Here is a 69,655-nt window from a genome sequence, read left to right as displayed (position 1 = left end):
CTATTGATGCGCGCCTTATGTATTTCGTGGGAACCCTCGGGCGCGGGCGCAGCTCCATTGCCGGCAGTAAAATAATCCTCTCCTTGACCTCGAGCGTGTACAGCGCACACACACACACACACACATGCATATATATCCGAAGTCTTATGCACTCGATGCGCTGCTCTGGCGCTGCGATGCTGCTGCAGAGCCCGTACGTGCAGTCGAGCTTCTCTCTCTCTCTCGATTTTTTTCTTTCTTTTTTTCTGCTCTTGCTGCTGCTACGTTTGGGATGATGAGTGCTATAGAAAAGTTGAGATTCAAGAGCGTCTGCAATGACGCGCCGCTACGAGCGATGAGTTATATCGCTGAAAAATCATAAGCCGCATATAATTGTCCTTTCTTATCGAGCTATTTATTATTGAGCGTTTCGTTTTGTTGTTTTTTTGTTTGCAGCCACGACAATAAACATCCAGGCAATGGAATCCACTACGCCGCATACTCCATGCGTGCGTGTGCTTTTATGCCCCTTCCGAAAGGTAAGATTTAAAAAAATGTATCATATATAATATATGAAATATGTATAATGCGGTCGCAACATGCCACGGAGAGGATCAGCGCGGCAAAATATTACAAGTTAAGTAATCGCGCGCCTGACGACGATGATACAAATCGAAAGCGACAGTGCACGAGAGCTTAAGGCATATACATATAATATAATATATTAAAAGAGACCCCTGGTCCCATCAGCCTTATCACTAACCACGACGTACCGAAAAACTCCATTAAATTAAAACTAATATCTCCCACCTTAATTTTTTGTTTGCGCCGCGCTGATCGTCGTCGTCGTCGTTGTTGTTCTTTTTTGTCCACGGCTTCCCCCCACCCGCCATTCCGCAGCCGCAGAGTCAGAGAGCTCTCGGTGCTGCTGCTGCTGCTGCTGCACATGTATAAGCCAATGTGTACGAGCTTTGAAAAGAAATCGCACACACGTATGTGCCAAGAGAGAGAGAGCGCAGAACGCGGGGCTCTGTCTCTCTCGGATCGCGAATAAAATCCACCTGCACTCCCTCGCGGCTCCGTCGTCTTTGATCCTTTCGCTGTGGACTTTTTGCCATAGGCGGCGTGTGTGCGCGCGCGGCCAACAGGTCTTTCTCTCTCTCTCTCTCTCTCTCTTTCTTTCGCATTTCTTCGCGTCGTCCTTATCTCTCTCGCTCCGGTCATCTCTTGTCGGCAGCTAAAAAGAAGGGAGGACTTTACGCGCGCATCGTGTAGGTGGCACGCATATACCCACACACACACACACACACTTACACAGGTATATACAGAGTTGTGCGCGGGCGTGGGAATATCGACGCTCGCGGGCCCAAACTCGGACTCGATCGCCTGCCTTCGAGCGCCATGTGTGCATTTGTCTGTGTGTGTGTGTGTGTGTGTGTGTACGTGTGTATTGGAGAGACTGCGGAGATATATACTGCAGACAATGCGTGCGCATATACATACGAATGCTGTGTCGGAGCCAACGAGGTGAAGATGAGCCTTGAAAAGCGGCGAAGCAGTACTACTGCCAGAGGAGGCCACCCGTGGCTCGTTTCCGCTGATCACGGTTAATTGCGATGACGATGCGACTTGCATAAGCCAACGCGTACATATATAAATTCGAACTCCTTCTTCTTTTTTTTTTGTAAATAATTAGAGTCGCTCGTCGTGAAATCGACGCTGTTATCTCGTTTGGGCTAAAAAGCTTCTTTCTCTTTTGACTTTTTCTCCTTTCTCCCTTCTACATATTATTCCCCTACATATTATTCCCGCACAAAAGTCGCGTGAAAAACAAAAGAAGCGGAGAGAAAGAAAATAGCAACGAGATAAAAACAATCGTTAGCCGAGTCCATCCGTTATAACACTTACATTCATACGAAACGTAATAATCCGCGACTTACGCGCAAAAGATCCCTCGAATCGGGAATACATCTCGCGTATACAGATACGGTCCCGCGCGAAACTTCATTTATGCCTCGATCGGCGCTGAATATCTGTTGGCTTTTGCGAGTGTTTTACAATCGAATATACCCACAAACGGGGCCGTTTATCTATTTATTTACGGCTGATAACATTGATCAAAATTGATGAGAGGCCCCGATAAAATCGGCGCAGTGTTATATGCAAGTACAATGGATGGACGGTTCTCTTTTTCTTTCTCATTCTCTCCCGCGTTCGATCCCACACATAGCACAAAGTGTGTGAGTGTGTATGTAGATAAAGCAAAAAAAGGGAGACTTTAAAAAAAAATGGCGAGTCTGCGCGCGCTTTTGCTCGAGCTCGAGCTCTGTGCTGCATGTGGCGTTTCATGGGCACATCATAACGGTAACAATAGCGGGAAAAGCGACTCTGGCTCGCGCGACTGTAATATGCCATTGGACACATAGTACACACACACACACACACACACACACACACCGAATGCCGGGCCAGACACTAATGCCTATTGATTATAGGTTTTCCTGTGCGCGCGCGCGCGCCTCTGTGCCTCATATAGGTGCAGTGTGAGAATATTTCTGATATCTCACCTGGTCTCTCTCTCTCTTACTGCTGCTGCTAGAGCTGATTGATGATCCGTGTCTCGTATAAACGTATCGCTCCGCGCCGCCTGCATATATCTGCGAAATTTTCGTGTATACATTATATAGTACGCGTCCAAGTGCGCGCGGATATGGCACTTGCTTTTATAAAAGCCAAGGCATTATTGTGGCTTTGCATAATGCACGTTAAAGTCGCGCGCGGTTCACACATTGTGTTTCGTTGCGCACAATACGATCGCCATTGAAAATAGTCGTTCGTTTGTTTCGAAGATTTTTGAGCCACGGCCTCGTTCTCGAAGCACGCCGCATACCTATATAACGCTAAATGTGTATACTATATTGATCGATTGCTTATCCCGTGAATTAGCCAAACGTGTCTATACGTATAAATAAATGTGTTACAAGCTCGCGAGAGCTGCACATTGGCGACCCGCATAACTCGCGAGAGTCGCCTGAGTAAATAACTATCCACACACACACACGAGTTTGTTTTCAATTTGACAATCGGCCTAATAATGTATTATTATTTTCCACGCGATGTCGAGTGCAGAGGAGATATTGAAATTTTGCGAGAATTCCTCGAGTGCGGCAGAACATTGGAAATCTCACACGTACATGTACAGCGTCACTGTATAAGCAGGTCAGCGGATCTATACATTATATCGCACGTATGAATTCGTTGCTTCGGGCGCGAGCTTTCGTGTGTACGTATCACACATCACTCCCTCCGACACGTTTTATCAATGCGTCGTTACTTACGAAACAAGACGTATTGCGCGCGGCCAATTGTGTGCTAATTTATACACGCGTATCGCGAGGTTAATTTTCATCCTTTTACACAATGGGGAATCGACGAGATTGCGCGAGAGCCGAGAAAATTTTGTTGGTTTTTGGCATAATATAATGGCTATATGTCGAGCGCGAGAGCCAAGAATTTTAACATCTGATTTGGATCGCGCGAAACATATCATTCGAGCGGCTGTCAAGTGTGCGCAATAATAGCAGGACATTAAAAGCCCGCAACAATGGGTTCGAAATATCCTATAAACTTCTCGCGAAATGACTTGTATAATATAAGTTCATCGCGTTTTGAATAGGACTCGATCGGTTATCGATATATGTATATATCAAGTCAACCCATTAACGACTTGGTAGTAGGTGGAAACTGTCAATTATCGAGCGAAGTGTATGAAATTATTATGATGTCGAAACTGAAATTATACGGTCAATGCTCGAGATCGAGCGAATACATACGATATATGCCAAGTCATTAATCCATTTGCGCGAACATTTTTTTTTTCTCTCTCATACGCGATTCTTATATTTACATTATCGTGCGCGTGTATTGTAAACTCGAACGTGGTACCGAAATTATTTTATACCACTGAAATTCAAGGGCGTTTCAAATAAAAACGATGCAAATTAATTTATGAAAAATACGTCAAAAATCGTGTCACAATGCCAACACACATTCGAATGTACCGCGATACGACGAGACCGCAAAATTACAAAAGTTTAGACAGACGGTACATTATGCTCTACACACAAAACCCCTTTGCAAAACGTTTTGGCACTCGCACGCATTGCCTTTGAGAAATCCGTGTACTACACCCACCCTCTCCTCCTCCTCCTCCTTCTTCTTCTTCTTGCAGCAGCAGCCAACAATGGGCCGGAGAACAAAAAAAGTCTTTTGGATCTCGGTGGCTCGCACGCGCGAAACGTCGAAAAGCTGCGAGCTGCCGAGCGAGTCAAAGTTGCTCTTCATATACACGATCGAATGCGGAGCACACGCTATATCATGGAAGCAGTTGGAGCGCGCGCGAGAGATGAAAAAATAGTCACGCGAACTTCTGCGCAGGCGGAGGCGTGGCCGGAGTTATAGTTATATGTATGCCGGAAATGGGTGTTGCGCACCCGCAACCTCGGCTATTTCGCTTCATTTTTTTTTTCTCCTTCTTCTACTCTTCATTTTCTTCATCTTCGTCTCTGCCTCTCGCTCTCTTATTTTTTCGTTTCCTTTTCTGCTTTTTTTTTTCCTTTAAACTTATATTCTATCGCGCGCTCGAGTCTGGCACACGCGAGACGTGAGCTCGAGTCTCGAGCTACCGGCTATAATGCGGTAGCCTGCACACACACACACACACTCCATGCTTTTCTAATTTCGAAGCTGCGTTTCTTTTATTTTGTTGACTCTTCCTTTTTTTTTTATTATTTCGAATCATCGAAGACGCGCAAAATGAGAGAAAAAAAAACAGACTCGAACGGGGGAATGCGTAATTCACGTCCGAGATGAATAGAAAAATGATTAATTATTAGTTTGTCAAGATGAGACGAGGATCTCTGCTGCTGCTGCCGAGGCGCATCGCTGCAAACATTCCGAGAACGAACGAACGAACGAACGAAAAGTATACGCATACTCGGCTATAGCACAAGCTGATTGGAGTTGATGGCACTGGCGGATGAGTTACGGTTACGAGCTTTTTACGAGGGCTACTTTTTGAACTTTAATAATGAAATACAGCTTTTACGCGAGGGTAATTAAATTACATAGTTTCGCGTTCGTCGAGTGCAGTGCTGGAGCTATTTTGATGTTTTGAATCGCCGCGCGCGTAACGACAGAATTAAGTGTCATTATCGTGTGTTCGTGCGTGCGTGCGCAATGTACCGAACAATTGAAGTTTACTTCAAAGCTGCGAGCCATTACTATATGTGTATAACCACCGCCCGCGAATAAAATGTTTCGCCAAGATAAACAGAAGGCGTCGAACGATCTGGCGTTGTAGTTTTTTTTTTTTTTTTTTTTNTTTTTTTTTTTTTTTTTTTTTTTTTTTTGAGCGATTCGACGGCTGCGAGACGGCGACTACTTCGATGTACGGCGTTCACGCACGCCAAGGGTATCGTTCAAAAATGTCGTGGAAAAAGTCTCGCTCCACGCACACGCGCGACTACAAGAAAAGCTTAATGGACGCGCGAGTCGTCGTATTACATACACAAACAGATGTTATATAGTACGCAAAGGTGCACTGCGCGGAGGAGCATGCGACGATCATCTTCGCGCCGCAAAAGAGAAAAGAGCATCAGCAGCAGCAACAGCAGCGAAAAGTCACGGGAGCTCCCTTGTGCGCCCGAGCGAAGCGGTGATAGACATTTTTGCAGGAGCGTAGAATGCGTTTTATTACGCTGTATATATCTCTCTCCGTACACGCGCGCATTATTATATGTATGTGGCTCGCGCCGAGCATCGTGTGCCGAGTGCTCTGCTGCTCGTTGTAATGCAATACTTTGCGCGCATGTGTGTGTACGTGTGCAATTCATAAAATAGTCGGAGGACGCGAAGGTATATGTGTAGCGCGCGTCCATGGAGGATAGCTGCTACCGAATGGATCGCTGGGCATGGCTCGATTATTATTGGATGAGAATGGCAATTTCGCGAGCTTGCCACGCACGCGCGCGCGGCATAATGATTATGAGAGCTATATAGCTACTGCCGCCGTATCGCGTCCTATACGCGTTTGAATGTTATTTTTCTCGGCTGCGCTTGTTTTGCTGGTACTGCTGCTTCACCTCGAAAATGCGTAATGGTAATTGATTGCACGTTTCGTTAAATACTTTTTCACTCGTGCTCGCGAGCCAGCTGCGGATATTTCACGAATACGAGATGAGGCGCGATCTTAAAAAAACGATCGACGTATAGAATTGCCGCGAAAATAAGGAAAAAGTGAATCGGTCTGAATTATCGATCCTACACCGGTCGTTCGTTTGATTCTTTTTCCCTTTTTTTTTTTCTCGACTGCAACTCGATCCCCATTCGAGACGAGAGAAGACAATTTGATCCAGAGCATGAAAACTGGTAATTCAAAAATTATCCCTCGACAATATGTGCGCAGTGCAACGTATACTGCGCCCGACTCTCGCGATTGTATACACACGATCTGACGCGCGCGTTATACCGATTTTCCGATGACTTTGCGGAACGGAAGCGACGCTCGAGATTCGATTATTATCGGTCTTTCGCTCGGCTGCTGCTGCGTGAGTGTATACGCGATATCGGTAATTCCTTGGAAATTGCACTCCACCGCTGATGCTGCTGCTGTCGAGAGATCGCGAGAAAAGGCGGTGGCGGCTCGGCACGGTGCGTTTTCTTGGTCCGTTCCAAGGCCGACGGAAGTCGCCCGTATACGTATACGTATACGTACGTATGCAGCTCGCGATCGTCGTTGAATGAAAGAGGACACGCGCGCCTATATGATACCTGTATTATATGCGCACACACGGACAGGCTACCGATCTTTTTCTCTCTCTCGACTCGACTCGTTGGCGAGTAGCAGCGAGCTCTCGGCGCGCGATGATTCGCTCGTGGGTTACGCCTAAGACCACCTGCCGGCTAATGAGCGGTATAAGGGGAAAATCGACGACGATCGAGCTCGCGTATACATATATACGAGTGCGTATATAATACGGTACGCGCGTATACCGATAATGTGGGCGTGGAGCCGATCACCGAGACGACGACGACGACGACGACGACGACGACGAGGACGCGACCGCAAAACTCGATCGTCCCAAGTGAATTTTCATCATTCCAGAATGTGTATATCTCGCGAACGTATCCGCGTACGCGCTGATTTTACCTTCGATATATTCTACGTAATGTATGATGTTTTCGCCGCGTCTTTGTATAAACTCGAGTTTCGCTCGCATCGACTATAGTGCGAGTATAAAATAACAAAAAAATATCTATCATTTAAAACAGTTCCCGAAAAATCTACGTAGTATAGTTGTGTTACTTCAATTACACGCTATTTTTTGGGAAACCATTCCAAACATATAACTGTAATGAGTTCGACAGAGTCGTATATTAGCCAATCAATTATTATTCATAAAATCATCCGAAATGATATTTGATACAATTGCAAATATTTGCGAATGTGAGAAAAAAGAGCATGAAAAATTTTTGAAAAGTTGATACCAAAGCCAAACATTAATAAAATTGTATTATCATGATAAAGTTAAACGTCCATGTACATGACATGAATTAGATAGAATAAAATTCTTCTGAACTTCATCCAAAATATTTCAAGGGTCAATTTTTACGGCTTTCGTGTAATGTTTTTTGATGGAAGAGTAAAGTAGATTTATATCCGAATTTTTTTTTGCACTTATCGCATGTGTAATCTTTGCGACCTTCGTGTGCTGTCTTTTGATGAGTAATCAAATGCCATTTTTGTCCAAATTTTTTGTCGCAATTGTCACATTCGTAATCTTTGCGTCCTTCGTGGACTACCTTTTGGTGCTGAATTAGTTGCACTTTTAATCCGAATTTTTTTTTGCACTTGTTGCAAGCATAATCTTTCCGGCCTTCGTGGACTGTCCTTATGTGGACTAGCAAATTTGATTTTCGGCCAAATTTCTTCTCGCACTTGTCACATGCGAAGTCTCTGCGACCTTCGTGTACCGTTATTTGGTGCTTGAACAAATCTACTCTATTTCTAAATTTACTCTCACAATTATCGCATGCATAATCTTTCTGACTTTCATGTACCGTTTTTTGATGAAAATTTAAATGCGATTTTTTTCCAAATTTAATCTTGCAATTGTCACATGCAAAATCTTTACGGCCTTCGTGTAATGTTTTTTGATGGAAGAGTAAACTAGATTTATATCCGAATTTTTTTTTGCACTTATCGCATGTGTAATCTTTGCGACCTTCGTGTGCTGTCTTTTGATGAGTAATCAAATGCCATTTATGTCCAAATTTTTTGTCGCAATTGTCACATTCGTAATCTTTGCGTCCTTCGTGGACTACCTTTTGGTGCTGAATCAGTTGCACTTTTAATCCGAATTTTTTTTTGCATTTTTCGCATTCGTAATCTCTGCGACCTTCGTGGACAATGATTTGGTGCCTGATCATTTTCGATTTTTCTCCAAATTTCTGCTCGCACTTGTCGCACTCATAATCTTTTCGGCCTTCGTGGACTATCTTTATGTGGGATAGCAAATTTGATTTTAGTCCAAATATCTGCTCGCACTTGCCACATGCAAAATCTTTGCGACCCTCGTGTACTGTCCTTTGGTGTTTAAGCAAACTCGATTTTTGTCCGAATTTCTGCCCACACTTGTTGCATGATAAATCTTTCCGACCTTCGTGAACTGTTCTTATGTGCCTGATCAGACTCATTTTACGTCCAAATTTTTTCTGGCATTTGTCACATAGGTAATCTTTAAAGGAGTCGTGTTCTGTCTTTCGATGTAGGCGCAAAAGCCATTTATATCCAAATTTATTTTCGCACTTGTCGCAAGCGTAATCTTTGCGATCATCATGGACTGATTTTTTGTGTGAAAGCCAAGTCGATTTTCGTCCAAATTTCTTCTCACATTTGTCGCATGCGAAATCTTGGCGATCGTTGACTGTCTTTTGGCGTCTAATTGATTTCAATTTTCGTCCAATTTTCTGCTCACGCTTACCGTGAACTATCTTTATGTGTAAGAGCAAACTGTGTTTATTTCCAAGTTTCTTCGCGCATACTTCACATAAGAAATCCTTGAAAACTTCGTGAAATATTTTTTTGTGCTTGAGTAAAGTTAATTTACTTTCAAATTTTCTCTCGCACTTGTTGCATGTAAAATCCTTGCGATCCTTATGTACTAATTTTTGGTGCGTAAACAAACTCGATTGTTTCACAAATTTCTTCTCGCACTGGTCGCATGTAATATCATTGCGGCTTTTGTGTTCCGATATTTGGTGTCTACTCAAATGACTTCGGAACTCAAATTTCTTTTCGCAATCGTCACATGCGTAATTGTTTTGTTCATTGTGAATTGAGTTTCCTCGTGTTGCTATGGTTGATTCCAGTATAAATGCTTCCTGACGAATATCACTAACCTGTTCTCTGTTGTCCGAATCAACAATGTCTGTTTTGATGACATCTTCGGATTTCTTTTCTCTTTTATCCATTTTGGTGCCTAAATTAAATGATTGATCTTTATATTTATTTTCACGAAAATCAAATTTAATAAAATTTACCTTTTGGTATTAGGGCTGGTTTCGTGGTAAAGACACGATTCAAACTAATTAGTTTTGACTATAAGCATGATAAGTGTTTCAAGAGACTATTTCAAATGATTATATTATTTACAATTAAGTTACCGATTAATCTGTTTATATATTGTCATCTAAATTTAAACCAGTTTGAAATTTTAACTTGGCGACGATTGCTTCGAGGCTTTCTAAAACCAAATACTCTAAAATGACTCCCTGTACTTCGATTCAATGGGTCCAATGTCTTATACAATATCATTATAAATGTTACACATGTTTTATACTATGTACTATGTGCCTGTATATATGTAGCTGCCGCGCCAAAGACGCGCGCTACACGCAGGTCGCCCCGCCGAGCCGCCTCAGCCGAGGTAAGAGCGGGGAGTAAATAAGTTGTAAATATTATAAATAGTCATAATTAGATATAAGCACTCTTTCAATAAATAGTTTCTAAGCTGAACACGCGCTCCTCACGCCTCATTCACCTAGCACCTTACCTTGGCTTCAGAATATCAATATATACTCATTGAAATTTTTTTTACCACTTGTGAGTTTCCAATACTCCATCTGTTGATGGAATGGAAAAGCTCATGATCAAATAATTACGAACGCATGGCACGAGGGAGACTGGCAGAGGCTCGAAGACTCTGACGCTTCGTATACCAAGATTGTCGCGATCTCTCGCTTGTTTTTCACGGACGAAACGTCCCATGTACGAAGTTTCGCATCAACAACAATATGAAAATATGGCGCTCCGACGCCGACTCGTCGCTCGAGACATTAGGACGTACGTCAGCTGCGGAAGCTTTTCTGCATTCGTCACGTTTTTTTTTCTTCCTCCTTGCCTCGTTCAAATAGTTGCGCTCGCTGTATGCACGCGCGTTCGCAGTCGTAATAGTATCAGCTGTAGAGCGCGCGCATACATTCCGGTGTCGGCTGCGTGCACGACTGCTGCTGCTGCTGCTGCTACTGCTGGGAGCTGTAAAAGCTTTAGACATCGGAATATGCATAGCCGACATTTTGCCCTTTTAAGCGCGCCTATAATACATCTTTCTCTCCCGCGCATAATGTTTCCGACTCACACACATACGTATGCACAAACAGCTACGCGCAGTAGCAGTTGGGAGCAGTTGAAGGGCAATCTTGGCTTTTTAATATCTCGCTTCTTCTTCTACTCGTTCTCTCGCTTACACATATATAGAGTATATCGTCGAGCGCGCCTGCAACATCTTGACCATTGTTTCTCGACTCCGGCGCGCTCCGTATATAATTAGGCTGCCTCGAGGCCTTATACTACTCGACTCGCGCTATATATTAGCCGTCGCGTTTGCCGCCACCGCCGCCGCTGCTGCTGTTGCTGCTGATGCTGCTGTTGAGGCCCCCATTACGTAACGAAAATTCCGCCAAGTTTATCGCGCGTGCCACTTTTCCTACTGCTGCCGAGGCTGCTGAGGCTAACGTAGGTGATGCTGCAGTAGTGCGCGCAAGAGGAGAAGAAAAAAAGGCTGGAAAATTAACGAAGCGATGGTGGAGTTCCAACTGTCAGGATATAGCGAGCAAGAGAGAGAGAGAAAGCTTTTTATTTCCCGAGCGCAGCAGCAGCAGCAAGGGAGCCCTCCGCAACCTCGTATATACTTACCTATTTTTTCACTTAAGCTCGCAGCTTTTATTGCTGAAAAAATATAAAAGGCCGAGAAGGAGTTGTGCTGCAGGAGAGCGAAGGGTTTTATCTTTTTTTCAGAGTATTTTTGTTTTTTTTTTTTGCTCGAAATTGAGATCGATGCGAAGGAACTTGGACGTGGTTTTGAAATATATGCAACTTTTGACCGGAAATCTCGTGACGAGTTAGATGCGAATGAACGAGTTGACGTTTAGTTGCTCAATACCATGTGTCCATGTTGCCTCGAACGCTCTCGATGAATGGCAAGCTGCGTTGACGTCCGGAGCCGCAAGTATACTTTTATTTTCTTTGAGAAAATTAACCAGCCAAGTATCGCTGCGCGGTAATTAAGATTTCCTCTTGTGAAATGTGAGAATTGAATCAGATTCTGGCCAAATTTTATGAACTTGGAAAAAATTTGCCTAATCTTTGTCTAATCCCATCAGTGACCAAGAGTACGATGTGCGATCGAAAGTTCACTGCGCCACACTCTTCATTTTATTACCATCCTAATGCTCGCGCGCGCGGAATCGTAATATATATCCCTCTGCGCGCGAAAAATAATCAACGGTCGCGCGCGAATCTCAATTATAAATAACACTGCGCGCGCTGCAGCTCGGCCGAGCGGTGAAAACACGATTCAATAATTGCCTTCCCCGAGATCATGCATATCATATGTATATATACGCAGTGGTGCACAGCTATCGCAAGACAGTCTCATAATATCGCGTAATAAATATGAAATAAATGATACAACCCGTACGCACACGCACACATACACACAGGCACAAATGTAATAGCAAATTTGTTCTTTGTACATCGGGGCGCTCATACATATAGTTCGTATACGATACGCGAGAGGAATTTCATTTCGCCTCAATAAAGAGTTTGTATACACGCGTGTAACTAACGCGTTAATCATCGCCACGAATCTAGTTAGTCCTTGCGACTCGCCGGTATGTCCACCGTGTGTGTAGTGTGCATACGCGAACTTTCGTCATATACATACACGCACACACTTAGGTAAATGAATCGCAGGTATATACGTGGATGGCAGATCGAATTCCGCTAGGGGACACATACGCGTTTGTGCCGCTGCTGCTGCTGCTGCTGCTGCTGCACCGATGCCACCGAAGCGATCAATCAGTCAAAGTTCTGTACTCGCGAGCCGTGCATCCGCATGTACAAGTTGAGCGTCGACAAAGCGAGAGAGAAATATTTTGCGTAAGGTATTAAAGCTCGATCGGAGATGTCAAGGGATTTGTAATTATACTAAAGGATCGTTTTGACGCTGCGAAATCGTCGTTTGTTTCGATTCACAGATTTCTCAACTCTAAGGTGCAGTGCGAGATATTATAAAGGTGCTATGTATTTTGTAACACATGCACGCGTATACGGCTCTAGAGCATTAATTAGAAATACACAGCAATTATTAGCCGCACGATGATCAGTTTTTGCTTTCCTTCATCAGCTCCGCCATATTCATTTGTGTACGCGCGAAGATGCAGTAAAAAAAAGAAAAAGAAATGAAAGAAAAAAGAAAAGAAACTAACGCAAACACGCGCGCACTTTACGCGCTCGCTGCTATATAGCCTACGAAGCACATTTTCAATAAAGCTCATAAATCATCGAATGTGGCCACTCCATAAAATGCACTCGTATAGATGCGTATGCCGGCCGCCTCCTTCTCGCAGAGCCAAGCATTATATGGTACATCCAACAAACCCCAAGTGTAAGTGTACACGTATGAAAGAGTGAGAAAAGCTTTTGCCTCCGTGTGTGCACGCATACACGTACGTACTCGTAGTGGCGCTACGTGTACCTGCTCTCCACACCGTGTATACTGCAAGCGAAGCACGCACGTACATGAAAATGCATTAGGAAAAGTGTTTCGAGCACAACTCATAATTGACGAGTTTTTCTTTTGTAATGCAATGCGACGAACGTGTGCGAGCACATACTACTTGTAGCTTGGAATGAGGAATTGACGATCGTTTGCATTTTCGCATTCGATCAGAGATAGGGGTGTGCGGGTACCCGAAAAATCGGCATATTCGATATATTGTAACTTTACTCGTCATCGGACTAGTTTTGGGTCGGGACGGGTTTTCGGAATTTTTTGAACGGACCAGAATTGTTCGGGTTTATCCGCGTTTTGGGTGCCCACATGCAATAAACATCTAATCGTAAAGATAACTGCTATTTTTATGATAAGAGCGCTGGGCCGATGACGAAGTTTGACGCAAAGATAAACAAATACCAGACGCTTAGCTTATCATAATAAGTCATAACAATGCATCATCAAAGTCATGAATTTGATGAGATGAATTTTTGCAATCGTTCAAAGTCGACGCAATGCTTCTTGCCCAAATGGATAATCGATAAATTTTCATTAATATAGAAAATAAATTGGCTTTTATTCCTTGATTAACTCGGCCAATGTTTGGAAAATTGAATTATAAACTAAAATGTATCCCAATTTTGTCAAATAACAAATAATTTTTATGCAGGATGCGTTCGTTATTATTTAGCTAAAAAAATGGTTTGTGCACTGTAAATGAGCCAAAGAAAGTGAATTGTCTAACGCCTGGATAACACCATTTTTTCAAAAATCCAAAAATCGCTCCAAAAATTCTGGAAAAATTCAGGCATGTTTTTTGATCAATTCTAAATACTTTTTATTCTACAACTTTTTCTCGTAAAGTTGATGGTTATCGAGTTAAAAGTCGTCAAAATCATTTTATGACATAAAGGTTTTCGGGAATCATATTTATGATCGCATTATTGAATTTCATAATTATAACTATTTTACAACAAAGTATACTTGCCATTGACCAAATCTATAAGCGTGAGACACACGAGTGAACCTTCTTTCCGTGTGTAAATTTGAGTTAAACCAGATTTTTTTCTCGAAATTTCATGTGTTTTTTTACAAAATTGTTCATAACTTTTTATTTAATAAATTTTTGGAAATTCTGACCCCAGATTCGAAAAGTACATTAAATTTTACGTAAAAAATGACATCTGAAAAGTTATTTGAACAATTTTTAATCGTTGTAATTCATCGCTATATATGTTGTCCAAAAATTGTCATTTCAGGCGTTAAAGGGTTAAAAGAATTCAAAATTGTACAAAGGGATTGGATGGGATAGTGTTAAAGTTACTGTGTAACTCTGTAACAGCGTGGCGGCCAATCGATCGCGCGCTCTTAACCGCAACCTCGGGTTTACGTGAATGATTGAATTAAAAAAAAAGTGACTTGATTTTTCATCGAAAAAGCGCACGAAAAAAGTATAGCAACGTCCGATTAATATCGGGGTGGAAAAATTGCGTGCGCGGCAAAACGATACGATATCCTTCCTATATACAGTATAATACGAGCGCAACAAAGTTTCGCCCATCAATCTCAATCAAGGCTCTTTTTCTCGAATCATAACCAGGCTTTCCTGCAATTTTCTCATCAATCTTGCCGTACACACGTACCTGCGCACAACACACGCCTAGCACGGAATATAGGTGTACACGCGTTCGTTCCTTTTCTCTCTCTCTCTCTCTAACTTATTATTGAGCGCGACCTAACTTTTCTCCGTTATGTATATACGGGGATACCTACGGGCCTCGGCATGCATTGCCTGGAATCGGTATCACGTTGTATAAACGAGCCAGCGGAAGCTCCTTTAATATTCCGCTCGTGCGTGCGTGTGTTTGTGCTGTACTCCCTCGTATTACGTATATATATCTCTCTTTGCTGCTGCTACTGCTAGCAGCAACTCGCCAAGACTCATATCCGTCGATTCGTCTTTTCATGCATCGGCTAGAGCTGCGGCGCAGCTTTTTTTTTATATATTTGCTACAATTTTTTTTATCTTTCCTCGCGCTCGAGCTTATACGATCCCATATTGCGCACGCTATGATGTACACGCTATATTTATCCGACGCCCGTACGAGCGGATACGGCGTTTGCCTCATTTTTTCCTCTTCATTTTTTAATAGTTATTAATGTGGGTGCGTTGCACGTGCGCTACGATACGTGTATTATATATGCTGATCGTTGTTCTACGCTTGTATACCTGAGTTTTCACTCGGCCAATCTGATCGTCGAAATCGTTATGTATATCTCGACGATCGGCGCATATGTAGTTTTCAATATGCAGTCTACTTACGGGTCTTCCGGCCGCGATCGATCCGCAGATTGTTAGCGATACCAAGTCGACGAGCTGTTATCTCGACCTGTCGATCGTTAACTCGTACTCGTGTACGAGCGCGCGAATTGAGGAGCTTATATAGCGCGAAACGACATCCATCAAAATTTACGCGTCACAAGCCCTCTCGATTTCAATTCGGATCACATACGCAGCTTCTTCTCATTGCTATATTCGAGATAAATCATCATCAAGCGGTCGGGAATAAGAAATTCTCGTCGGTAATTATCCACCCGTATCTGTGCATTTGCCTCCCTTCAATTACACATGCGGACATTGATATAAAGTCGAAAGAATACATTCATATGCCGCACAACTCAAGATCAGCGTGTAAAAGTTCGCGATCGTGACTCGCACTTTTTCGCGGTTGGTTTTTTCGTCTCGCGGAGAAACCGATAATCCTCGATAATAATCTCGATATTTGCTCTTTCCTTGGGCCATAACTCGCGACGTATAATCTCTCCCGCTTCTTTTTCTCTTTGCTCGCGTGCGTGCGCCCAAATTGAAAGGGCTCAGTTATTTGGCCGCGATGCATGAACCGACGCGTGCGCGTATCAACAGGTCAGAACGCCCGCGGACTTTTGGCGCGCGAACGACCTCTCTCTCTCTCGCGGTTCGTTGCTGTACACTTGTCCGCACCGTCGACTTTTTTTTTCTCTCTCTCTCGTTTTCTCCGCCTTCTTACTTCTCGCGCTCGATTTATTCGTGTGGTTCAGTGACACATACTCGTATAAGCGCACGCCACCGCACCACAGGTATGTGTGTTTGTGTGTCTGGCTCACAGATACACGTGCGTGTAAACGTGTCTATATGCGTATGTATTTTGCGGGCTCGAGGTAAGATCGGAGGATATCCCATTGCCCCGCGAGATCGAGAGATCGTGAACGATATTGACTTTGGTTATCGGAGTACACGATCTCTCGCCTGGCAAGTGTGTCTTTACGCTGCACACATACATACGTATATATATATATAGCATAGGCGTAGAGCCGTATAATCGATTTTATTCAAACAGCCGTTACATTTGGAGTTTGTGGGTCCGAAACGTATGTAGTAGGTGTGCGCGCGCGTTAGAATCGATCGAGAGGGTGGAGTATACAGCAGTAAAGGCGCGCTCGTATACAAGCTCGAATATAGGTTCATTTGCAGGATTTTCTTTTTTTTTCGGTATCCAGCTCGCGACCGCGTAATGACCTATATCGTAGGCGCTGGCGTAGGCATAACTTTTAACTATCGTTGTATCCTGGAAAGTAACTGCGCCCCGACTAATCGATACCCGAGATCGAACGCGACGCTTGTATATATACCCGCGAAACGTCGTCGTTCATGCGCGTACGTCGAGTTATTTTATTAAAGACGGAAGCTCGTATTGAAATGCCAGTAAAAGCTGCCGCAATACCGCCTGGCATATCTTCACGAGGATGATACTACTACTATGTGTACACTGTAGTAGCGTAGCGCAGCGAGAGAGAGAAAAGAGTGCAATAAACGCGCGTAAATACCGTCCACGCCGCCGCCGATGCAACCGAGCGCTGCTGCTGCTGCTGCTGCTGCTGCTGCCGCTGCGTTCGCATCTTTAACGCGGAATTCAATTGCTTTTTTCTTCTTACGATTTTCTATAATGCGCGCGAGCCGAGGCCGCCGCCACGCGAGAGCACCTATAAATATTTCTCCGGGGCAATAATTTAGTGGGAGTCCGATGAACGCAAAGAATAAGACAATTTATAACGCAGTCATACGCTCGAGCAAGAGAGAGAGAAAGAGAGAGAAAAGAGGAGGAAGGGAGTCAAAGTAAAGCAATCGAAATCAAATCTCTCCCTCGCGCAGAAGCTCTCGATGAATATATATCGTGACCTAACGATAATAAAACATATCTTTTCGCAATTATAACTGCACCGCCGGACTTCTAATATATGCATTTTATGCGTTATACGGCGTGCACTCGGCGCAGCGCATGCCATACATAGGCGGCGTCGGCGGCAGCGGGCTCGACCGACAAGAGAGAGAGAGAAATTTTTCAGTCCAGAGATCGGCATGAGTTTCGCACCGGGGGAGGATTTACCGGCCTCACCTTCCGCGCGAGCTGAAATTACATCTGCTAATTTAACGTGCGCTGTATATGCTCTCTCCAGCTCGAGCCCGTGCTATGCATACAAGCGCGTGTGTGAGTGTGTGTGTGTACGGCGGATATTTCGTATAACCTTCTTTATATCGTATACGTACGTGATCGCGATCGATGCTGTATAAACACCTACGTGCGCGCTTGACCGGCCGACCGACCGACCGGGGCATTATGTGCGAAAATCGACTTGAAACGCCCGAAAATCGATGCGCGCGTGGAGCCGAATAAAAAAATGCATCGTACCTACCAGTTATGTAGGTAAGAAGCGAGCGTGAGAATTTCGAGCGGATCTTAGATGAAATTTTTAACGTAGGGTTTCCGCGTGTGATTGCTCCGTCGCGTCGATCCTCTCTCGTGCGCGCGGATCGCTACATATATAAGCTCCGATTTCTAAAATTTAATTGCGATTTTGAGATACAGCCGGAAAACACGCGCGCGGCGCGAGCTACCAGATAAATTAACGCTCGCGCGTGAATGCAGATTTTTTAACTTTGGATATACTTTCTCTCTCTCTATTTTCCTCGCGAGCTCGGGTGCGTATTTTTATAAATAAGAACGAACGTCGATGGCACTGCGCCCGAGCAACAAATACATAAATTTTTATTATATGCACAGATTCGAGAAGTAATTCACGTTTTTTCCCCTCCTCTCTCCCTCTTGCGACTATGCACATACGCACCCGTGTTTTTAAGTCAAAAGAGTCAATGCGTATACTTATGCGTTTTTACCGCTCGGTATACACACCGAGAGTCGTAAATTCTTCAGCCGTGAGATTCTATACTCAATGAATCTTCCTCGTCCGCTGCGTCGTCCAAACGTCATAACGCATACGCGTGTGCGCGTGTATTTGTACGAATCGTCGGTAGGTATGCGTTCCCTACCCATGTAAATGGAGTAATTACAAATTCGCGTGCATACGCAGAGACGAATATTATACGTGACATAATTTTAAAATCTACATCTGCCGCTCGTATACGATTTAAAGACAGTTATCATTGCACGATTTGTGTGCCTTTCGAATTTATGGATACTCCTCATTACGAACAACATTAATCAAATCGAGCTTGAGCGCGGCGCGGCCTCGTCGATATATAATATGTACGAATTTAAGCATCGAGGGCGAAAAAATTGAGACGCGACATTGCCCGGGCACTTCGGTTGCAGGTTGCGTTCCGCGCTGCAGAAAATATGTTTTCCTCGGAGATCTGGAAACGATCGACATCCTGTCGTGTATTAAGCCATTATACGGAGAAGAGGAGCTGCCAATGGTATTTTTTGTCATTGATCGCTTGCACGGATGCACACGATTGAGGTACACGAGTGAACTTTCGAAAGTTATGTATCGAAAACGCGATTTTCATATTTTAGCATTTTATTAAAAAGGTATATACATTTCAACGAACTGCCATTTTCGAGCGTTTCAAACAAAAAGAAGCCCACGCACGACCGACGCGAATATTTTCTCGAAATGAATTAAATATGATCGCGACGCTCTTCGAGATCGAGAGCGTGACTCTCCGACGGGGGTGCCGAAAAAACTGCGAAACTTGACGCTTCTCGCGATGCCTCGCGCGCGCGCACCTCGCAGCAAAAACAAATACACGTATGATATATACAATTATCCTCGCTCTCTGCTTTATTGAATTCATAAGGGATATAAAGATTTTTCTCGCTTATGGCTTGCACTCCCTCGTCATCGTCGTCGTCGTCATCGTCTTCGTCAACTCCGCGCGAATTCTTCCACGAATCATTAAATTTCGATATCAAAAATTTTTTCTTCTCCGAAGCGTCAAGTTATTCGCTTCTCTCACCTTTTATTTTTTGGCACTTTATGTATTTCATATTCTGATGCTGCTGCTGGTGTCGAGCGTCGATGATCGTGTTCACGCGCCGTATACGATAAATACGGCTTTGTCCCTCGAGGCTCTGCTGCGGTGCTGCAGTTTTTGCACTATAACCACGTTGTGGGATGTGTTATATTATTTCTGATCATCGTGCGTATCGCGAGAGGTGTCGACGAGCCAAACTCTCGGTATTCGCCTGCCCCCCCTGTATAGTACGTATCAATGGAAATAATTAAGAGCCAAGTCAGAATTTTTAAACGCGTCGATTTACGTTTTTTTTGTCAAGCTCGAGACACATGAGCAAGAGAGCAAGATGAACAGTTTTGATGAGACGACCGTGTAATTTTATTCAGTTTGTGCAGGTATATATAGAGGCACTGCGCGTTCTATTAAAATGAAACATGTTTCGCCATTCACGGAGTTTTCGTGCATTGTTCGAGTCTAATCTCGTTTTACTCTTTTATCTTACACATCTTTCGTCCTATCTGTAGGAAACAAAACCGAACGAAACTAATTTTGAAGCAACTACCATCATTGATGAGATAGTGCATGTTTACTTTTTTTTTCACTGATAATCTCGAGACACGCTACACTCATCTCTCAGTTCAATTGTAAGAGTTCTCGAGTAGAAGTCTGTAGAGTCATCATGGATTTTATAAAAGTGTTGTTTTTTATATTTATAACCCGTGAAGTTCGTGCACAATTTGTGGATGTCAGTGAAGTAATTTTCCCGCTCGAAAATCCAGATGATTATTCGCCCGAATATTCGATCATCAAAGCTCAAATGAAAATTAGTTTTTCTATTGAAGATAGCATTCGACGCGTAAGAAATGCAACGGCTTATCAAGAAAGACAGAAAAGTAATCAAATTCAAGTTTTCGATTTTGTGAGTATACCTAATACAAGAAATGAATTTTTTAGAAAGATTGAGATATTTTATTGAACGTATAATTTTCAACTTATTTTCAGGTTGGTTTAGTTCAGCAGTACGAAGGTTACGTTGCTGAAGAGCACACGGTGACTACTTTGGATGGATATAACTTAATTCTGCATAGAATTCCAAGAAGCAATACACCTCAAATCAGCAATCAAACCCAAGTAGTTTTCATACAACATGGATTGTTTTTGTCATCCGATGCTTTCGTTTTGCAAGGCCCAAACAAAGATCTCGGTGCATATAATTTTCTAATAATGCATGTAATTGAAAATTTATGTTTAATGAAAATGTATTGTTTTTCCAGCGTTTCGACTAGCAGATAAAGGTTATGACGTTTGGTTTGGAAATGCCAGAGGTAATGCATACTCACGTTCGCATAAATTCTACAATCCAAACCACAATGATTTTTGGAGATTTAGGTGTGTGAGCTCATTAAAATGAAAAAATTGTAGTCTTTCGCTTCATCTAATTTATATTAAAACTTTTTTTCACCGAAGTTTCGACGAAGTTGGCCGGATCGACTTCAAATATTCCATCGATTACATATTGTCTGTAACAAAGACGTCACGATTGACCATAATCGGTTACTCCATCGGAGCGACGGAGTCATACGTATTTCTATCGGAGCATCCGGAATACAACGACAAGGTAAATCTGTTGATCAGCGTTTCACCTCTAGGATTTTGGTCCAGACCAACACCCGAGGAAAAGGAGAAAATATACGGCATCGCCAAGCAGATCGATCTGGTTCGAAAAAAAACTCACAAGGAAGAGATGTACCCATTGACCTCGTTTACGCAGCAATTCTGGAAAAATCTCTGCTCGCCCGACAACGATCAAGAATCTCAGGATGTATGCGATTTTGTGGTAAACAGTTTCTTTGGATCCATGAATACCACTTACGAAAAGGTACAGATTCTGAAAATAGAAATATTTAATTACGCAGATGAAGTTCAATTTGTTTATTTGTTCTTTTAGGATCTAATTAAGCGTATCATGCAATATATACCAGCTGGAACATCAGCCAAGACTCTGCTGCATTTATTGCAAACCATGGATCATGGTAATTGAATTCATTTATCAACTAACTTTATCATCATTAATGATATTGAATTCTAATGCACAGGAACATTTAAAAAGTATGAGCATAAAATTGGCACTGCTAAAAATTACAACTTGACAGCCATTACCGTTCCAACGGCAATTTTCAGCGCGTGCAATGATCAATTCGTCATTCAAAAGGTAACTAAAAAAAAACTAAATCGTTTTATTGTAATTTTATTCAATTTATTTTTACGTTTAGGACTGTGCAACTTTGAAGGCATCCATACCTAATTCTGTGATTTTTAAACTCTTTAAAAACGAAACTGTGAAAATAGACTATTTAGATTTATTGTGGCATGAGGATATTGACATGATCAACGATTCGATTTTGAAGTTATTGTAATTATTATAAAGAACAACCCAACGCAAATAAGTAAATATAAGTTTATATAACATATTTGTGAATTATTTATTTGAAGAAATCAAATAGATTTACAGCATAACAAGATAAAAATTCCTTCAAACAGAAAGCGCTAATACCTCTTGCTTCTTCAAGTTTCTCTTTTGATTTTTTGGGCATCATTATAAATCCGCCTATCGCGAATTCATACCCGGCGTCGGCGTACACGAACACTCCCCGCGCGTCACATAAGCCCTTTTACGAACGATTCTTCTCCTCCTCCACCGCATATCAAGTTTATATTTTTTACACGTGCCCGCGAAAATACGTTGACGCTCGTCGAGCGCGTCGTGCGCCACTTCTGCAAAGAGATTTTTAATTCTAGATTTAAGTCGTTCCTTTATTTTTCTGACGATGCATCCTCCGGCACACGTTTTTCATGGAAGACAATAATGCTTAATGAAAGCGCATTGTCGGATTTTTGATAATTATTGGGTTGCATTATTCACGAGGCCATCACGACTCGGTGCCGTCGTTGTCGCCCCTTAATGTCTTCGGAGTTGATTTTTTTGACCAACCACTTGTGTACCTTGAAGTAAAACAATGAGCGCGAGATCGAGGACAGTTCACAAATTATTATTACTTTACACACTCGAAAATTAATATCAAAGATTATAATAATGTCGAAAAAATTATTATTACATCGTTGACCATTATTTTTTGTGTGCATAAATTTTTAAATCAACGAGTGTGAAAAGCATCAGTGAGAAGTATTATTATGACATTAAAAGATATCATCGATTCGCGGCAAAAAATTTTTACCCTCGGGACAATGCGAAATTTTAACTCTCTCGGCACCGCGCGCGGCACGACCTGGCGTATACGAGGCGCGCAACGCGGCATCGATCAACAATTAATGTAACGCACGACGAGGAACGAATTTTCATTCATCTTCGCTCGTGAGAAGTCCTATAACGGTTCAATCGACTGCAATATATCATGTATATAAGGGGACTGGAAAAGATTAACAACGAACATTAGAGGTATCCGCGCGCGACGCATCGTACAGCGACGACGATCGTAATCTTTCGCGCGGGGCATTCGTTGGTGGCGTTGGCGAGCGCGTGAAAATTACCGCGAAAACTAATCGATAATTTAGCGCGCGCGTATTTCGAGCGCAGCGGACAACAAAGCAGCGAGCGAATTAACGAGCGGGGTGGTCGTATTAATACGCATGCCCACGCGAGAGACTCGCACCAGCGCAAAAGAGAAAGAGATATACGCAAGCGTGTGTGTGCGCGCGAGTGCATAGCACCTGCATAAACGTAACGGTACGTGGTAATTGGGTCCTCCGATCTCTTCTCTCTCTCTCTCTGTCTTTCTCTTTCTACCGAGAAAAAGTGACACTTTTGATAAGACCAACATAAATATGCCGCGCGACCGACCGTTTCGGTATGAGTTTGCGTATCAAAAAACTACACACTTTGTTTCGTTCGAAACTGCTCTGCTTATGCCATACGCATATAATATCTTTGCGGTTTCACACTTTTTACCAGATGATCGTCTTCTTGGTCGTCGTCGTCAGAGAAGAGGCGGCTCGCAGCGGGCGTGTTACATGCGGCGCGCGGAAACCTTATTAAAATTAATGCTCCCGCCGCGAAGGTGGAAAAAAGGAATTTCGCAAAAGTGCGCGGAATTTTTTCCGCTCGCTCTCTCGTCGAGCTCCCATATCGACGACAAGTGAAAGCCTAAGAAATATCGGTATTGTCTCAGCTGATGGTTTTTTTCTTCTTTCGTCGTCGTCCTCTCCGTATTATGCGCTCTTTCGACGATCGTTATTATTCGCGCATACATGTGCTTCTTCAGCAGCAGCTGGGCAGGGTTTTTACGCCTGCGATGACGAGTGCGCGAGCCCAAGAAAGAGAGAGAGAAGAAAAAATCGTCGTAAAATTTGGAGTTTTACATTATTATTACACATATAGAAATAAAAAGAAGCTTTACCGTTTTTTCGTTGTACGGAGAGCCGTGTGCGCGTACCCGCGATATTTCGGCAGAGAAAGGATAAACGCGCGTGCATACTTTATTACGAGATTCCGGTGATATTTTGCGCGACAAACTACGCTAGATCGTAAAAAAGTTTATGCTCTTGTAAAATGATAAAATTAACCAATAATTCAAATAAGTATTCAATGTCGCGCGCGCCACGAGAAACGGCCAAATTGTGTAAGTGCACACCAGCGTGCCACCATCACGCATGTACGTATATATGGCAGAAAACATGATTGATATCAATAACGCGGGCGTAAATTATTTCGTATCCAACGAGGCGCGCGGGAATTATAAAATTTTTACGAGATACGATGTTCGCACGCAGAAAAGAGGCACGATGATTCCGTTGCTGCGCACAGCTGACTTTTTGATTTTTCAAAACTGCAGCAGGACGTGAGCGAGCGAGCGAGCAAGCACGAGAATAAAGTAGAGATATTAGAATGGAGCTGTCACACGGCATGTGGCGGACGCGCGCGCGGCAAACTTGTCACCCGAACCCGGAACTAAGTCTTCTCGCGCGCGAAGAAGGCGAATAGTTATATACAGAGAGAGAGAGAGAGAAAAAATCTCCTTACACAAATGTCCGATAAAAAACGTCTCGACGCTCCCTTCTCGCTCTGTACATTAACGCGCCGCACACACCTCCTCCACCGAGCGAGCGAGCTGAGAGTGACGCGCGAGTCTATGCCTCTTCGATGACTCTTGTCTCTCGCTGCGCACGTATATAGTTCCCGCGCTCATAAACGCATGCGTCCACGTCGATGCAATTTGCGCCCGTTGTCGTTCCTCGTCCCGATTCGTAGAAGCGCGTGTACGCGACGCCAACAATGCAGCCAACGCCGCCGCCGCCTGCCTTCTTAGCTTCAGGTGTGTATATAGGTACTAACATGCACGGGGACTTTTCCAGGCTTCGGTCTAAATACGGAACGCGCGGCGGCCTTCTGCGAATGGACGTCTTTACAGGCCGGCGCGCGCATTGTCAGCGAGCCCCGAGGCATTTTTCTCTCCCTCGCCGCGAGTGTAGCGAGTACAGCAGCGTAGAGCTATGGCTTAGTATTATATATGTACGCGTGCGTGAGTGACTGCGCGAGACAGAAAGAAAAATTTAAATGCAGAAACGAGTGTCGATTGATAATTGCTATTTAGAGCGAGCGTGCGAGAGAGAGAGAGAGAGGGGAGTAATGGCTCGTTGCGTCCGTCCGACGAGGGCATATAAGTATATGAAAAACAAAGTGGTATGTAACGCGCGCGCTTCGGAGGATCTCGTTTAACATACTCGATGGCTTATACCGTGTGCCAGCCGACTGGAAGCCGATACCATATACCGATCGTTTTTCCGTTTTTTTCTCTCTTCCTTATTTTACTGTCGTCGTCGTCGTCGTTGCGTTGTTGCCGATTCGAGAGAGTTTACGAGTGTCTTGAAAGGATATTTTCTGCCTCGCGCGCGCAAAACCACCAACGCGAATATTTCGTACCGATTATATACACCTATAAAGTAGACGACACGAGCCGTCCGAAAATTGCACGGTCTGCGATCTCGGCCTGGCTCGCGATAAGCGATAAATCTCGATTACCTGCGGCTGCAGCGGCGACGGTTCTCCCCGCACGTATACACGTTTTGCGCCTGCCTGTTTCCGAATCCGAACCAAGTGCGCCAGCACACGCAGGGCCAATGCACACGTGCACACTGTATGTATGCACTACAAGCGTCGTACAGTCCGCAATTAGTGTCAAGCCCGAGCTGATCGATCGTTCGTTTCTCGCGACGACGTATTTTCTTTGTCGCGCGAGCACAAACCCATAAAACCCTTCGATCCTGAAGTAAACTCAACGCATCACCTGCACCGACTCTCGATCTTCGGCACTCGTGCCTCCTTACCTGTTGCGTGTATGTATATAAGGCCATATACCTGTAGGATATGTGCTTGTGTGTGCTCGTGTCGTGCGACGCAGTGATGCGTTGAGTAATTACCGGATCGACCGAGCGAACCGATGCTCGAGAGTCGGCGTCGCGAGGCGTGATATTAATACGAAATAGATGAAAATTTGCTCTTCTCTTTCTCTAACCCGCACCTATACCCATGTACAGAGAGCAAATATATCTACATCTACTTGCCTCGTTGCTTTACATGCCAGCTGCAATTGATGCACTTGCGTCGCGTCCTTTTTTCTTAATTGTCGCGTATATGCGCAAGGATCGTTGCACTCACATATGCGGCCCGATATTGTTTTTGCTCTATTCCGCGTTGCGTCGATCTCGATCTCTTTCTATATACAGCGCCAGGTCTATATACATTATAACGTACGTGATCGCTGATCCTTGCGTCTCGCGACACGATCGCGACGGGGACAAATCGCTCGCGACTCGATAATCGGAAATTAATGGGGATTCCCTTACTTTTATGTATCGCTGCATGGATAATTCCCGCGGCAGATTGAAAAATGTTCAATGTCGTTATTAGTTTTTGCAGAAACAAACGAGATCTAAAAGAACGTATACGTGACGATCGGCAGCTATTTATAACGACTTCAGGGTATAATATGATTCGGGTACACGCGATTCGAGGTACAAGCCACCTATTGGTCAATGGACAATACCAAATCGACTATTTCTCGACTACCAAATCCGCGATAAAATCTAAGCTGCGTAGAAATTGTACGTCGCGCGATGCGTATTACCGCAGCTAAAACGCACGCGGGTCAGACAAGATATGCCCCCTTACACGTGCTTGCGCAGGTATTATCGCGCGACACGGCCGAACGTAGGGACTGCTGCTGCGGCTGCTGCTGCTGTTTGCGGAGCTGAAAAGACAAATCGCTTGTAGAAAACGTCAAGCCTCCGTTTGTCTTTTCTGCGGTCGGTCGCCTGCATTTGTATGTATTATGTGTACGTGCGTGACATCGATTTGTATACGTGATAAGGGGCTACCGCTGCCGCCGACGCCGACGCCGCCGCAGTCGATCGGTATACCCTTTAGGCAGCTCGTCGTCGTCGTCGTCGTCGTCTTGGGGCAGCTGCTGCGCGCGACGTCGTGCGTTTGTTTCGCTGATCGCTCGAGAGTAAAGGGACTGTCTCATCCAATTCGAATAAATGATCGGTAAATGCATACGTATAAGCCCGGAGTCTTCCTTCTTCGTTGCTGCTACTGCTACTGCTACTGCTTCTTCTTCTTCTCCTTCTCCTTCTCCTTCTTCTTCGTCTTCGTCTTCGAGTTCTTTGCGCTAGTAAAGGTAGTATAACGTATATAAAAGAGTGAGAGAGAGAGAGAGAGAGAGAGAAGGTGATGGATCACCGCCTAGTAGCCAAATAAGATCGATTCGCTAGTTTATTTATACACGTACAAAATAGAGATCGGTAAAGATTATTCAGCGACCGGTAATGCCATACGTGATATTGTGTGCTGTTGTGTCTGCTGCCCGGAGAATCTGTTGAATTAGTCAGTACGAGCACGCATTATAATCGCGATAAATCGTCTTTTTTGTACATTACACGCATCGCGCTTTATGTATGGTGAGAGAAATCACTATGTTTTATTTCAACATATATATGAAGCAGCAGCCATACCAATGATAAAATGTATGAGAAAATTTGCTGCTGTTGCTGCCGGTGGCTTCACTAATTGTAGCGAACGAGCAGCCCACAAAATTACAGTGCTTATACGCATATTAATATATGCGCTTGAAAAATAAAAATCGCTCTTCGCGGGAGGAGGAGGAATAATATCGTATATTGTAATCCATTGCGGTAGTCATGAATCCGAACGTATTCTTGTAATTTGAAAAATTCATAAATGTTGTTGTTTTTTTTTACTAAGAATAATCATGTTTTTGGCATCATCAGAATCGAAACCGACAATTACTCTTAGATTTTAATGTTTTTTCATTTTTTCAATTTTTTTCAATTTTTTCCCCTAAAACTTCACGTCTAATTGATTTAGTTTTTGATGCGACAATGGAACTGGGCTCCACTTCTGGATACTTGCTTTACCGAAAATCGCGAACAAGATACTCGTAAAAATAGGGAGAATGAATATTGTATAGTTTAAAAATATACTCCAGTTTCTATCGAATTTCTGAAAAAAAAGAAGAAAATCTCGATAAAGTTACCAATTTGGCACATGAAACGTGTTACCAAAACATATGTTTACTCACGCTTAAGATCAATACCAGCACCAAAAAACTTCTGAATAGTTGATTCGCAGCTGCGGTAAGAGCGATGAGAATACCCGCGTAATACGGGCTCAAATCCATGTGGTTAGTCAAAAAACCACTGCACTGAAAGCTGATTAATCCTCTCAAAATGAGCCACACGCATGCCCAAAAGATAGAAACATTTTCATCTCGCTCGAATGACATCAGTATTATAAATCCTGCCATTGGCACACACGTAGCGAGGAAGTTGAAAATTTTTCGCGCTTCGAATCTTGTCAAACGATTTCGCGCCACAAGTACATCCGACAGCCAGCCCGAGCCCACCCCACCCAGCAGCAAGATCGACATCGTCAGGGATGTGCTCTTAGCGACAAACAGCGCGTCCCGTAATTCGTACGGATACTCGAAAAGGGCCAATTCATGCAAATCGAAGAAAGTCCCATGAGACCCTATCAAAGTCCAGACGGGCCACGACGACAGTATCGATCTCCATGGTATTCGTGGCTTGAACCACGGAGCTTCATTCACGAATTGCGGGTCGTAGTTCGATACCACACACAAGTACAAGAAAGCCCAGATCACAACGAAATATCTGAGAATAATGTATGTTCGGTCGTGTACCGAGTCGTCAGTTTTGATTATATTTGTAAGGAGCGCAATACCAAGAATAAAGAGTGCGACCAAGTGCTTCGCGGATAAAACCACCGAGGCTGAAAGCAAACGAGGATTATTTATAATAGTCCTGATAGATATCGTTCACAAATATGTGTATGAATTTGTTGAAGCTTACCAGCAGTCGTCCGATACCTAGACGATATCATGCGCGACAAGAGCACGTAAACGCACGGTAGAACCGGCGCTTCGCTTAGCCCATAAAGTAAATGAATCAATATGCTTAACCGGGAGCCTGGATCCGTCTTGATGAGAGCAATTTTTGGGACTGTTTGAATCGCGTTCAATACACCGATGCTGGCAAGGCTCAGCCATAAAAGTGTCCTGGCGCTCCAATTGGTGGCTATTATACCAGCTGGTACTATCGTCAGAACGTAACTCAACGTGTATGCGAAGTACGAGTAAGCGAAATCTGTAAAATAAGTAACTTTAACCCATTGTCGCGGTCAACTGATCAAAAGAAAAGATCATAATTACCGTTGGAGAGATGCAGAGAACTTGCTGGGACGAAGAAGCCAATGTGTAAATAATGGGAGTGATAGAATATCAATACTGCAAAAAATAGCATCAAGATCTGAAGTGCTGGGTGGCACTTAGCATCTGAAAAATAATAAAGTTTGTCATGCAATCATTTTTTGTGAATCAGTTAACAATTTTCAATTCTAGAGCGTAATTAAACACTTTTCAATATCCTCAGACTTAAATGAACATATTATGTCCGTACTTACTTTTTGATCTACGGGGAATCTTTCACACTGAATTTAAGCAAAACTAATTAATGTACTTTATTGTGTAGAGCAAGATCTTGAAAAATCACTTAATATGGATTTATTTAAAATGATTTAAACTTTGTTTGATTCCCAAAAAAATTTGAAAGAAAACCCACAATCATTTTGAATTAGCTCAATTTTTTACTAAATAATGACATTTATTGTTTTTGCGGTAAAAGATTACCGAATCAATATGTCATATGACATATAATTATCTAATTACTGGTTTTCAGATTAGTAAATACGAGCTGACAATAGACCGTATCTGTAAAAGCGCTCTTATCAATACTAATTAATTGTTTTGGGAAAAAACATAGCAGATTATTTTCAAACATTTTTCTAAACAATGAATACACGAAATGAAATCACAAAAACCAAAAAAAATATGATTCACGAATAATAATAGATCATTGATAACAGTGGATCAATTGCAAGTACGACTAATTGTTAAAAAATGATTTTAGTGTAGTAAAAAATAAATTAAGAATTTCAAGTTTCAGATAAGTTCATATTAAAATGCAATAAAAAATTTTAAAAAAAGGTGTCACGCGATTTAAGATTAAAAAGTATTACAAAGTTTTTTTCGACTTATAGTCAAGATTTTATGAAAGTAATAGATAATCAATTAGGTTTGTGATTTATTTTTCTATGCATTAATATACAAAAGCCACGCAGGAATGGCTGTACCTCAGAGAAAAGTAAAAAATTTGGAATTTATAAAAATGCGACGAAAATGGGAAGGAAAATCCTTTCCAAAAATTTAATAGTATAATTTTTTCGATTTTAGGCTACCTTTCGCCCTTAAATAATAAATCTTAGTGTTACATTTTAAATCAATCGAACTTTTAGTATTTGAAATACAATTTTTAGAAAAAGAATTCATTCTTCCTCTTACAAAGCTATGTAACCCCCCCTCAGAATCATTTTACAAAAATGACAATATTTATGAGGGATATAATTTTTACTAATGAATTTAATCGAAAAGAATATATTTGATTTACCTTTATGCTTGTAAACTAGTGGATTTGAAGTCATGATTTCGCTCGACCTCCGCGACAACGTTTCCTTGGCGACGTACACGCCACTGAAAGATGTACACGGAATAATGCTCTTATCACTTATTCGTGTAGTTTTATACAAAAAAGACACTTATCTTAAGCTGGCTCGTCAGTAATCATAACAATAGTACAGCGAGGCGTATGTCTGTCTCTTTCTCGCACTAGGCAGGCAACCGCGAGCACTATTCGAAATCAATGATTTTAACGCACATTTTGTTCAATTGCGCATTAGTTAGTTCGATAAGGGGTAATTTTTAATATACGAATCGAAAGTTAGTGACTTGAAGCAAAACATACTCGTTTTTGGTTAAGATCTGTTGTTTAATAAAAAAAGTTATTGTTTAATACAATGTATGAAATTATGAAGAGCCCAAGTTAAATTTGCTATTTTCAACGTCTCCGTTCTCAAAAATTAGTTCGATAAGCCATGCTGAAATTTCTACAGCATATCAAGGGCACTTTAAATGACATTTCTGCAAAGTTTCATAAACATCTGTTGTCGACCCGTTTTACTGATGAACCACCTTAAAATATAAAATATATATATTGCTGTAGGTGAGGCACCGGGTCGACTCTCGATCTCCTTGCTCGTTGCTCGCTGGATCGCTGCTGAGTCGTCCGCCCGTCTTGCGCTGCTACAGAAACTCCTGGGTCTCGGCTAGGAGGGAATGGTGAATGGGAGGGAGGTGAAATAATTAGATGAGATTCCCTTTTCAAAGAACTCTGTTTATTAAGCCACCTCTCTTTCGCCTCTCTCGAGGCTTCCGACGAGACAAGTCTTTCTCGGGTCTATATGACGCCCAGACTTAACAATCTTACTTGCGTGAACCGTACTTTTACTCCGTGCCACCTAGCGGCGACACGGCTCATTACAATACATACAACAATATATGAATCCCGTTAGGATATAAATGACATTTTGTCTGTAGGAGCTGCTTAGATAACGAATTACTTGACACCTTGATATTTTCAACACATCTCTTTACTCTTCGAAAGTACACATTTTAAGAAAAAAATTTTTTTTTGACCATTACGCTAACTATGGCTTGGCCCATATACATATGCAAGTACTACTTGTGGGAGCTTCCATCTAAAGAGAAGAGCAGGGAGAGAGGGAGAGAGAGGAAAAAACTGTATCGCTCTCACTACCGCAGTTGAACAATAATAATGCCTTCCGATATAAAATAAAACTCGTCTATAATAATTGATCGGTACGCGTCTCTTTCTCTCTTTCTCTCTTATAAGCTGTTATTACGGCGTTGAATATGTTTTTGCCGCCGTGTACGTATACACTGCATCGCAATATATCCAGATGGTAATTCAAGAATATCAAAAAGTCGCCTCCGGAGAAAAAGTGAGAGAGAAAGAGGGAGACAGACGCTGAACACCATGTACCTTACGGCTCGCGCTTCGGCCAGAATTCGATCTCTATTGCGGAGGAGGCGAAGGAGACGGAGGAGGAAAACGAACGACGATCCTCATGGCATTACGTCAGGATAAATACACCCGCGGCTCGTCGACATCATTCCGGGCTCCGCTCGCTCTTTCTCTCGGCTTAATTTTCACATGATCGTGGCGCGCTGGCAGTGGCGGCGCGAGAGAGAAGGAGAGAAAGAACGAAAGAGAGCGCACCCGATGTATCGTATTACCCAATCACGCTTTATGCGCGTACGAATATTATATCCTGCTGCAGCTCGTGCATGCGTGTGTGTGTGTGTGTGTGCAAGTGCAGTGTACGCGATGATGATCGGGGCCCAGTTTTCGGCCGTACGAATTCATACGCGTTTCGTAAGAGTCGCGTGTGTCGTTGACGTTTCTCGCGCTCGGACACTGTATACATACGACTGGAGACTCGATCGCGAATACGTATAACGTTTCTCGATCTCTTTTTGCGGTAGATACGCTAATTTTGTTTCCACCTGTTTTTTTCTCTTTCTTTTTTATCTCTGCGGCGACTCGATCTTACAAGCGCGAATCGTATCACATTGTATATGAATTTTGACGGATCGTTCCTTTGGACGTTTCGCGCGATATCGTTTCGTGAGTACAGTATATGGATCGGTGTATGGATCGAGCTCGAGAGAGATGCACCGCTTCAGAGTGCGTTTTATGAAGAGACTGGCCACGAGTATCAGGGATTCTTTTCTTGTCCAACGGCAGCTCTCGTCGGATACGTGTATCGCAAAAAATGACTATACACGGAACGAGGCTGTAAATATATCGCTTTGGCTCTTAACCACACTCGCGGTACAGCGCACACGGATACACGTCGAATTTTGGCGCGCGCAGCGTCCCACGCATCTCCTCCTTCTTTTGCTCATTCGCCGTCGTCGTCGTCGTCGTCGTCGTCGTTGTCGAGCGCGACAAAAACATTCCCACGTATATATAAGCGCGATTATTGTAGTGAATGTGTATGTTGCATCGAGATCGGCACGCGGTGCGCTCCAAAGCGCGCGACAAGCGCATAAAGCTGCTTTAATACACGCGCACTCGTGTACGAAGCCACAGAAGAATAAAGAAGCCAACCCGTCAACCCCCCGAGATTGTGTGTAGTGAGAGATGAGAGAGAGGACGAGAGGAGAAGGAGTTAGAGGAGGCATTACGCTTAATTGCTTTAACGAGCTGCCGAAAGTTAATGGCAGGAGCGGCCACGTGAAACGCGCGGGGGCCCAGCAGCAGTAACAGCTTGGGTTAATTTTTCGGTAGCCGGAAATCTCGGGATGCTACCTATAAACTGGATGCGTTCTTTCCTTGACTGGGACCCAAGAGAGAGAGAGAGAGAGAGAGAGAGAGAGAGAGAGAGAGAGAGAGAGAATGTGCGCTTGGGTCCACACTCCACACTAGCCGAGACAAACCGCTTGTTAAATCACGAGAGAGACACAGAGAAGTGCTTTTTATTAAAGGCGCAAAAGGTGCCGAAAATTCCGGGCAGAGCCGCGTCCTGCGCTTATAATACACTGCTGGCTCTCACCATCTATATAACTTCGAGTTCGTGTGCAAAGAGAAAGACCCGCAGCGGGTCGAGAGGTGATCGATTAATTAATCGATATCGTATTGGCCCATTATTTTATCGGTCTCGGAGATTCGCGTGGGCCTTTCGATAATGTTCATTATCACTCAGTTGTTCACACTCGAACACACGTGGTATTATTCATTTCTTGCTTGTACTTCTGTTTTCTAGTTATTTACCTACTATGACCACTAGATGGCGTATGCCTTCGCGTAAACGACACAGTCAAACTTATATGTTAAGTTATTGTAACTAGTCATATGGAACGATAACGGTTTAGCCAATAGAAGGCTAGAAGTTGAAACATTTATAACTTATTTTCAAACCTGTAACGAAAGTCCTTATGAGAGCACGCTATAGTTAGGCACGTTATATACAAAAAATCGTAACTCTACAGCGTTTAATTACCCAGCCGTCTATAGATTAAACGCGAAAAATTTACTCGTGCCTGAAAATAAAACTGCGTTCGCGAGCTTTATTCGCCGCGTTCTTTTCGACCGCAAATTTTCGACCTTTTGTCGTCGACTGCACGTCAATTGACGTATCTCCGAGTCGAATAGCTTACATACTTTTGATCAATTAAAAAATGACGTATCGTTAACGAGACCCGAGCGAAACGATTCATGAATAAAATATCGATTAAAAATATATAAATCGTTTTTATAATATACATATCCTAAGCTTGCAAGCGCATGTGTCTGAACGCGCACTCGATGATCCGGTTCTGAGTCATGTACGTACGTATACGCGCGTCTATCGATATATATAATTAAAATACAGAGTCCTGACAATTGATACTCATTTATTTATGTATAGAGTTAATGAACAGTATCTTCATTTATTCCTCGACCTCATCAGTGTCAATCAAACTGCTGTTGCTGCTGCTGCTGCTGCTGTTGGAAGAGCTGTACGCGATCATCGTCAGCTACAGAGTGCACGATGCATACAATATATAAATGATATAAGTACGCGTGCTTGGAATTCAAAGTTTGTTATATAAATTTTTTCGCCCTTTTCCAAGCGCAGCCCTTCGTGCGTACCGCGCGTATACGCGATGATAATTACTTAATTAGAAATATAAACGCTCGCGATTTTTTGTTTGTTATTAGCTGCGCGTCTGCAGCGAAAGAGTATATAATTTTTCGATACCTCGAGAGACGCGAGACTGCATCATATGCATGCTGTACGATGAACCGAAAAGTCTCGTCTCCGTCGACGTCGAGCAAATGTAATAATAATAGTTCGCGCCAGCAGAAGCACGTGCGGTACACGCGTGTATCCTTTTATATACACACACACACATTATAATATGCACTAGTCAGAGCGACGGAGACTAGTTGTTCTTTTACATTCGCAAAAGAGTACGAGTCAGCGGCAGTCCAAAGAAGTTGCATACATAGATAAGCAAAAAGACAGAGAGAGAGAGAGAGAGAGAGAGAGGCGCACACGAGAGGAAAAGCACAGGAAGCGAGAGGTAAACAGTGGCAAGCAGCCTGGGCACATGCAAAAGTGCACGAGGATGTGCGTGACGTTGCAAAACGCGCAGTGCACGATCATGGACTCGTACTGTCAGACACACATACGTATTTCTCTCTCTCTCTCTTTCTCTCGATGGTACATAATGTGTCCAGTAAAAGTGCAAAAATGACGATTTTAAAGCTGCTGCGTACAAGATCGTTGCTACCTGCGCAGCTCGTATACGTTGTTTTTTTCCCCTACGCCAAACGAGCTTAGTAGCTCGCGCACGAGCTCGTTTTTAGTCGCTTCAAAAGCTAATCGAATAATCAAAATTCATAGCCGGGTGGCACGTACACAGCTTACGCGCAGGATGTGTGTTGCCGGCAATATTGAAAGTTAATTTGTAGTTTTAAGAGCGCCGGGTAATAATTAATTGCTCGGGAGCTCGTGTGCGAGCGGCTAATTCGCTTATACTTGTAACTTTTTGCACGGCGGCGGCGGCTCATGTTGGATTAGTCTGTCTCGCGCTCGTGTGTATACAGAAGAAAATCAGCTGTAAAGGTAAAACTACAATTTGTTTGCGTAAAAAAGCACCAGTCTATACAGTAGTAGTACGGTGGTATGTTCTTCGTGTACACTCGGACGGGCGTTGCGTGCTATATAGCTGCGCGTTCGAAACGTATATTAAAGCCATCATCGAGAAGCTCCATTATAACTACCTGCAGCTTGTAATATATATTTGAGAAGTTTTGTAACAAAAAAAAAACCAAGTATTTACTACACGCTTGACGGCTGCTTTAATCGGATTTTTATTTTCCCGGAACTGGTATTTTCCTAATTTTACGTTGCTAAGTTTAGCTGTGTATGGATCTAACAGTATATAGTCGAGTTTGATTTGCGAAAAGTGGATGATTCGATGGCATGGCGGTTGTACCATGGTCAATATCACGCGTGGCATGTGCTTTATTTATTCTTTGAGAAATAATACCTAAATACACTCGAGTGTATTCACTCGAGCTCTGCGACGGAATCGTGATTTTTTGCAACTTACTCGTATGCACTGATAATCTGGGCTCTGTATTTTTTAAATAATGAATTAAATCCCATCTATTTATTTATATACTCAAGTAGAAAATTAATTTTATCAATATTATTTTATATGTTATACAAATTTACATTGTTACACAATGTTAATCTGACACACTATCAAAATACTTCAAGATTCAAAATAAAGATATTGATTTATAATTTCTCAACATTGTTTTCTGGAATAAAAAATAATAAAAAGTTTAGGAACATTTATAAAAACTATAATTTTGAAGGTACAAAAAATGAAAAATACCTTTAGTAATTCATATCAATTGCACATTTTGGCTCTGTTTTCTTCCGCCAGGATTTCACCCGCCTTACATATTTCAAACAAATCCTCGTTCTTCAACTCGTCGATGATTTTCTCGCAGCAGAGAATCGGTAGTTTGTGGCGCGTCAACTCCTGGAAAGGATCCTGTGCCAACCTTCGCACGTATCCTCTCGACATTTTTTCGCACAGGTGCGTCAAGCAGATATCGAGATATTTTTTAGGGATTTCATCCAAGTTGTTCGATCGCTCGATCTCGAAGTAGTTCGTGTACGTGAGCAGTTTTTCCTCCTCTTTGGGTCGCAACTGAATCAGATCGTGGAGCGACAGACTAGATGTGACGATTATCTCTTTCGCTCTGCTCGCGAACTCGTCGTCATCGCGCCAACATTTTTCCAGATCCGACGACTTTTCGAACAATCCGTACTCTTTGAATGAGTCAAGGATCGTCAGGGCGTTGTCTCGGTTCAAATCGTATCCTCTTTTCTCGAGGCGTTCGACGACGCTCAGAGCGCCAGATGCCGATCTCAATTTATCCCAACCACGAGCATTTTTTTCAAAATTCTCGCAAATATTTTCAATGGGAAAAACGAAGCGAGATAAATCGGCACCACGATCCAAGAGTACGTCGACCACATTTGGCTTGAGGCTCTCCACGGCATTTTGTAACGGTGTAAAACCAGACTCGTTTTGGGCGTCCACTTGTATCGTCGCCTGAAAGTCATCGCATATATCCAAGAACTTCTCCATCATGTCATCGTCTATTTTACGTAATGCAATATAGTACAGAGGTGTCAATCCTTTTGCGTCGACTAAATTCGGATCCCGCCTTTTCTCAGTAGAGCTTCGACCACACGCTGGGGTCCGTTTTTCAGAGCCCAGTGCAACGGTGTTTGACCAACCTCGTCTTGGGAATTGACTTGGACAGTCTACTGCATATCATCACAGACCTCAAAGAACTTTTCCAACATACCATCATTTATTTCACGCAAGTCAATGAAATGCAGAGTCGATCCTCCTTTTGGGGTGGCTAAATTCGGATCCCTCCTCTTCTCAGCAGTAATTCCATCACTTTTATGCTGGTTCCGAACGCGACCACAGTGTGAAGTGGTGTTGCATCCATATTGTTGAAGTTGTTGACGTGCACCTTTTGCTGGACGCTATATCGCTCAACTCAAAGAATTTCTCCGCCACGTCATCAAGATCACGTTCTAATATAAATTAATCCAATCGATAGGTGTCAATCTGTCATTGCTGGCTAAATTTGGATCCGCACCTCTTCTCAATAGCAATTCAGCAACATTTATTTTCTTGGTGAGCAGTGCCGACAGCAGTGGTGTCGAACCATACTGTGTCTGAGCATTGACATGTATCGGCTGATATTTGTCGTTGCTGAGCTCGAATAACATTTTCATTAAATCATAATAGACATCGTCGCCGTCGACTCCCGAGCGAATAACGTGCAGAGGAGTGTATCCATCCTTGTTAGCCAAATTCGGATCGCCCCTATTCTCAGCAGCAACTCGGCCACTTCCTTCTCGCCCAATTTCATAGCCAAGTGTAGCGGCGAGTCACCCGTTTGTCGCACGACGAAATTGGGATCCGGCCCGAATTCGAGGAATTTCTCGACGATGTTCACGTAGCCAGACATGTAGGCCACGTGTAAATGTGTCAAACCAAAATCGTCGATGTAATTTACGTCGAATCTGTCGTAAACTTTGAAAAGCTCGCGAATCTTGGATGGCGCGAACCTCGACTTTCTACTAGCCACGAGATGTAGTGGTGTGTTGCGACGCAAAATTGGTTTGCCGTCTTTATCGAGGGAGGGCTTGTGTTTGTATCCTGACCTTATTATAAAATTGACGAACTCGATGAAATTATTGTCCACGGCCCTCGTGAGCGACCACTCAATTTCTTCCTGTCCAAAAATTTCTCGGAGATCTGGAATTCGGCCCTTCCAGTTGCTAATGGAGCTGCGAATTCGACAGAAAAATTCATTTCGCTCAGCATCGATCTCTCAATCGACCTGTTTTCGTATGCTCTTCAATCTTTCTATATTTTCTTGACCCGTCTCGGAGTCAAAACTTTCGTGAGACATCTTTTTACTCACTCGCGCAGAAATACAGTATAAAGCTTAAAATGAATGAAATAAATTCTCTTTATAATCAATAAAATTCAATCAATTGATTCCGTCGTTACGATCTTTCTCGGCTGACTCTTGATACAAATTGAAGAAAATGTCAAATGGCCAATCGAGTTCGGTGTTTATGTGATGAAGAGAAAAGTATAAACACGGCTGTTACAAAACGGCTAAATGAAAATACGTGTTTTGAAATTTGTGGGAAACTTATTGTGGTTCTTAAAAATTGAACATTTTCATGAAAAATTATTAAAATTCATTGCAGATGGTAGAATACTAGATGATCTATTTTACCCAGTTTTAGCCCAGTATACTTTGACCAGGATTAAAAAAAAAAAAAAAAGATATGACATAAACATGAAGGGTGAACGCGTGAAAATTCTAAATTAAGATCATTTTATCCCCATTCGAGTAAAAATGGAAAATTGGTGCACGAAGTAGATCCGAAAAGTTAGAGCGCACAGTGATTAATAGCGATTCCGATGTTTTGGGTACGCTTTCCTAAACTCAAGTGCCCTTAGAACAGCGTGACTAAAAGTATTATGGCAGTACAAAAGTTATATTGTTCATACATTATAGACACAATCTTGGTAGCATCTCTCTCTTCTTTCTCTTTTATAAATTTTTGCCCACGTCTTCCCACCCACTTGTATACGTGCGTTGCATACGTACATACGCTTGCTACGTACTGCACTTGCGGTTACGTTCTTGTAATGCTGCCTGCTCTGCAGCAGCAGCAGGTGAGGACAGAGAGACGAAGAAAAACTACATTTTGTACCGAACGTTTGAGACGTGTGTGTGTATATAATACGCACCGACTGCAAGACGCTCGAGTTCGCGTGCTGCGACACTAGCTTGCGTGCACGAGGGCGGCTCATGCGACACACAATATCGAAGAAAGCTGCACACACGAGCGCGCGTGGTGCAAACTTCTTCTTCTTCTCTCTCACTTTCGTGCGCTGATCGCAGTTTTTTGTGGTACTTTTTTGCGTTTTTTTTTACGTACTTCCCCCGCTCCCCCCTTTTTTTGTGACTCATTTTGCGTCGATCTTGGAGGCATAAACAATCGTGAAAGAACGATTGAAAAGTAGCATGTAGGATATTCTGATTATCTTCAGTCGTGTTCAGAGAACAAGAAAGAGCTATACGCTGAAGAAAAACTGAAAATGAGCGGCACCATTAAGAAACCTTCGAAAAAAAGGCCCGTAAATACGTGTGTCAGTACCTCGTAAAAGCTCGGCGTAACATCGCATGCGCACACGTATTACACATATAAAATAAACCACAAATCCATCAAGTCGAATATAATACATACGTAAATATGAGCCCGAGCGCAGGTGCAGCTCTCTCGAACGTCGCACACGTACTATGCGCAGCTACTGCATATAGTAGCTGTGGACTTACATTATATAGTCTCTCTCTCTCTCTCACGAGTCGTGCAATAATAATTTCAGCTCGGGCTCGATGTCGCAAATTTATAGCGTGCGGGTGTGTGAGTGCATGCATATGTACGTATAGGTACGTACGATATGCATAAAGGTCCGAAAAACCGGTTCGTGGGGCCGGTGCGCGCGCTCGCGATCGTCATCGTCCTGCAGTACATCGCGCCGCACGTATAATATGCACATGCGCGTACGCAGAGCCGGGTCATCAAGGACTCGGAGCCTCAGTACGTGTCGAGTACGCAATTTTTCTTTTCCGCCTTCTTCCTCTTCTTCTTCTTCTTTTTTTCGTACTCCGAAGTAAAAATTTTACGCGCTCGAGCGAGAAGGGGTATATATGTATCGACGAATTTTTTTCACCCGCAACAAGACTTTTCTAATGCGGCCGGCTGCGCGAGTACGGCATGCGTCGACGATGGTTGTTTGCTTCCTCGCCTTAATGGGGGAAAATCCCCGCGTCGTAGCTCGATCTTGCATATTAATAATCCGTCTTGATCGATGAATCGGAGCCGAACATAAAACTTACTGCACTAAAAAGTAACGGATCGCCGTTTCGTACACATGCATACGCAGCACAGGCGCATGCCGGAAAATGAAATGTCAAAATTCAGCGAGGCTGAAGTTAATGAGTAAATTATACTGCGCCTCCTCGCTTGTACGCATAAGCGATATAATAATAATTGTTGTTTCGCCGCGAAGCCGCTTTTTTACTTTCTCAACTTTTTTTTGTTCCGATATGTATGCATTAACATTATATTAATATATAACGATAGCGGCGGGTTTCGTATACAGAGAGCCCCCGACGAGCGATGACGTACGTCTCTCACGTTTAACGAGATAATGATTAAAAGTCGAGGAATATATATATTTTGGTGTTGTACCATAACGTATTGCTGTTACGTATGTGCACGTACATACGAGCGCAAAATATTACATGGTTCGCTTCTTTTTTTCTTCTCTGTTTACAGCTAAATATTCAATTTGTTAGAGAAGCGCGAAATGCGACGGAGAGATAATATTGCTGAACGTTTGAGCGAGAATCACCCGCAAGCATTACTGTGGTGAATACACAATATACGTTTGCGATCATCGGATCTCTGCAATGTACAATAATTTTTTAAATATATCAGATCTTTTTCAACGTGAATAGTTGAGTTATTTATGCATATTTTAGAATGGTTAATTTCATTGTAATGAAATATATCATTTATAGAAATCATAAGCAGATCAATACGTAATTTATTCAATAATAAACAGTGACTAGGTGTTGCTCAATCAACATTAGTTTCAATCATCACATGAAGATTTGTAAATATTATTAAATTTAACTTAGTTAGTTTGATGTGTAACTCTGCTGCGGAAAGATTAACCGCTGACAATATTGTAAGTGAGGAACATGAAAATTCCAGCGGTATATTTGACTGTGCTTCCAGGTAATTTTTTATTTATGAGAATGCAACCATAAAAATTATCGATAGATACTACTTCATAAGATTGATGAATTTAGCGGGCTTCAATACAATTTGAATTTACCTCATGTGCGCTAACGTTAATGAAAAAAACCATTCAAGGGCTGAAAAGTTGACTCGATCCAATTAAAGCATAATCCAAAAGTTGAATTGACAAAATCTGGACACGCATCTCATTAAGAGCCTTTTATATGGCAAAACTCACAACATACGCAATGAGCTTAGGCGTTACAATGAATATATATCACGCAGTATGGCATACGCCACGTATAATAATATATACGTACACCGGAGACGGCGGCGGCGCAAGTATACTATAAACAACATGAATGAGATATCGTAACCGCCCGCGGTCACCCGTAAGAAAGTGTTGCTCGCTTATATTATACGCGAGCTCTTATATACACATACGCAAAGCACGTGTACGATCGCGACCTCCTCTCGTAGCCGTTAGAATCGCGCATTGCGCTACTGAATTGCAACGGTAGCTGCTGCTCGTCGTATACATAATATATAAATACACCAGCGATAGACGTTTCCCCGTTGTATCATACTAGCTTTTACCCGGGCACCCCATTTTTTGTTATTATTTACCGCTGTAGTTTTTCGAAAATATTGTTCTTAAAAGAGGCTGAAAAAGGTTCGAGCTTGTGAGTCGTTTATTCGCGACGCTTCTCACTCTCGCTCGCGCACACGCGTATAATATAATATTCATAATAAAAATACGTCTTATACATTAGCGAAGGCTTTGCGAGTAAAAATCTTGGGACTTTTAGCACCATCGGCCCGCGGATGCATTAATACCGCGACGTTTCATATACATACATATATATAATGTCTCCCGCGGTGGCGCGTGTAACCGAGCGAGAAATTAATTTGTGCCGAGGTACTCCTCACCCGCGTACATATTATATTTATAATACGTACCTGCTAGTATGCTGTATTGCGCGTATATAGTAGCGTCGAGGAGTGCGTGCCTCGAACGAGTAATTATTAATTAGTCGACGGGGGCACATTTGCTGCGCAGCGCCGTATCCTCGCGGCTGCGGCAGCAACAGCTCTCGCGAGGCTCCAATTAGGAGGACGAGGAGACGCATCAGCTCCTCTAAGATCCTCGAGTCTCCGATGACTCGATGATATTTTGCCGCGCTATATACGCAGAGCTGAATCAACTCGATGTCGATCGAGTATTAAAAACGTGATTCGAATGTCGATACGCGTAATATACACACACGCACGGGCAGCAGCAGCAGCGCGCGTAAAAAGATGAAATGAGCTGGGCTCGCGAGGGAGCTGCTTCTCCTGGTATATAGTTTATAGCGCATGACTCGTGTACGCATTATCATATTTGAGAAAGGATCCGCATGTGGCGCACGTGTCGACTGTGGCGTAGGCGCAAAGAATGCGGTGCGCTCGCATTTTTGTATCGGCTGCGCTTCGTTCGACTCTCTTCTCTTTTCTCTTCATCCTCTCGCAGAAAACATTAGTCGACAGAGGGATAGAGGAGGACCTCAGACGCAATTTTTTCCGCGTGTACATACGTGCGATATGTGTCGCGCCGCCGCACGATGATATTCAGATCACATGGGCTTAGGGGCAGAAAACCTGACCCGTTCGTTTGTCATAATTCAATGGTCGTACGAGTACGCGTAGAAAAAAGACGATCGACGACGCACGTCAATCAACGATCGGCGTTTTACGTGCTTATACGCATATCATGTGCGCGTGAACTTGGAATATACGTCTCTCTTTGCGATTCGAGCGATATTTGGAATGCGCAGGACGGCCATGTGAAACGATCGATTATGTTCAAATTTAGATAGATCCAAACGAAAATTCAATCATATTCTAAATTTATTAAATTCGTGCTTTACTTATATACAATTATTTGTACTCTGCCACTTGCAGATTTACAGATGAAGGTACTCGCCATCTTGCGGTAAAATTTGGCATTAATATTTCGATTCAGTTTTTATTTCATACACATATAATGTGAAGTTTATGAAAAAAATCAATACTTGTACATTCATTTTATTTTTCTTTACTTTAATTTAAATGTCTGACTTTTCACATTATATCTATATTAAATTTGAGGCTTTTTCAAGACTGTAGACAAAACTAATAAGCGATGTTCAACTTGTTCTCTATGCCAATTCAAATCGATTTACTGTACAGTCACTCTCGAGGGCGAGGTATTGTCCACTTGCACACAGGTCTGTGAACTTCCGACTTTGAAGTCGACAAACAGACAAAAAACAAGACTGCCTCGAGTCGCCGGACATATTACATAAGTTGCGCGCGGGAAAGCTCGAAAAAATTATACGCACCCGCAAAGCCTCGTGTACGAGCCGCAGAATATCTCACGATTTTCGAGTCGTACGCGCGACTCTCGACTTAACGAAGTTTTTTGAACTACGAGTCTATGTTGATTTATTTATCGGCTATGCCACCTTCGAACTTTGGTATAGGAACCTATTGTATTTTAAGGTATAAGTAAGGTGTGTAAGGCCGTTGAACCGTTCGAGTTGGTTATCTCCTTTTCGAAAATATTATAAAACAACAGCTCGCGCGATGATAAGTCAATTAAAACACACCGCTCTAAATTAATAACGAATCAATCAATTTCATTATATTTACCTTTTCTTTTTTTCTCTCGAACGCGAAAATGATATGCCATCGGCTAATCGACGTTGACGTTTTATTAACACGCGTGGGCTAGTAGCAGTAGCAGCAGCCGTAAAAGAGCTAATGTGTCCCGATCGCGGATGTGTTGGTGGGCAAAATACAAAGAGAACATAATCTAGCGAGCTACTTGTGGAACTAGAATATTTGCATACTCGCGCGTACAACCGACAATTATGCCGTCGACGCATGTCCACGCGAATCTGTGTTGGATTTTTTTTTCCTTCATTACGCACTTTTCGCATAAGATCGACTGTTATATTATTGGCGTATATAATACGAGCCTGCGTTATCCTATTTGTGTCAATTTGCGATATCTTTATAAACACGTACACATACCCAACTGGCGTGGGATCGTTGGCAATTTATTCATATAAATTTACGGCTATTTAAAAAGATTGATGCTAATATAAACTTTTTATTTTATAGTGATCAAACGAAATTCCCATGTGCATACACGATGGAAAAAAAATATTTTCTATACTTGTATGGTTTCTTATGTATCTTCTATAATACTGAAACTTTGCTTTTTCTCTTTTGGTTTTGAAAAAGTCGACTATACGCCGTCTAGTGAGAACGTATAAACTACTGCTTTAGTATAGGTTACCTTACTTTTCGCACAACCAAAGTTTTTCCAAAGTACTCGAAATTAATAGGATATTGGATATGCTTTTACATAAAGTAGGCTTCGAGAGGGTTCAATTCGACGTACAAATGGAAATGGCTCTTTTACTTTTAGAAGATTTTACTCTGAGCATTTCCGGGTGTTTGGTCCGAGTTTGCATTCTTTTTATATGATCTTACCGATTTTTGACGGTCAAGCTCGTGGGCCAACTTTCGTTTTACAATATTTACAGAAGCGATAAATATTTATATCACTCGTTTACCGCTGGCCTCGAATAAAAAGGGAACACTGCAAGGTTTGGCCTATTATAAAGGTAAATAGCAATAAAATTCGCATACGCGCGCGCTCTCGAGATTCGACATATAATAACGATCGTAAAAGGAAAAGAAGAGTAAAAAAAAAAGAAAGAAAGAAGAGCGAGTGCGAGCGGCGTATGCTGAACGCGTGCGCCCGTCGCGACTCCCTCGCGCTCGAGGGGAGCTCTTACTGCTACACTCGCTCCGAGTGCATACAGGTATTATACGCGGCGGTGGCGTCGGCGGTTGCGGGCATTAAGTTTTACGGTGGCTGGGCCTCTGCGCTCATTCAAAAAAGGGGGTTTATATCGTCGAGTGGCCCCGAAAAATTCGCGGTCTTTATTGCCATCGTCGTGTGGCCTGGACGAGAGAGAAAGAGAGATAGATAGAGAGAGAGAGGATAATTTTAAGGAAATTCATCGGTTGAAGATTGCGATATATACTCTCTCTTTCGATGCTGTTCGATGATGATGATGATGAGGACGACGAGAAGGACGATGATGATGGTAATGGCGATGGTAATCTGATATTCCATCGAGGAGCTTCTTCAGAAGTATTATCAGAGCAGTAAAATTTCGCTTATACCCTTCGATCATCATCACTGTGTTTTCACTTCCTTTACAAATTGCAGTTGTTATATTATATATATCCGCGGCTGCTCTCTCGCGTATACACATAATACGCACATACGTGAGCGCGCTATGCTCTGCTGCCGTTGCAGCTTCGTCTGCGGCTATATACACGAGAAAGATTAATTTTAGGCGTTATATAAATCGAGCCGTGTGTACGCCGTACTCAATTCACTCTCGTTGCTCAAGGAGAGGATAATTTTGGGTTCAGCCACGCGGTGCAGAGCTTCGAGGGCACAGCTCGATCAATCGACGAATCGCACGCACTACTTGTTCGTATTATATGCAAATCGTTGTTCAAAAAATGAATGATAGCAAAATTTATAAGAAAAAAATTGAGACAAATGACGAAGGTTCGTTCACCTCGCCTAAAAATCGTGACGCAACATTAGCTGAAAAAGGTCCATTTCCATTTCAAAAATCCAATGGGAGCAGCAACGAGATCAATAGCCGAATCTTTTCGCCCCATAACATAAACGCTCGATTATCGTGCGCGCACGCGGGCATCGAGAGGAGATCTCGCTCTACTTCATAATCTCTCTCTCTCACTCGCATACGTTATACATTGTGCCTAATTTAATAACAGTTCACTCAAGCAGTCTATGTTTACCATATTGTATGCACCTTATCATCAAAGTCGCGAATGCAGCGGTAGCAGCAGCTCGCACGATCCAGTGTACGAATCTCCCACTCTCCGAGCTGTTGCTGTTTTTCGTGCGCCGCACACACGATCTTACACATCGTGCGTTGCACCGACCTTGCAATTTCCCCGAAACTCAGCGAAACTCCCTCAAAAAGTAGCAGCTTATATTTAACCCCGCGCGATCATGCGCGTCGCTCATTTATAAAAAAAAAGAAAGAAAAAAAGAGAAAAGAGAGAATATAAAAACCGCGGCAGCAACCACCCAAAACGTCAATCGCACGCGCTCGCGAGCTCGGTAGCCCCCAAGGCTACTAGAAGATTGCCCTCGAGAGAGAGAGAAAGAGAGAGAGCGACCAAAACAGGTAAAAGCAGCGAGAAGACGAAGGAGACGAGGAAGAAGAAGAGCGAGACAGGTGAGGTATATATAGAGACTCCTCGCGAGAGATGTGTATAAGGCCCTGCACTTAGCCGCACGCGATAGCAGCAGCAGCTTTTATGCATCGAATGAAGGCGCAGCGCAGCAGAGCTTCGGGCACACGCTTCGTCGTCGACGGCGGCGGCGGCGGTGGTTGCAGGAGCACCAGCAGAAAGGAGCGGGTGTCTGCGCGTGCGTACCAAGGATTTGTAATACACCGAAAATTGTTGCCCCGAATGCAGCATGTATATACAGATAGCTGCTGCGGCCGGAGTGTATTCGCATCCCGAGAGTCTGAATGAAAGAGAAAAAGCAGAGAGAGAGAGAGCCCGAGTTGCGCTGCCGCTGCAGAGGGTGGCAATTTGCGGCCAACGAGAGAAACGAACAAAATGTAATGCATATAACGACTTACGGGGGTCTTCTTGGAAATTCGTACTCTCCGCTCGGTATTATGTATTATGCTGCTGCTGCTGCTGTTGTTGTTGTGCGCACTGCAGCAGCCGATGCTGCGTTGCTGCCGTTTTTTTTAAAAGCGTGCGCGTGGGCCTTCGGGCTGCGGATGGTACCACGCGCGTTTTTTTCTTCTGTTCCTCGACTTTTTTTTTGCTTTTGTTTTGCTCCTCCGGGCGATGAGAAAAGAAAGCCGAGGAGATGGTGTAACGCGGTCGAAGTAAAATGTCGCGTGATTGCGCGCGAAGGAGTGTAATCGCGCTGCACGTAAGCCTTTGCGAATGAATGCAAGACCATTGATGACGACATTAGTCCGACACCCTTACACGTCGTATCGAAACCTTGCTTTGACTTATACAATTATTTCAACTTTACCACTTGCAGATTTACTGATAAAGGTACCCGCCATCTAGCGGTGACAGGTGGATTTAATTACGGTTGTACTTCTATATACTTTTTGTATCATGTGCGCGAAAAAGGATCGGCATCAACTTTCAAAAATTCAGTAACAAGCTTTGATTATTTTTATTTTGCCGCTTGCAGATTTATAGAAGAAGGTATTCTATTTAGTAGGGTAGGCTGGCTTTAATTATGATTTAGTTCAAAAAAATTTTTTTTGTGCAATTGTCACAAAAACTAAGTCAGTACATCGATGCATTGATATTCAATTCATTATTATCATTATTTGTTCATTTTGGCTTTACAAATTGCACTATCCATACATGTACTATGCAGTCTATGAGGAATCAAACGGTACTGATACATCAATTAATGTCATAGATTTTACATTAAAGATCTGCTCCAAGTGCAAGGTTTTTTTCAACACCGTACATAGGCGTTTTCCAATTCAAAAATAAAATTCGAATGTAAAATTTTAAATTATTTTTCGATCGAGCATTTTCGACAGCTCAGGGTAACTTTTATAGATCCAACTCGATGCGTCGACACGGATGCGATCACTGCTTCAAATTCAACTTTTTTCCCCCTCTGTCTACCCCGCGATAGGTTATCGCGTTAATTGAATTACAGCTCTCGAGCGGCTGTACCGCGTCAAATCGGCGTAGAATCAGCAACACCACGACCGCAACAGCCTCTGTAAACAAATTTTCAACGGTATTAAAATAACTCGTATGTAAAAAGGCGCGCGTGCCTTTACGCAGCGATAGACGAGCTGCCGCTGTTCTAACGTGTAATTCTGCGCAGCTCTCGTGTTGATGAAGCTGCGATCTCGGACGCATTGCCTCCGTTCGCACTTTTATCACGCGCGCAGGGATTAAATGCGTATCCGTTGCTGCGCCATATACGCATTTCGTCGAAAAAGTTCGTGATAAATCGTAGATATGCGCACGGTGCGCAATTTCGCGCGCACCCATACGTAGCGGCGATATATTAATCTCTATCGTATACTTCGGAGCCAACAGCATCGGCAGCAGCACACAAGCGCTTATAAAGCTCGAAAAATCGCTGCAACTCGAGCGCGCGTACATCGATTAATACACCTTTAAACGCCGATCGTTCGCCGTTGTTGTTGTTGTTGTTGTTATTGCTCTTGCTGTTGTTGCTGCTGCTCTTTATTTATTTTGTTTTTTTTTTTTTTACCTCGAGCTCGCCCCTTGCGCGCAGTATCTTTTGCGCCTTGGCCGCAGCGATCGGGTGAGACAGAGAGAAAGAGAGTTTGCGTTAATAATATTTATTACGCCATGCACGTGTGTATGTGTGTGTGCATACGGATACGAAATTCCAGCAGCAACAGCGTCGGGTACGCGCGGCCGCAGCGGCGACTCACCCCGTAATTTATTATAATTTCCGCGCGGTGGCAGTGAACGATACATATAGATAAATCTGCGTGCGCACGCACACACACACACACGTGTACGCAGGTACAGACTCTTTCGTATTATCGGCGCCCTATGATCCTTCCGTCGTACGCAAAGTCGACGCTCGCTCGCCTGGATATATTAACGTTATAATATTCGACGCGATCGGTGTAGGTATCTCTGTAGTTTACCAGTTTTTTTTTTTACGAATATAAAATAGTTAAAACGCCTGGATGTTTGCACACACTGTCGATTTATGAATTTTTATCTTCATAGATAGATCCTAAACAGTTTATAATACGGGGGTAATTTATACATATTTATCGTCAATTATTTCCGATGCTGATAAAGAATTAAATCATCCTGTACATATCCACTTGAAATAGTAATATTTTGCAAAAGTGTATTCTTCATAATAAAAGCTTTCTCGAGCGTGCGATACTGCGTAGCAACAAAAAATCTTACGTCGCGCTCATTCTTTTACGCGTTTCTCGTGGTCAAAATGTTCTAACTCAGAAGCTATTCCAAGGATACATAAGGAAGAGAAAGCGACTCGGAGAACTTGATAAATTCTTTCTCGGCGCGGCGTTTCAAGCATCTTTGAAATACTCAACGCGTCACCTCCCGCACCTATATCTACGTGATCGTTTTAAATTTAGCCGTATAATGTTCTCGAGCTTTTTTTTTCATACGTATCAAAGGACGGAAGGAGAAAAGAAACTACCACTACTACTTGGTGAAGTCGATCGAACAAAACGACGTATCGGTATTATATAGGTAGCGGCCGTGCTTAGCCTCTCGCGCACAGATCGAATCTCGCTTCTCGTTTCGTGTGTATATATTTAAATGCGACGAGGGATAAAAATACACGCGAACAAATTGTCCGCGCTACATCATCGGCCGAGCACGCGGCGCAGGGCTCCATATGGACGCGTGTGCCGCATATATGAGACATAAACGCAGTAAAATGAGAGCAACGCAAGATCGATCTTCCCTTCCTTAACAACATCCTCTTAATTACTCGGTAATTAAGAAGGCACGGCAAAAACATCGCGTAAAATTGCTATACACAGCACGCGGGCAAGCGAGAGCATGCGAGTTTCGGTCAGGCGCTGCCCTGGCGATCTTCTCGCGCGCGCTCGAGAGCTCGTGCAGTGGTATAACATATGCCGCGGTGGACGCGCGCACGAGCTCGTGTGATTCCGGCAGCGGTACACGCGTACGCAGGATTTATGGTAGCCGATAGAGGAAACCGATTCAGAACCCCTGTGTATATATATGTACGTAGGTGCGTCCTCTCCAGCAGCAGCAGCAGCAGATCGCGCCGCGCAGCTAAAGGCATAATGATCGATGGAGTCGGAGATGCATGCGATTCTCGTGCCAATACGAAAAAGGAGAAAGAAGAAGAAAAATCGAGCCATGCCACGCGGCTCGACTACTACCTGCACGGCTCGTGCACGAGCACAGCTGATCGTTCCCCGTAGCTGTTACTATACTATACTAGTGACTCGCTCTCCGTTCGCGAGCTGCATAAATCATCGGGTCATTGGCATTAATCAAATAATAAGTGATTCTCTCGGCTCGATACAGTATATGAGCACGACGAGGTACTACTACTACTACTACTACTTCTACCACTACCGAGACGACTAATATATATTGAGATGTCGAGTAGAAAATTGCAGGGTCGCCCAAGTGTATAAAGCTCGAGCGGTGTGTACGATAATGACGAGCGAGCCACGATTTTACACGTGTTAAAGGCTTGCACGATAGGATTGATGGTTCGGCATTGATTTTCTCTCGACGCGTCCGATGTCCAGCCGAGGTGCGAATACGTTCGCTGCAGCACACTTCCTCTTCGCTCCTCGTGCTTCTTGTTTTCTTTCGCTTTTATTTATTCGATTTTAGGCTTCGCGCCGCTTATTCAAGCGCACGGGTTCGAGCGCGGTAGCTATATTATGCGAATTAATGCGAGGATTAGCGACTCGAGCGTGTCAACAGGTTTTCGCGCGCGCGCGACTACGAGGCGTATATTGGAAAATTTCAAACGGGCTTGTGGCTGTTATTTAGCGAGTTTCGAGCGCTAACCATTTTTCACAATGCCACAGCTACGCGCTTACGGTCGCGCGCGCATAGTTCACGCGCTGCACGTGAGTCGTCGTCGTTTTTGTGCTTCGACCGCGAATGAAGTATTACATTTTTAATGTGTTTCGTACATCGAGACAAACCGGTTTTCCGAAAGAGAGCCGAGCGCGCGAAAAAGTCCCGCGACAAACAAATTATAAATTATCCCACAACGTTTCCATTTGAATAAAACGCCTCCGCTTGTATGGGTACGCTTAGAAAAATTGAAAGAGAAAAAAAACGGCTTATCAATGTGGCGTACGCTAGCCCCGTCGAGTACCGCAACCAGATACGTACTCCGCCCGCGACCGGCAGTAGCTTAGCGCGCGCGCCAATTGAAATGTATCACGTGTCAATCTCGATAATTTACTGCTTCCTTTTGACAATTATTGCCTTCGAGTCCTTATCAATTCGTTGGAGAAATTTACTTTTTTTTTGTTTTGCCGTCTCGAGCGATTGTTGAGTCGTGAGCTGATGTAATGTTATACAAGTAACGAAACGAGCAGACAGGTTTTTTTGGCGTAGCAGTATTTTTTGAATACCTTTTTATTTTTAAAATCCTCATAATTTTTTCAATATTAAGTATTAATTATTTTATTTGCGCTCTTTGCTCTCAGAATTATTTTCCCTTCTATATCTGAACTGCTTGAATTTGTGGTTCTGTGTGCTTTTTTATCCACGGTATGTAATGAGCAACACGGGTATAAACATCGGGTGCATTACCCACCATATTGCCACAAGGACGACTGCCAAAACTGACGATTCCCACCACTATTCCTTCGATCGTTACAGCTGGTCCACCAGAATCACCCTTAGAAATGTACGAACAATTTTACAATAAATTTTCTTACAGTTCTTCGTGCACAGTGAGATTATTCTTTTTTTTTTTTTTTTAATTGTCTCAATCATTGAAAAACTCTACGGTTTGTCGCGCTATTTTACAGCACACTTCTGCGCCCACGCCGAGCACGCGGCAAATAATATTTTTTGCGCGAGAAATTGTATTGTGATATTTTAGTAATAAATAACTTACAGCGCATGCACTTTGACCTTTATCACCTTGAATACATATCATAGAATGATCAACTACCTTGTTGAAATCTAAAATGTATTTTTGAAACAGGACAGTTTTTCCAAACCATTTTTTCCAAGATTTTCGGCATTCTTCTATGTCGACAGTTTTCATGTCTATAACGCGTAAACTATCTGCCACATACATCTCCTATAAATTTAAATGCAATTAAAATAAAGTTTTAAATTCATTTCAGTAATACTGGGACAAAAAATCTTGGAATTATTTATAAGTGTCAATTGAAATACGCTCATGATGCAAAATTATACTTTATGAGAGACATTGTTTTATAAAAGTGCGTGAAATTTACTACTTACTTCAGTCTCACCCCATCCAGTAACAACAACCAAAGTTTCAGGTGGTACTACATAATTATGATGTGGTAATATAGCGGGATGTATTTTATCGTTAAACTTGAAGGGTTCTTTAACTTTGATAATAGCAATATCGCCAGTATTATAAAAAAGCTGACAGAATAACACAGTTTAAATTAAAAGATTACCTGTGCAATGAAAAAGCTATTGTTATACTTACACGAGGTTGATCATGTACAACGATTGATTGCACCTTGTGTACCACTGAATTTCGATCAATTAGCTTGTTACTTCCAGCAACGACTTCTATTCTATTGGCTTCTTTTTCTGGAGATCTATGAGAAAAAGAATCGACTCAGCATTCATATACGAATTCACGCGCGAATTTTTATTCAAAATATCTTCAACCGTACCCCAAAATACAATGTGCAGCCGTGAGCACGTGATATTCACTTATTATGACACCGCCACAGCGAAAAGGCATAGTCCACCAATTACCAATAACTGGTAAAGAGTCGGCGATCTGGGGTAGCCAAGAAGGTCTCTCCCAACCATTTCTTCTTAAGTAAACTTGATACGGATAGGAACCATCCCTCGCATTCCAGGCACCATAGATTTGTCTTTTCACTAGAACTGCGTAAAAAAAGGATATCCTTGCCCAGCGCAATAATCGCACTCATAAACCCACGAGACAAAAACGTGCCTTAGTCCTATCCTTTTACATATGGACTAAGGCTGATTTTGCCACTCGAATTTATCAATGCGGTTTTTTGCGCTGGGACGACGATATAATTGATCTGATCTAAGTATGATGTTGATAAATGAACGTACGTACGTTTCTCTGATTGAGCACTTTTGAATTTTATTGCAAGAAAAAGAAGAATTAAAATTTTCAAAATCGCTTGCATCGTGAACAAAACTGTTAAAAAATAATTTCAATTGTTTCAAAAAAAAAGTACTGATATTCTTTATTTATATGACTTTTCCACAGCGAAGCTATCTTTCAAATAAAATAAAATCACGTTTTGGTTATGTAGAGTTATTAAAATTTAATGCTTTATTTGAAATAATTCGTCGGTAAAACTAATTTATGATAGATACAGTTTTTCTTATTTACTAAATCTAAATAAATGATTTAATTTTCTTGCTCAAATTAAATGATAGTAGTCTCAAAGAAATAAAGGGATACAGAATTCAAAACAAACTCTCTTCTGCATCGCTAATTTATTACTCTCGAGTTCTTGTCAAATCGCTGGAGAAATTAACTATTTTTGTTTTGACAAAGCAGTGACAGTGATTTGTTTTTTGAATATTTTTTTATTCTTACAATTTTTGTACTTTTAAGCAAATTTCTTTTGCGCTCTCCACCAATTGAATTATCTTCATTGCAATTTACTGAACTACTTCAACCTCTGGCTCTGTGTGCTTTTTGATCCATGGTATGTAGTAAGCCACTCGGGTAAAAACGTCGGGTGTTTTGTTCTCATTACCACAAGGACGACTGCCAAAACTGACGATTCCGACCAGTACTCCGTCAATCGTTACAGCGGGACCACCAGAATCACCCTTAGAAATTTCAAAGTCAATCGATTGTTTATTTTACTATTACGTTTTTACTGTAAAACGATTTTTCATAATTTAAAATTTTTTTGTAATGGAATTTCATTCGTCGAAAAATATTCGTTTTTCATTAAGCGGGAGATCAATGTTGATTAATTTAATAATACATTGATGATTGCTTTAATAATTATAACTTGGTCTTGCTCTGTTTACATTACGTACATTGTGTCGGCTCAAATTTTCATTTCACGATTTGTAAATATTAAAATTTAAGTCACCTACTTGGATGTGTAACATCGTTATATAGACAGATTAATTGCTGACGAGATTCTAAGCGAGCAACATGGACTCCAACGGTACATTTGAATGGGCTCTCAGGTAATTTATCATTTGTAAGAATTGAATCAAGAAAATATTGTAGCATAATTCTTAATTTTGTTGAAATTAATTAGCATCAAGGAGAAACCTTGCGATTACGAGACGGTCAAGGCAGAGGGAACCGGTGAATTGGCATTACCTATTAGTCAAGAGAGCCAGCTTGAGGTGCTCGAGAAACTGAAAAAAATGAAGGCAGAGAGAACCGGTGAATGGGCATTATTACCTATCAGTAAAGAGAACCAACTTGAGGTGCTCCAGACACTGGAAAAAATAAAGGAATCTGTCAACGACGAGGCACCTTCGAATCTTAAGAAGCTGCAATTTCATCAGTTCGTGTACGAAATGTATGGATTTCTGTTCGACAAAAACGATCAGGATCATATCTGGTCCGAGTGGGTTGGGGACAACAGCAAGCTGGAGACGCATCTCAAGTGTAAAATAGCCAAACAATTTACGGCGGGCGTTCGCTTCACCGAAGACAAACCTGTGTGCTTGTAAGATCGAACTGATACCTTCCACTATCGTCTACTTTCAAACAACAAAGGTCTACATCGAGCGGACAATGGTTCTTTTCTCTATCAGGCAACGTATAGTGAAAGTGAGAATCTAATTTGAAGTATGAACTCGATTTTGTTATTTTATCATGGATCTATTGCGTTATCTCTATTGTGTTAATTTTAGATTCCTACCATGCTATATTATTTCATTCCTTAAAAACAACTGTCAGATTTTAGGAAATTAATAAAAATATTATAAAATAAGAATCATATTGATTAATTTGAATCAATCTAACTATTTTATATTAAATTTTACGGTTTTATGTGTTGTGTTTACAAATCGTGAAATGAGAATTACACTTGGTTTTCGCATGATAACTATATGACTATCTTAGATTAAAAGTTAGAATTGTATTATAATATTTTAGCAATTAATAACTTACGGCGCATATGCTTTGACCTGTTCGACCTTGAATACATATCATGGAATCGTGAACCAACTTTTTGAAATTCAAAAGGTATGAGTGAAGCGGAACAGTTTGTCGATACAATTTCAACCAAGATTCTCGGCATTGTTCTATTTCCACCACTCTCATGACCAAAACGTGCAAATAATCAACCGAATACATATCCTATGATTTTGATTGCGATTAAAATTGAGGTCTATATTTATTTTAGAATTATAAAGGTAAAATATTTAATGAATTATATTAATAATGCCAAATCATACTTGACGAGAGACATTGTTTCATAAAAATATAAGTGAAATTTACTACTTACTTCAGTCTCGCCCCATCCAGTAACAACAACAGGAGTTTTAGGGGCAACTACATAATTGTGTTTTGGTAATTTAACCGGCTGTATTTTACTGCTAAACTTAAAGGGTTCTGCGACTTTGATAACAGCAATGTCGCCAATATCGTAGAAAAACTGACAGTATTAGATAGTTAAAATTTAGATATTCACTTTGCAATAAGACGTCTATGGCTTAACTTACCCGAGGTTGTTCGTGTACAGCGATTGATTGCACCTTGTGCACCACTGCAGATGAGTCAATGCGCTTGTTACTTCCAGCAACGACTTCAATTCTATTGACTTCTTTTTCTGGAGATCTAAGATAAAAAGAATCGACTCAGCATTCATATATACGAATTCATGCGCGAATTATTATTCAAAATATCTTCAATCGTACCCCAAAATACAATGTGCAGCCGTTAGCACGTGATATTCGCTTATTATGACACCGCCACAGTGAAATGGCATAGCAAACCAATTGGTAATGTATGGCAATGAGTGAGCAACAGTAGGTAGCCAAGAAGGTCTCTGCCAACCATTTCTTCTCAAGTAAACTTGATACGGATAGTAATGACTATCGCTTGATTCCCAGCCGCCATATATTTGCCTTTTCACCAGATCTGCATAAAAAAGAGATTGTAATCAGATCTAAGGATGATGTTGATAAATGAAATGTACGCACGTTTCTCTGATTGAGCACTTTTGACGTATATCGCCAGGAAAATCAAAATCAAAACTCTCAAAATTGGTTTCATTGTTAAAGAAATGCTGAAAAATAATTTCAGTTGATTCAACAAAAAAACATTACTGACATCATTCCTTATTTGAACGATTTTTCCTCGTCGAACCTATCATAACTTTCATAATCACGTTTCGCTTTTATAGAGTTATTAAAATTTAATGCTTTACTTAAACATAATTTGTCGGTAGAACTTGAAATAAATTACGAACGATACGGCTTTTCTTTTTTACTAAATCTAAATAAATGATCTAATTTTCTCGGTCGAGATTTGATGAAAGTACTCCCGAAGTAATAAAGGAGGGAAAAAAATGTTGAAAGCAAGCTCAACTCCTCTATACGGATCGCTTCAACGTAAATAAGTTATACAACTTATACATATAATATATATAAATATATAAAGCATCGCGCTCACGAGCACACCGTGTACATTTCATGTACGTCATGCAGAATAATTACCCTACCCGCCCACAAGAAGCCCACAAATAATTATCATCATTCCAGTGGCGCGCGGGTTGCTCGGATGTATTATATACTCAGCTCGCACGCGCGCTCGCGCACACGAAAAATAAGCGACTCGAGCGAGTGGTTGATTTTGCTCCGGTTAGATAGGAATCGAAAAATCCGCGAAGACGAGAAGGAGGATGATGAGGAGGTGGAGAGGGTGTAAAGAATCTTCCTCGCTCGAGTATAAGTTGGAGCAGGTTTCGTTGAATCCCATAGTTGCCAATTCTCGGGACGAGAGCGAGCGAGAGAGAGAGAGACGTGGACTTTTCTTTTCAGCGTACATAATACCGCTGCATAGGTGTGCGCAACGCGAGGCTGCTTGGGTACGACAGCTGCGGACGCGAAACTCGCTCGTGATCTCTTCTCTCTTACTCTGGCATGCATACGTGTATACGCGGCTTGGGTGGACGGAACGCGTCGTGGCGATCGCGATCGCAACGCGCGATCGGTAGCCTCGTCTCGTCGATACATGCGTGCGTGCAGTAGCTATTTCGCGCGCGGCGCAGTGCAGTAGTTGCCGAGAGAGTTGCCTCTGTATTATACGCGTATATATATGGGTCAAAATAATACTTTTTTACAAAACCGTGCGCACGTATGTCACCGATCTTGACGCGCTTTTGGTATGTTATAGTACATGGTAAAAAGGTCCCAAAAAAAAATTTTTAGACCCCCTCCCCCCTCCTACCCCCCACTTCCGGTATAAACGTCCATTTTCGATCTATATTTTTTCTGAGGACATGAAGCAAGTAAAAAATCTGAAAAAATTCATAAAAATACTTTTCCACAATCCAAACAACCTTGAATTTTTTCAGATTTTTTGAGTGCTTCAGGCCTTCAGATAAAATCATTGAAAATTTCAAAAATCGAGATACGGCGGTATGAGCCGATGTAGTACTCGGAAATTTTTTCAGTTATTTTTCGCATTAAAAAACATAACCTCAATTTTTTTCAGATTTTTTCAGATTACCTAACGCACCTTTTGAAGCCAAAAACCGATTTTTTTGACGAAAATAATTTTTTTAGGACAGTACGGAGCCTCGAAAAATCTGAAAAAAATTTTTTCTTGTTTTTTTCATCAAAATACGTAATCTCAAATTTTTTCAGATTTTTTAATTGAAGGCGATAGCTTCTAGGGCCGAAAAATGCTATTTTTAACAAAAAATGGTTCCTAGAACCCGATGGTTCCGGTGAAAAAATTTGAAAATATTTTTTTTGAATTCCTTGTCAAATTTTAATAAATTTTGACCGTTTCAAAAGTTCGATTGAAGCTTCCTAGCTCATTTTAGAGCAGGACAAAGATTAGTGCAAAATATCTGAAGACGTTTCTGAAGACATTAAGGAATGATAAAACTCGTTTGATGCTCTAAAATGAGCTAGGAAGCTTCAATCGAACTTTTGAAACGGTCAAAATTTATTAAAATTTGACAAGGAATTCAAAAAAAATATTTTCAAATTTTTTCACCGGAACCATCGGGTTCTAGGAACCATTTTTTGTTAAAAATAGCATTTTTCGGCCCTAGAAGCTATCGCCTTCAATTAAAAAATCTGAAAAAATTTGAGATTACGTATTTTGATGAAAAAAACAAGAAAAAATTTTTTTCAGATTTTTCGAGGCTCCGTACTGTCCTAAAAAAATTATTTTCGTCAAAAAAATCGGTTTTTGGCTTCAAAAGGTGCGTTAGGTAATCTGAAAAAATCTGAAAAAAATTGAGGTTATGTTTTTTAATGCGAAAAATAACTGAAAAAATTTCCGAGTACTACATCGGCTCATACCGCCGTATCTCGATTTTTGAAATTTTCAATGATTTTATCTGAAGGCCTGAAGCACTCAAAAAATCTGAAAAAATTCAAGGTTGTTTGGATTGTGGAAAAGTATTTTTATGAATTTTTTCAGATTTTTTACTTGCTTCATGTCCTCAGAAAAAATATAGATCGAAAATGGACGTTTATACCGGAAGTGGGGGGTAGGAGGGGGGAGGGGGTCTAAAAATTTTTTTTTGGGACCTTTTTACCATGTACTATAACATACCAAAAGCGCGTCAAGATCGGTGACATACGTGCGCACGGTTTTGTAAAAAAGTATTATTTTGACCCATATATACGCGCGACGATTACCTCGCTCTTCGGCCAGGGCCGCGCGCAAATATAATGCACGTATACACGTGTGCGCGGGGGGACGACCACGACGACCACGACGACGACGACGATGCTGTACTTAACTCGGCGAGGGTAATTGGCATGTATGCCTCCCTTCTTGTGTACGCGCGCGCGCGTCCATATACGCGGACAGGTATTACTTTGGACGCTCGCTATTAGTAGCGATCGGTGCGAGCTGCTTCTTTTTTTTTCCTTTAGGTAGTGAAACTTCTTTGGGCGCGTTGGATACGAGGTGTGATTGATCGTATGTACGTCGCACTGGGTTAAAATAAAAACGATAATGTTAAAAATAAACCAAAACATCAGATGATTCAATTTTTGATAGCTCTGCGTACCATCCAAATAAAAAGTACTTGATACTTATAGTTGGTGGCTGGCCTTATTTAATCCAAGTAAAAGAAAACTCATATGGCTTGCCATTAATTTTGCCATATTTAGCGCCTGGACGCCTGAGGTAAATAAGGTCGTTCCCAGTTGAAATTTGGTGTAGAAGTATCTGATTTTTTATTGCAATAGTTTCAAAGAAGTTAAAAATGTGAAACGTGCATATAATAACCTGTATTATAGCCGCGATACCTAATTAGTGGTTTTGTTTCTCTTCGACTCGCGCACAGACACGGACGGACTGCGCGCAATGCATATAATGGTATAAGCTTTAGAGACACGCGTGCAGGTCTGCGGACCCAAATTAAATGTACATCTTGGCAATGCCAATAGCCATGCAGGAGCTGCAAATGATAATTGTAGCGCGATGCTACTGCTGCTGCTCATTTGACATATTTTATTTTTGCGCCATTTGAGGTATGGAAGCACGAAAATTGCGTGACACTGAAGTCGAAGCAATGCTGATATGATAATTTATGAAGATATGACGAACATTATTAGCTATTAATACTGCAAACGCAACAAATTTTTTGACCAAATATAAAATGCGGTAATTTTAATTTTTTAGTTATATTGCAGATTTATATTCAGGCGTGATAAAATTGCTTCAAAGTTTGACGATATACCCTTATTCTTGACCCGATAAACACGACTGGATGCGTATGTATTCATTTCATTTTAACCTTTAAGTTCCAATGGCACATTGTCTGCTTTTATTTACGATCTAATAAAAAACTTTTCGATTGCACGCGTGGGTGTCTTTTTACATGCATCTTTTTAGCGACACTTCCCAAGGACAAAAATAGTCTTACTATCAAATCTTTGAAGAGTATTCTAATTACACATGAGCAGTTTAACGGAAAAAACAATAGTGTCTGATGCCGAATTCTGTGGTTGACCGTATAGTTATGATAAATATAACTTTTGAATGACGAATTATGACATTACCTTTTTACTTTACTACTTTTTACATCACGATTACCGTGATTGTTGAAACAATGAATTTTAGCAAATTTTATTCTGAATATTGAACAGGGTTTTCCTGAAAATAATTGTTGATTGTTCTACGATTGACGACTAGTTGTACAAAATGAAACATATTTTAGTAGCAACTGCAATAATTTTTTGTTTTGGGCAACTAACACAAGCAAAAGTAAAAAGCAGAGGTAGGTGTTATATTACATAAAATTGAAATCAAGATAACTAAAAACTGTAAAATAATTCATTATTGATCTTAAACAATCAAACGCCAAGTTCATGGAGGGACAAAGGCTACTTATGCCATGTTTCCTTACCTCGTGTACTTGCGAAGAAACGGATGGAACAAGCCGAGCTGGTTACCCTCACTCATTCATTATGTGCCAGTTATCAGCGATTGGTTCATGACTCCGTTTCACTGCGGCGGCGTTATAATTAACAAACGTTTTGTGCTCACTGCAGCTCATTGTATCATAGGGTAAAAATTTGATAAACATAAAATTTATTTCTAGATAGATTAACACAACAATGTATCGTTGTTATTTAGAGATGCCAAATCCGAAGTAAAGAGGCTTGAAGTGGTAGCTGGAACGCATAAGTTAAAACATCCCGATTCACCAAACGTTCAAGCTTACGCCGTAGAATCTATCGCTGTACACACTGTGCCTGGTGTATGTTGCTAATTATTTGACTTTCACTGATTCATAATTATCATGATATTTATGTTATTTTTTCCTCGCAGCGCCTTTATCTCGGTGGAGATATTGCTTTGATAAAAATCAAAAATTACTTTGACTTCAGTAGATTCGACGTTGCTCGTGCGAAACTACCTCCAGCAAATTACAAAGTTCCTGAAAATACTCGAGTGACCATTGGAGGATGGGGTACGACTGAGGTGAATGTTCATTGCGAGAGTGATTTAGGTCAACTATTTTTTAATTCATTAGTTTCTGTGATCTCACTTTACAGAAAGATGATGAACCGCTGCACTTGCATTACTTGAACATGCAAGTTACCAACACCAAATTATGTCACTTTTCTTGGAAAACTTACATTCAAGGAGAATATCCAATAGTCTCAAAAGCGTTGAATTTTGACAAAATCATAGAGCAAGAAACGATGATGTGTGTTAGCGCTGGTGAAGGACAAGGTGTCTGTAACGTAAGCCGAGCAACTCCTCCTTTTACCGAACGAAAAAGAGTTTTCCATAACTATCGCGAAAATTGTTCAAATTCAAGGGTGATTCCGGTAGCGGGGCTGTGACGAGCGACGGAATGGTCCTGGGAATCGTGAGCTTCGGCGCCACGCCCTGCGGCAACTCGGACGTCGTGCCAGACGTCATGACCTACGTCCCGCACTACGTGCACTGGATAAGGAAGCAAATGCTCGCCATGCTACCGCAAGTGATGTCTTTCACGTGAAAAATATTCATACACGCGTCGAAGATACAAGTAGCTTTTAACGAACGCATGTAACAGGGAGAGAGAGAAAAAAAATGCAAAGTATCAATTTGCTCCTAGGAGTGATTTAGCATTTCGTCACTTTATTTTCTCCCGGCCGTTAATATACACGTGCAGTCGCGCAATTTATATTCATGCGCGCACTCGAAATAACCAATAGGGTACCATCATTTAACTGTTGCGTAATTTATTCATTGTCTCTCCGTGGCCGACTACTCGCGTCGACTGCGAGAGCTCATCTTCTTCTTCTTCTCTCTCTCTCTCGGGCTCGGAGCGAGAGAAAAAAACAACAACAACAACAGAAAGAATCATGTATAATAAGAAGCGAAAACAACAACGAGTTACGCAGCTGCCATATGTGTGTATCGGCAGCAGTCGAAGATAATACAGCCATATAAGCTCTCTCTCGCTCTCGACTCGCCATACGTATACGCGCGCAGTTAGAGCCATCAAAATTTTAAAACTCGAAACTGCTAGCAGTGCTGCACGAGCGAGCGAGCGAGAGAGAGCCCAAGAGAGGTTGCAAACGACGACAAACAAACCATTCGATCGTAAAAAGTCAGAATGACCCGCAATATGTCTCGGCGACGGCGCGCACGGCCGCGAGATGCGGATATAATGTACATACAATGAAAGTTGCTGCAAGCTGCTGCTGCTGTATCGCACACGGCTAAACGGTCTATGGTATGATAATTCGCTCGTGTGCGCCTCGAAATCACTGGTTGACCGACGCGAGACGATGTGTTTTTAGTACACAGCCTCTCTCGTGCACTGTGCCTAGGCGTCACCGAATAGCCTCAAACGCGATTCGCGCATCACACATTCGAATATCGTAAGCCAATGTATTATTATTTGCGTATTCATGCTTTTGAAGCAGCAGCCACATCGTTTATTATTCACCTCTCGGTTGCACCACGATCTCTTTCGTTACAATTCGAGAGTCGACAGTGCAGAAGAAAATATCGCGCAGGGTTTTATCGCTTCTTCAATTGGTTTTTTTTTTTTTTTTATTTATTCCGCAACGTGTATGGTGCAGCAGAGATTCTTAACACACCCTGGCTTTTAAGCAATTTAAAACTCTAATCGTTGCGGCAAAAAGTACTGATGCTGCTGCTGCTGCTGGCGCACACACGTATAGCACTGCAGTCGTGGAGCATTATAAATATCTAGCGCGATCGACGCAACAAAAAGCTTGAAATATTTCACTCTCTGCGGATCGAGCCTGGCATATATAGTTTTTAAGCGATCGATCGATGCTCGCGGGGTATATATCCCATACGCAGTATATAACGCACAAGGTTCAAACGGCCATTTGTCTTGGATGAAATGCCAGCGGACACTTTTCCAGGGTATATATATGTACGTAAGCGATCGCGTCGACGCATTCTCTTTGCTCAAAATGCACCCACTAACGATTCAAAGCACGCAGCCAGCTGTCTTCTTATAAAACGCGCCGAGAGCCTCCTACATGTATTGAGCATTATATAGCTGATCTCTCTCTCTCTCTCTCTCTTTCTCTCTCTTCTATAGAAGTCGATCGACAAGTCCCTGCGATGTCGGCGCATATACGACGAGTCCCATTCAATGCTGATCGTTTTCCCCCTTCTTGATCGTGGATACCTCTGCTGCTTCTGTACTGCTGCTGCTTCTGCTGTAAACGCGAATAAATTATGCATAAATTGTATGCGCGCGCGAGCTTCTGATTGATGCGTGTCGCGATAGTAAATTAGTCCCGGGACGATAATTTATCGCAATTTATCGTTCTCCTTTTGCAGAATAAGAGAGAAAGAGAGAGTGACAAAAAATCGATCTAGTCACGGCTCGAGAGAAACAAGGTGGACAAGCATAGTTTTATATAAAGAGTGTATATAGACAATTTTTGCCGAGTATATTATGAACGCGTGATTTGCGACGTGCGCTATACAGAAACATTTTTGACTGCACTGGTCGAGTGGACGTTAGTTTTTAAAAAATTTATTAAAGATATTAGAATTTATTAAAACTTAAAAATAGGAGTAAGCTCTTTGACAATGAATTGGGAGCGGTTTTTTTAAATAATGCTCGTATGGATAAAAAGAAGTCAAGAGAGTTTTTAAATACTATTCAGTCTGATGAGCTTTGTTCATAATAATTCAAACTCGATTATTAATCGAGTTAATGTAGCAAAATGTTAATGTAACAAAAAATAGTTTATTCCATTTTCAAACGAGTTGAAGCACAGAATTTTTTTTTAAATCAAGTTTCAAATTGAAAAATTTACATTGAATTCTTATCGACTAATTACATTTGCATTAAATTCAGTTGCCGTAAAAGTTTAGTTAAATTTACAAGCACCTGTACTCGCGCTAGCGCTATCAGGAATTTACGAACTCGTGGTCCATGCATCCTACGCCATCTACACAAATTCAATGCACTATCACAACACATTTATTTGTATGATACGCTCAGACCATCCTTTTTTTAAAGAGAGTAAGTTGAGTATCAATGTTTGAACTTAAAGTTAGGTCTGTCTTCTACTGTATCTGTAGAGGCCGATCATCGTGAGGATGGTGAACGTCAAGGCGATCGACGCGACTATGAGGGTCGATTTTACCTTGGACTCCATGTCGGTTAACATGCCAATAATGATTTCTTCATTTGTGGGTGGATGATATGGTATCCTTCGGGTGTTTTCATCATCGTCTTGTTTGGTTGTGGCGCCTGCTGGCGATGCACTAGCACATGCAGCCAATGCTACCAAAAGGAATACAATCTTCATTGATTTCATGGTTATCTGCACAAATTCAAACTTAATTAGTAATAATATAAAATATGTGGATTGAATGATTTTACACAATTGAATTTTTAATGTTCTAGAGAAGCAAATTTTCAAAGGCTTGTAAAAAACCAATGAAATTTAAAAAGAAAAATCGAAACTTCGTTTTAATCTAAAATAATAAAACACTAGAACTCCATTATTTGAATGCACTGATTCTTGATTAAACACATTTATTTTTTACACTTAGTTCAATGCTCGAACCAAAGAATTGCAATAATTTTTATTTTTAAACTGCACTACGGAGCACAAGAAAAAATTATTTCATTAAATTTCTTAGTATTAATTAATTTAAAACCGTTTAAGAACAAAATCTGCGATTTATTTAACTTAATCAAAGTATGATTACTTTTTGCTATTGTATAACGTCTTCCGAACGAGTATCACCACTGGATCACGAAGTTATGGCATTATTAATTTTTCGTAGCTCTTTTAAATACAAAACGAAACAGATACGATTTCACAAAATGTACGCGGGTATAAACCAGTATTATACCAGTATTATACCAGTATAACTTATTGATTTTGACTCACAGATTTGTTATTATGAATATCATATTGCCGAATCTTGTTGCACTGAGTTCTGAGTTTTCATCGAAATAGAAATAGAAATGGCTTTGAATTTTCATGTTTTTGTACGCATCTGTGGGCGTGCATTGTATGAATAGCAGGCGTCGAACTGACTCAGACTAGTTATATACCAGTTAAACTTGGATTGGTACTCATTTCTAAAAACGGCTTAAACGTCTAAGACATCTATTCAATTGAAACTGATATTAAAATCTTTTTTTGACTTATCCTTATTACTTATTATTATTTTTATCTTTATTATCTGGTGCAGAGGCTTACAGTTTTATCGTATTTAAGTGATTGAAAACTTCAGACATTTTCAGATTATTTAAAATGCGCTCAATATTTTAAACATTATTGTGACAGAAAAATCACCAAAAACAAGCAAATTTATAGATACGTATTTTAAAACATTTTAAACGTTTATTTTTCGGTCATTAGGCCATTATTAACGCTGAGCACTTCTTCCAAGGCCACTATACATTTATTTAAGATAACTTTTCTATACCAGCTGCACGTCTGTTACGCTAAGACTTTAAATTATTATGAAATGTAAGCTTTTAATTTTGCAAGGCACAATTTAAATTTAATTTTTTAGAAGACCATTATACAATTAATGGAAAAATTGTTCACGTGTTCGATCTATTTTTAATGTTTTACGCAGTTCGTCAAAAAGTAAACTTCTACCGGGACAAGAAAACGCGATTGCGCACACACACGAATAAGCGCGTCGATCGAGATTACGCTCACACGTTGCCCGCGTTTAAAAACGACAAAATTTATCGACGGCTGCGCGCGTAGCGTATGACAAATTTCCAAGAGACAACGCCCTTTACTCGGACCGTATGTATAATTAGCTCGAAACATTGCAATACACACCCGGTAACTCGCGCTGTATACGCGTATCTCTATATATAAGTCGCGATTTTTATTCTTCGAGGCCGTTGCAATTGTAAGCCGCGGCGCGCAAGGCCGTTCGTGTCTCTGCATGCGTATAATGCACTGCGCTGCGCCGAGCGAGCCGTTGGCTTGGCGCGCCGCTCATGATCCTAAATCCTGTTTGTAAACATACTTCGCTATTTGTGGCGTTCGTAATAATGCGGGCTCGCGCTGCGCCCCGCGTATACGTACTTGTTTTTGAGCTTAGGACATGCAGAATTTTATCGCAGCTTTCGAGACAATTTCGACCGCGCGCGGACAAAGGGATCGAGAGCTAACAGCGATCTATCGATTTTTGTTTTTAATCTTCGCACATACGAGAAATTTTCGTTCAATTAATTTTCCGCAATCGCGCATTACTTCGGATTCCGGTAAAACGAATAAATCAGCCTATAAAATATTGCTCCGATTCTTCGAATTTACCGCAACGCTCCGCGGAGCCTCGAGCACGAGCTTACAAATAACGCAAACGTACGTTTTCTCACTGTGCGACAGAGTGTCGAAAAAGTTTACAACGTTTTCAAAGCTCTCCTTTGTTTCGCTGCGCTACGCGTATAACACTAATATAAATGCGTAACGCAGTGTCAAATGTCCATATAATATATCGCGTCGCCCGACTTGAGATATGTCGGTACGATATCTCCATATACTGTATATACTACGCGCCACAACGCAACGCGGCTGTAAGCTAAACGTATACGTCTACAGTATAAAGCCTAGCGTGACGATATGCGCATAATGCCCGCGCGACTTATCAATCTCAATATAATATTTACACACTCGTAGCAGGTTTGCGCGCGCGCCAGAACAAGTTGCGAACTCTATAAGTTTCTAAATGACCGCGGCAATCAATCGGAGAATAGATTTTTCAGCTTTAATGAGTCAATTCTTTTTTCAGCTTCGTTGTGGGGCGATTGTTTTAATTATATTTAATTTCAGTTTAAGCGCGCACGAAGTTGCGTTAAAGGCGTATAATGCGGCGCGCAGATCGGCACCAGCACCAACTGCAGACAGTAAAAGTTATAGAACTCTTTGTGATCGTTTCTGCATTTTCGATTTATGACTGGCATTATAGGCCCTTGCATCATGCTCGTATACACACTCCAGTTACGTACACGGCATATATTTCTCTCTTTGCGATAATATGCCAACGAGTTTATTTTTTTTTTATCTACGCTTTTATGCAGAAACAATTGATATACAGTAATGCACGCGCGAGTAATGCGCGCTTGCGTTAGAGGTCAAGAATAAAGTAATAATAAAAAGGCAGCATAGCCGCGGATCGGATTTATTTTTTTTCTCTTTATATCAATAAGATTGTGATGAAAGTTTTGAGATACAGTTCGTAAAAAAAGGAATTTTTTACTCACGAGGCATCAAACTGCCATGAAAGGTAAATCGCTAAAAGAATAGCACTTTTTATCCCCTGGGTCTCCTGGACGATCTTCTTCCCAGGGAAAAACTTTCGATTAGTTGAATCAGAGGAGAGTAAACGAGTTTTTTTGCATCCAAGCCCCATAAAAAGTCTATGTGATTGAATTTGTTGTAGTTGATAGGATGATCCGCAATAACGCGGGGCAGTTCTCTTCGCAGCCTTCGCACGTCCTGCAAAATTATTATCGTCAATAATTGTATCTATTTTAGATTGAAAAAATTATTTGTACCCTTGTATCGGCCAACCAATCGTTTCTTGCCCAAAACAGAGCTACCGGCACGTTGACTTTCGATAAATCGTACTCCGGTGGATCGTCGTCTCCGTAAATTCTTTTGTTTTCTTCTTTGCCCCAATCGAATTGCTCAAACTTGTGAGATTTTATCAGCTGACCATAGTGCGTTAGCTCTCTGATCGACGAGCCCGCCAAAGTGTGCGCCACGATCGACGGAGTTAGCGTCTGAAAATTTCCATACATTCCTCAAATCGTAAAAAATAAAAAATAAAAAAATCCATTGAAAATACGTACGTCGTTGAATCTCTTGTTATCGAATCCAAACAAGAAGAACAGAGCATCGGTGCAGAATCCATTGAATGCTACGCCCAACCAATCGCAGAGGTACATGCCGACGTACTTGGCTAGTTTGTTACGAGGTACGAACTCGCCGTGGGCCAGGTAATCGCTGATCAGCTCGATCTCGTCGAGGAACGGCGTCACGAAGCGCACGGGGCTCTTGGCGTGTCCGCAGTAGGCCACCGGGGCGAGGCTGTAAATGGCGCTGACGTTTTGCGCGGCGTCGGGTCGCAGGATCGACATGACGTAGGCCATGGTGGTGCCCATCGAGTGTCCGATGTAGATGACTTTGTCGTTTCGGATGCTGGTCAGGTAAGAGAGCACAGCCGGTATGTCGTAGATGCCCATTTCGTGCCAGCTAAGAGAGAAAGAGAGAGACGTCGAAAGCATCGTTTTTAGCCGAATTAACTTGTAAAATAACTCACCTGAATTGCCAATATTTCGTATCGTTCACGGACAACGAGACGTGCCCTTGCGAGTAGATGTTTCCTCGGGCATTGCCCAGCCACACGTCGTACCCTCTATCGGCAAGCAAATAGGCTACATTTAAAACACACACCATAAAATAACTCGTTCCAAGACCTTAAGAAGCAACATGTTGGGTTCGAAATCGACTCACCCAGGGCGTTGCCTTTGCCGGACAGTACCCAGCAAGACGAGCTCTCGGTGATTCCGTGCTGCAGGAAGACGATGGGCGCGTTGGGAGGGCCGGGAATTCTGTGCAGCGTCAGTATGTAGCCGTCCTCGGTCGTGACCTCGTGAGCTTCGAAATTGTATCCCGAATCTCTTATCAATTCTGGCTATCAACGAATCGTATTGCATGCAACGATTTGTGTTATAATTTTATGACTCAAGATGTAAATTTTGTTAACGCACTGTTTTCCATCCGAGAGAGGAATCGTTGAGGCCTGTCTCGATTTTTTCGTAAGCCACGTCCAGAGCTTTTCCCAACTGTTCACCGATTACCTGGGCATCGTCGTAAACTTCTTTTACCGTCGGCAGAGCTTCCTTCAATTTTTCCATCACGGTAGATTGAGACAAGTGAACACATAGTGAAAGATTCAGCAAAGATATTATTACGTCGCGAGTCAACTTCATTGTATCATTTTTTGGGGGAGGGCAAAAATTGAAAAATCGCCAATCGCGCAATTATGAACTAACGTCGAAAAAGTAGCGTAGGTTTTATAGTCATTATCGTCGGGTAATTAGTCACGGAGTACCGTTTATCTGGGATGTGTGACTTTAAATAAGTTATAGCTAAATTTCTCTTGTGATGCAAATTATCCTGGCGAAAAAGATACGCCTTTTCAAGTTTTTTTTTCGGCACGTACATACACAATACAATAACAGAGTCGATAAAAGTATTTCGGAAGTTGCGCACGTAATTTCATCGAAAATATCACGAGCATGGCTCGCGCGA

General features: G+C 41.9%; 8 protein-coding genes across 11 annotated transcripts; 3 read left to right on the top strand and 5 right to left on the bottom strand.

The window, feature by feature from the left end:
* The first annotated feature begins 20,071 nt into the window (after nt 1–20,071).
* Nucleotides 20,072–21,809, top strand: LOC106652000 (lipase 3-like). The gene is made up of 7 exons (XM_014370716.1): nt 20,072–20,311; nt 20,395–20,596; nt 20,667–20,781; nt 20,860–21,271; nt 21,341–21,425; nt 21,489–21,604; nt 21,666–21,809. The coding sequence occupies exons 1-7, from the start codon at nt 20,072–20,074 to the stop codon at nt 21,807–21,809; spliced, it is 1,314 nt and encodes a 437-aa protein (XP_014226202.1).
* A 5,938-nt stretch (nt 21,810–27,747) lies between these two features.
* On the bottom strand, nt 27,748–30,533 carry LOC106652070 (probable anion transporter 6). Its single transcript, XM_014370813.1, has 5 exons — nt 30,451–30,533; nt 29,157–29,279; nt 28,798–29,091; nt 28,008–28,717; nt 27,748–27,928 (listed from the first exon to the last, which is right to left on the bottom strand). The coding sequence occupies exons 1-5, from the start codon at nt 30,482–30,484 to the stop codon at nt 27,767–27,769; spliced, it is 1,323 nt and encodes a 440-aa protein (XP_014226299.1). The 5' UTR covers nt 30,485–30,533; the 3' UTR covers nt 27,748–27,766.
* A 5,632-nt stretch (nt 30,534–36,165) lies between these two features.
* LOC111693563 lies at nt 36,166–38,542 on the bottom strand. Its single transcript, XM_023458396.1, has 2 exons — nt 36,318–38,542; nt 36,166–36,240 (listed from the first exon to the last, which is right to left on the bottom strand). The coding sequence occupies exon 1, from the start codon at nt 37,083–37,085 to the stop codon at nt 36,333–36,335; it is 753 nt and encodes a 250-aa protein (XP_023314164.1). The 5' UTR covers nt 37,086–38,542; the 3' UTR covers nt 36,166–36,240; nt 36,318–36,332.
* A 13,128-nt stretch (nt 38,543–51,670) lies between these two features.
* On the bottom strand, nt 51,671–52,934 carry LOC106652001 (kallikrein-7-like). Its single transcript, XM_023458450.1, has 5 exons — nt 52,864–52,934; nt 52,671–52,785; nt 52,454–52,603; nt 52,098–52,286; nt 51,671–51,875 (listed from the first exon to the last, which is right to left on the bottom strand). Exons 1-5 carry the CDS (start codon nt 52,932–52,934, stop codon nt 51,696–51,698), a joined length of 705 nt encoding a protein of 234 aa, XP_023314218.1. The 3' UTR covers nt 51,671–51,695.
* A 764-nt stretch (nt 52,935–53,698) lies between these two features.
* Nucleotides 53,699–56,441, bottom strand: LOC111693565 (chymotrypsin-2-like). 2 transcript variants are annotated; one of them, XM_023458402.1, is made up of 6 exons: nt 56,363–56,441; nt 56,078–56,300; nt 55,883–55,997; nt 55,666–55,815; nt 55,329–55,517; nt 53,699–54,016 (listed from the first exon to the last, which is right to left on the bottom strand). In XM_023458402.1, the coding sequence occupies exons 1-6, from the start codon at nt 56,433–56,435 to the stop codon at nt 53,843–53,845; spliced, it is 924 nt and encodes a 307-aa protein (XP_023314170.1). In that variant the 5' UTR covers nt 56,436–56,441; the 3' UTR covers nt 53,699–53,842. The 2 variants fall into 2 exon arrangements, with proteins under 2 accessions (XP_023314170.1, XP_023314171.1); XM_023458403.1 differs by having other exon boundaries at nt 53,925–54,016; nt 55,329–55,476.
* On the top strand, nt 54,239–55,152 carry LOC106652071. Its single transcript, XM_014370814.2, has 2 exons — nt 54,239–54,388; nt 54,463–55,152. Exons 1-2 carry the CDS (start codon nt 54,354–54,356, stop codon nt 54,884–54,886), a joined length of 459 nt encoding a protein of 152 aa, XP_014226300.1. The 5' UTR covers nt 54,239–54,353; the 3' UTR covers nt 54,887–55,152.
* A 4,108-nt stretch (nt 56,442–60,549) lies between the features above and the next one.
* Nucleotides 60,550–61,928, top strand: LOC106652002 (chymotrypsin-2-like). Its single transcript, XM_014370718.2, has 6 exons — nt 60,550–60,633; nt 60,722–60,923; nt 60,993–61,116; nt 61,188–61,340; nt 61,415–61,606; nt 61,684–61,928. Exons 1-6 carry the CDS (start codon nt 60,558–60,560, stop codon nt 61,864–61,866), a joined length of 930 nt encoding a protein of 309 aa, XP_014226204.2. The 5' UTR covers nt 60,550–60,557; the 3' UTR covers nt 61,867–61,928.
* Nucleotides 61,929–64,242: 2,314 nt separating this feature from the next.
* Nucleotides 64,243–69,375, bottom strand: LOC106652063 (lipase 3-like). Of its 3 annotated transcripts, XM_023458386.1 has the most exons (7): nt 69,112–69,375; nt 68,855–69,035; nt 68,661–68,775; nt 68,191–68,593; nt 67,894–68,121; nt 67,600–67,834; nt 64,243–64,678 (listed from the first exon to the last, which is right to left on the bottom strand). In XM_023458386.1, exons 1-6 carry the CDS (start codon nt 69,331–69,333, stop codon nt 67,649–67,651), a joined length of 1,335 nt encoding a protein of 444 aa, XP_023314154.1. In that variant the 5' UTR covers nt 69,334–69,375; the 3' UTR covers nt 64,243–64,678; nt 67,600–67,648. The 3 variants fall into 3 exon arrangements, with proteins under 3 accessions (XP_023314154.1, XP_014226292.1, XP_014226293.1); XM_014370806.2 differs by lacking the exon at nt 64,243–64,678 and having other exon boundaries at nt 67,504–67,834; XM_014370807.2 differs by lacking the exon at nt 64,243–64,678 and having other exon boundaries at nt 67,504–67,834; nt 68,855–69,031.
* Between the last annotated feature and the right edge of the window lie 280 nt (nt 69,376–69,655).

Source organism: Trichogramma pretiosum, unplaced genomic scaffold, assembly GCF_000599845.2.
Source record: "Trichogramma pretiosum strain Unisexual culture from Peru unplaced genomic scaffold, Tpre_2.0 scaffold13, whole genome shotgun sequence".
Taxonomy (NCBI): Eukaryota; Metazoa; Arthropoda; class Insecta; order Hymenoptera; family Trichogrammatidae; genus Trichogramma; species Trichogramma pretiosum.
The sequence above is the reverse complement of the archived record's forward strand: the minus strand, read 5'-3'. Positions and strand labels throughout refer to the sequence as shown.

What these genes read in the sequence shown, in the direction of transcription:
- LOC111693565 (XM_023458402.1), bottom strand. Translation starts at nt 56,435, where the DNA reads ATGAAACCAATTTTGAGAGTTTTGATTTTGATTTTCCTGGCGATATAC. An exon ending in GCTGCACATTGTATTTTGGG is followed by an intron (nt 55,998 to 56,077) that starts GTACGATTGAAG and finishes TTTTTATCTTAG; the next exon opens with ATCTCCAGAAAAAGAAGTCA. An exon ending in CTGTACACGAACAACCTCGG is followed by an intron (nt 55,816 to 55,882) that starts GTAAGTTAAGCC and finishes TAATACTGTCAG; the next exon opens with TTTTTCTACGATATTGGCGA.
- LOC106652063 (XM_023458386.1), bottom strand. Translation starts at nt 69,333, where the DNA reads ATGAAGTTGACTCGCGACGTAATAATATCTTTGCTGAATCTTTCACTA. An exon ending in CCTCTCTCGGATGGAAAACA is followed by an intron (nt 69,036 to 69,111) that starts GTGCGTTAACAA and finishes ATTCGTTGATAG; the next exon opens with CCAGAATTGATAAGAGATTC. An exon ending in ATAACAAGAGATTCAACGAC is followed by an intron (nt 68,122 to 68,190) that starts GTACGTATTTTC and finishes GGAAATTTTCAG; the next exon opens with ACGCTAACTCCGTCGATCGT.
- LOC106652002 (XM_014370718.2), top strand. Translation starts at nt 60,558, where the DNA reads ATGAAACATATTTTAGTAGCAACTGCAATAATTTTTTGTTTTGGGCAA. An exon ending in GAGGATGGGGTACGACTGAG is followed by an intron (nt 61,341 to 61,414) that starts GTGAATGTTCAT and finishes CTCACTTTACAG; the next exon opens with AAAGATGATGAACCGCTGCA. An exon ending in AAGGACAAGGTGTCTGTAAC is followed by an intron (nt 61,607 to 61,683) that starts GTAAGCCGAGCA and finishes TTCAAATTCAAG; the next exon opens with GGTGATTCCGGTAGCGGGGC.
- LOC106652070 (XM_014370813.1), bottom strand. Translation starts at nt 30,484, where the DNA reads ATGACTTCAAATCCACTAGTTTACAAGCATAAAG. An exon ending in ACTAGTTTACAAGCATAAAG is followed by an intron (nt 29,280 to 30,450) that starts GTAAATCAAATA and finishes ATTATTTTTCAG; the next exon opens with ATGCTAAGTGCCACCCAGCA. An exon ending in TAGGTATCGGACGACTGCTG is followed by an intron (nt 28,718 to 28,797) that starts GTAAGCTTCAAC and finishes GTTTGCTTTCAG; the next exon opens with CCTCGGTGGTTTTATCCGCG.
- LOC106652001 (XM_023458450.1), bottom strand. Translation starts at nt 52,934, where the DNA reads ATGCCTTTTCGCTGTGGCGGTGTCATAATAAGTGAATATCACGTGCTC. An exon ending in TTGTACATGATCAACCTCGT is followed by an intron (nt 52,604 to 52,670) that starts GTAAGTATAACA and finishes TTATTCTGTCAG; the next exon opens with CTTTTTTATAATACTGGCGA. An exon ending in AAGGTCAAAGTGCATGCGCT is followed by an intron (nt 51,876 to 52,097) that starts GTAAGTTATTTA and finishes TACATTTCTAAG; the next exon opens with GGTGATTCTGGTGGACCAGC.
- LOC111693563 (XM_023458396.1), bottom strand. Translation starts at nt 37,085, where the DNA reads ATGATGGAGAAGTTCTTGGATATATGCGATGACTTTCAGGCGACGATA.
- LOC106652000 (XM_014370716.1), top strand. Translation starts at nt 20,072, where the DNA reads ATGGATTTTATAAAAGTGTTGTTTTTTATATTTATAACCCGTGAAGTT. An exon ending in ATTGCAAACCATGGATCATG is followed by an intron (nt 21,426 to 21,488) that starts GTAATTGAATTC and finishes TCTAATGCACAG; the next exon opens with GAACATTTAAAAAGTATGAG. An exon ending in ATCAATTCGTCATTCAAAAG is followed by an intron (nt 21,605 to 21,665) that starts GTAACTAAAAAA and finishes TTTTACGTTTAG; the next exon opens with GACTGTGCAACTTTGAAGGC.
- LOC106652071 (XM_014370814.2), top strand. Translation starts at nt 54,354, where the DNA reads ATGGACTCCAACGGTACATTTGAATGGGCTCTCAG. An exon ending in ACATTTGAATGGGCTCTCAG is followed by an intron (nt 54,389 to 54,462) that starts GTAATTTATCAT and finishes GAAATTAATTAG; the next exon opens with CATCAAGGAGAAACCTTGCG.